The sequence below is a fragment of the Alexandromys fortis genome, unplaced genomic scaffold (assembly GCF_014885135.2).
Source record: "Alexandromys fortis isolate MF-2015 unplaced genomic scaffold, M_Fortis_MF-2015_v1.1 scaffold_26, whole genome shotgun sequence".
In the NCBI taxonomy this organism is placed as follows: domain Eukaryota; kingdom Metazoa; phylum Chordata; class Mammalia; order Rodentia; family Cricetidae; genus Alexandromys; species Alexandromys fortis.
Window position 1 is genome coordinate 11,267,007 of NW_026067894.1, and position 70,176 is coordinate 11,337,182.

The window sequence follows — 70,176 nt, forward strand, 5'->3', positions numbered from 1 at the left end:
TATTTGCTGAGCCATCTTACTAGCCCCTTGAATATGCATTTTATTATAAAAAGATCTTTCGACTGAGCGGTGGTGGCACACGCCTTTAATCCCAGCACTCGGGAGGCAGAGGCAGGAGGATCTCTGTGAGTTTGAGACCAGCCTGGTCTACAGAGCTAGTTCCAGGACAGGCTCCAAAGCCACAGAGAAACTCTGTCTCGAAAAACCAAAAAGAGAGAGAGAGAGAGAGAGAGAGAGAGAGAGAAACCCTGTCTCGAAATAACAATAACAACAAATCTTTCAAGCATCCAGAAAGTTTAAAATAATTCTTCAGTCTGTCTGGGCATAGTGGTACATATTTAACGTTTGGGAGGCGGAGGCAGGAAGACCAAGAGATCAAGGCAGTAGCTTGGGCTCCATAGCAAGTTCCAGGCTGTGAGAGGCTACACAGTGAGACTCTGTCTCAAAAAACCATCAGCTACAACAAACAAACAACAAAAAGAAAAGAGAAAAGTATCTACACGCTCATGACCTGGAGCCCACGATGAGTACCATAGAGTATTTTTGCTGTATCATATATCTGTCCTTCCATCCATCTCTCTATCCATGCACCTACCCATCCGCCACCAACCCACGCCTTCCTCCATCCATCTCCATGCAATGAATGTGGAGGCTGAGCCTAGTAATATCTACCTTCTTTCTTTCACCCCCACACTAATGCATCCTGATCCACACATGCACATACCAACACCTACACACCCACATGTGAAACCCACATGTATACATACTGCATATGATTTATTAACACCCCAAATTCACACGTGCACTCTCCATGCATATAACCACATACGTCCTCATAGCAAGCATCGCCCGGCCCTGTGCAACACACCTTTGCTCACCTGCATTCAGGGAAGACTCCCGCTGTCTTTGAGGGAAATGTCTGCAGACCCTGGCTGGCTATCTTCACCTCTGATAGAACCCCTGTTTGCCTATCTTTCCACCTTCACCAGTCTTTTCTTTCTCATCCCAGACACTTTCCACTTGGGAAGCTGGAGCCCTCTAGAGCGGGGAACACAGCCCACTAGGCACTCTCTCTACCAACAATGACTATTAGCATAGTTGCTGCTTCATCCTCAGCATCCAGGCCACACTCCGCCCTCTGTGACTGATGGTTGAGAAAAGGTCCTAAAGTGGTCCAGAGGTGTGTATGCCGAACATCTGCACTTGTATCTGCATGAATGACACCATATGTGTATTCCCACACATGTGTTGAACATGGACTGTGAATACACACCTGGCTGTCTCTACACTTCCACATTGTCATTTCCAGGTTAGAGTCTGTCTTTTCTTTCCTTCCTTCCTTCCTTCCTTCCTTCCTTCCTTCCTTCCTTCCTTCCTTCCTTTCTTCTTTCCTTCCTTCCTTCTTCCCTCCCTCTTTCCCTCCCTCCCTTCCTTCTTCCTTCCTCCCTCTCCTTTCCTTTTGTCTTCTCTCCCTCCCTCTCGCCTCTTTTCCTTGTCTCTCATCCTATTCTTTCTTTTTTCTTTCTTTTCTCCTCCTTCCCACCCTCCCTTTCTCTTTTCATTTCTTTTTCTTGCTTTTTGACTTTTTTTTTTTAAAGTATGGAACGCTTCACGAATTTGCATGTCATCCTTGCGCAGGGGCCATGCTAATCTTCTCTGTATCGTTCCAGTTTTAGGATATGTGCTGTCGAAGCGAGCATGCTTTTTGATTTTTTTTTTTTTTTGAGACATGATCCCATTCTGTAGTCCAGGCTAGCCTCAAAATCATGGCAATCCTCCTGCCAAGTACTGGGATTAAAAGCATGAGACATCCTGTTCATGAATCTTCTTCAAAGACATGAGATGTCCAGATGTGGCTCTAAAGACCATGTGCAGTGTTCTCAAGCCGAACACACCTGGCAGCAGGGTTTAAACACACCAGCTCATGATGCTCTGGAAGGACCTGGGTTCCATACTGGCTCTGCTCACAGCCACTGGGTACGTCTTACCCAAGGTTCTCTTTGCCAAGTGACAGCAGCCATAGGCACCTGTGAGCAGTTAGTGCCCCTGTTGAGTTCACTGCTTCGGCTCCCATGCACCTTTGAGGGGAAGGACAGTCCTGGTTGGGAGTTAGTATGGCGAGACCAAGGTAAATAGTGATTATGCCTCTTCCCAGGTGCTCCCCCAATCCCAAGCCCTCATTACCCTACATGCATATTCATAAGGGATGGCCTCATCCCTACTCTGTAAATGGGTCATAAGCAGGAAGTAGAGGCCAGTGCAGAGATCTGAGGCCCAGGGGACAGGAGGCTCAAGGCAGGAGCGCGTCTGAGTCCTCATGGACGGGAGGCTGGTGAGAGGACTGGGTACCACTGGACTGTGGGAAGTTAGGTGCCATTAAGGGCTTGGGAGGGCTTAGGTCTTTGTTAAGATTTGTTCAGTAATGACAGTATGTCAGAGACCCCTGGGGCAGATGGCTTGTGGAAACCAGGGCTTTCTTCCTATGGGGATTAGGGAGTTGAGTGGGTGACAGGCACAGGGGGATGGACCAATTTTTCCTCAATGAATTCAGTTTCCATGTCATTAAGTGGAGAAGCTAAATCTGCACCCTCGCACTCCCGTGAGGCTCGGTGAGGCTGGATGACTTGTCACGGCCACGCCACACAGTTGTGATCTTGTCTTTGGAAGTGTGAGAGACGGTTATTCTAGTCCCAAACGGGAGGCTGAAGACTGAGAGAAAAGCTGAAGGGCTGAGGTTGCCAAGCAACCAAACCTTGCAATCCCCTTCTTCATAGCATGTCCTCACCAGCCCCTGAGATAACCCGTGCAAAATGATTGTTTCCGTTTTACAGATGAGAAGCGTGAGGCTAAAGGAGGAGGAGGTGGCCGGACAGGACTACACAGTGAGTAGTCGGCACAGGGTTGGTCCTTCCTCCCAGGGTGATGCTGAGGACTACACAGTGAGTAGTTGGCACAGGGTTGGTCCTTCCTCCCAGGGTGATGCTGAGGATCCTGGAGCCTAGCTGGCCGTGGTCTCAGGTGTGGGTAAGGCCAGCACCGTGACAGCACAGTATTCTGTCGTGCAAATTTCCAGCCTAAAATTTAGGCTCTCTGCACTGCAGCCATATTAATGTCCTCTCTTCTCAGAAAGCAGCTGCTCAGCCGGGTGGTTGTGGTGGCGCAAGCCTTTAATCTCAGCACTCAGGAGGCAGATGCAGGCGGATCTCTGTGCTTTTGAGGCCAGCCTGGTCTACAAAGCAAGTTCTAGACTAGCCAAGGCTAGACAGTGAGATCCTGCCTCAACTACCTCACCACTCAAAAAACCAACTACTTTTAGACTGTGCTCTTGGATGCTCCTACCTTACTTCAGGGAAGGGTACCGAAGCAGAGGAGGTGAAGTGTCCCCAGGATGGCATAGGCTCTGGGAGGCTGGGGCAGCATAGGAACCCCAGGTGTCATCCCTCTGTGTCTTGGGCATCCTACCAATGCCCTGGGTCATAGAAAGGGGGTGCTGTTGGTAGAGTTGATGGGGACAGGGGTGTCTGAGGGAGCAGATCCTGGGATGGACACAATTGGAGGGTGGGTGGCATTTCAGGTTTAGAGAGCAGGCGTGTGGAAGGTGACTGTGTGGGGTTGTGGAGTCAGGATGTTGTCACGGTAGAATGAGGAAGCAGTTTGTGCTGAGAGCTCACTTAGCCATGCAGCAAGCATCCTGCCTCGCCGTGTCTCCTCCTTGTGCAGCGCTCACAGAAAGAGAGAGTACAGCCAGAGATGAATCGGGGCAGGGTGATGCTTTCAATCACTTCCAGTCTCCAAGAGAGGTGCAGCTGGCCAAGGACAGCCCTTGAGGATCTGAGGCCAAGGCCACACTTGGTGGCTTCTTAGCACTATCCCTTCCGAGTTGTGCGGACCTCAGTAGCAAGAGCAGCAGTTTCTGTGACCACTGTGTCTGGCCAGGGCTAAGTTTACCTTGAGCCTCAGTTTCCTCATCTGTGAATCAGGGCAGGGAACAAATCTACTTCTCAGGACAGACACGGACTCAGATGGCGCCACGAAAGAGCGTGGCTCTTGCTTGAGCTCTGGCAAGGTGAATGACGTGTGAGGGTCTATTGTGCTAGGAGTGCCAGGGAAGTGGGCAGAGCTTCATTTATTCCCCGTCGGGCTAGGCCGTAGGCTGGTGGACATGGTTCTCTGCATCCCGAAGATGTGGGGTGTGAGGAAAGCTTTGAAGACACCACTGGTGGGCTAAAGAGAAGGACTTTCAGGAGGAAGGCACCGCACGGGCTGATGTGTGGAGGAGGGAAAGTGCAGGGTATTTGCGGAACAGCCCTGGCACAATTACCTGCTCAGCCAGGTGCTGTGAGAATCACCCGGGGAAGCAGTTGGGCAAGATCTTTGGCCCCTGGGGCCAGCCAAAGCCTATACACTTCCTTCCCTAACATTATCTGGTCTAGAGTCGATGGGGAGAAGGTTTGGGGTGAGCTACCATAATTACCCACCTCTGCTGCACCTGACCTGATCGTGGGGATGACCTGCCAGGATGCCCTCCCCCCAGTGACCTCCTTAGCTGGGAGGTCTGGCTGCCCATGCACAGGGAGCGAGCAGTGCCGAGCAGTCTGCCTGCATCTGTGTGTCTGTGTGGCCGGAGGCAGGGCCAGTGGTTTGAAGAAGAGGTGGATGGAGAGGAGGTGGTCTGGACAGATACGAGGTTGGGGGCCTTGGCGGGGACTGGATGATGAGGGGCTTCTATTCCTTGAGCACTCGCTGCGTGTTGTGACAGTGCCCCGGGGCAAGCACCGTTACTTCAGTAGGGGAAACTGAGGCTCAGAGAAGTAAAGTAGCCTCCCCCAACCACCATCTCTCTGTCTCTCTCTCCTTCCCTTCCCCCCTCCACTCCTTCTTTCCTTCCACAGAATCTCACGTAGCCCAGGCTGACCTAGAAACTGGCTATGCAGCCAAGGATGATCTTGAATTTCTGATTCCTGACTCCACAGACTCCCGAGTGCTCGAATTACGGGCATGAGCCACCATGTCGTTTTATGTGGCTCAAACCCAGGACTTCATGCATGTAGCCAACTCAGCTATGATACCACCCCTCCTTGTCATCCAGTAATTTATTATTCAGCACCCATAGATAGAGCAAAGGTTTTGCGCCAAGGTCTAAAGGAGTCACGGAGGACCACCTCTTAGATCCTTCCTGGGGTCAGTCACACAATGGCCCTGGTAAAGTTCAAATCCAGGTGTATTTCCATATTCTCGCACGGTTCAGGATTACAAGCCTAGGTCAGAGTTGGGTGGGGCTGCGCCCGCCCGCGTAATTACAGGAGTTTTCCCCACCTCAACCTCTTTCGGTAAAGTCTAGCCCCAAGCACCTGTCCCAGGTGAGTCTTAGGAGGCCGCCGAGCGTCGCCGGAAAGTGTCGAGCGACTTCGGCAGGTGGGGGCGGGGCCTGGGCGGGGCTGGGCTCGGGGTGGGGCCAGCCAAGCGCCTGGAGTTTCACCGGATCCGGGATCCGAGGCCAGCGCCCCGCGCCCCGGGCCACGCTCAGCCATGGGGGCCTGTCTAGGGGCCTGTTCCCTGCTCAGCTGCGTGAGTGTCTACCCCGTCCCTGCTGCGCCACCGCTCACTTTTTCTCTACCTTCTCCAAGTACTTTCTTCTTTTTTGTTTTCTCCAAACTTGTCTTTCTGGGACCCCACAGGCGCCCTTCTAAACCTCTTTCCACAGTCACTCGGTTTCGGTAGCCGGGCTCTGGACAGCTGGTGTCGCCGCTCGGGTAACCGCGGGGAGGGGTGGGGCGCGGCTGGGTGCCCTAGGCGCCACCGCTCCGGGAACCGGGACATTGAGGCCCTCAGCGAGTGCAGGGAGCCCCGCCGCCACCGTGCGTGCCCCATCAAAGAGCGGCCCCCGGGAGCGTGGCGCGTCTCTCTCCGGGGCGCGGGACTCTTTGTGTGACTAGCAGGGTCCCGGCTCCCCTCTGCCTGTGCTTCTCTCTGGCAGAGCTGTCATTCTGTCTGTCCCTGTCGCCTGGCTCAGTCTGTTCTTTTGTGTTTGTCCTGTCTCTAGGGTTCGGGCTCAGTCCGTCTGTCTGAGCGTCAGAACCGTCTACATCCTCTCTCTGTGCGCAGTCTGGCCGGCTCACTCTTGGGCACTCCCCCCACCCCCAAAGCTCCGGACCCCTCCCCTCCAGCCCGAGCCGGGAAGGGGATGGGGGTTGGGGGTTGGGTATGAAGCCCTCCACTTGAACGAGGTTGGTGTCGATTGTCACCGACCACCCGGGTCAAACTTTGGATTCGGGAAGACCCAGAAATAGAAGGAGGTTGTATGTGCCCACCTGGTCGCCTGTGTTGGGGACCAGACGGGTGGCCAGCTCTGTTTTGGGGCAACAACGAACAGAGGGGAGGGGATGCAGCCATACCCGGCTGGGAGGCCCATACTTTCCCTTTCCCAGCCCCCTTCCCTTCCTCCCTTCACATTAAATCTGAGGTTCATTCAGACTGCTCCCTCCCCTTCTGGCCCCACACAAAGAGGGGCGGAGAGGGGCTCCAGCGGCTGGCTGCAAAATGAACGCTCAGGACTTGCTTCCTTTGTCCCTGATTTGTGTGCGTGTTAGGAGCGGGTGCCCAGGCCAGAGCTGGGCATCTAGAGGTTTTCTTTGTAGCCGTTTTCTGAGAGTGCGCTCAGCCTGGGGAGGAAATTGAGTGGGTCCCTGGACACAGCTCTTGTCCTCTGTTGGGCCTGTTTCCATTGAAAGGGGTGTGTGTGTGTGTGTGTGTGTGTGTGTGTGTGTGTGTGTGTGTTCTCTTGCTCCCTAGTCTGATCAAGAGTAAGGATATTGCTTGCTGATGCCTCTGCCCTTTTCCAGGCACTGCTTCCTGGTTAGGGAGGGAGACCGAGCCACTCACAGCCCACAAGATTCCTATCTGGTCTTGCCTGGTTACCCATGCCCGGCTGGGGGAGGGTTCTGAGGGCAGACCTGCCAGTTCCCTATGCCTTGCTCTCCCCATCTGTGAGCTGAAGGCCCCTGCAGTGCTTTCCTTGGTACACTATTGGGAATATAACAGATGAGAGGTGGAAACTGCCACCCAGCTCCTGTGTATAGTGAGCAGGCATCGTGGGAGCTGCTGTTATCCTGGAGGAAATGTAGGTGGAGAATTCCATCTGGAGAACAGAGCCAAGAACTTCTCTGAGTCACCCAGTCTGCAGGACAGAGATGAGGCCAGCCAGGCTTTGCTCAGATCCTCATTCCAGGGGTTAGCTCTCTTGTCTCAGGTTGCCCAGTGGAAATAGGAGGGAATTACAATCAGGTTTCAAACCCGAAGCCAGAGAGCTGGAGAGCGGGCTTAGCGTTTAAGAGCATTCATTGGCTGTTGGTCTGGAGGACCAGAGTTGGATTCCCAGTGCCTACAGGGCAGCTCACAATGATCTGTAACTCCAGTTCCTAGGTAGCTAGCATCCTCTTCTGTTTCCCTCAGGCACTGCACACACAGTGCACAGACATGCATGCAGGTAAAAACACTCATACACATAAGATAAAAATAAAAAAATGAATCTAAAATGAATTTTAAAAGTCTGAAGCCAGACACAGTAATGCAGTATTCAGAATGCAGAGGCAGAAGAATCAGAAGTTCAGGTCAGCTTCTACTACATAGTGAGTGTCAAACAAGCCTGGGATACAATTTTTTTTTTAAATCTGATTTTGGTCCAGGCTTCATCTCTTACATCCCCCTCCCCCCAAGTGCTTTCTGGTTGCCTAGAGACAGACCTGGTCTAGGGGAGAACTGGAAGATAGCTACTATCCAGGATCTGTAAGGGACCTGCCCCTGCCTTTGGTGCCCTCTGATGTTTAGTATGCCAGGTCATGTCCTGTACCAAAGCTCTTGGCCATGCTGTCTCACTGATTCTCCCAGAATACCTATGGCACTGTTACTCCATTTTACAGGTGACCATGCCCACAGTGGCCACCATTCACTCTGTCCTTACTGTAGGTCAGCACCCAGGAATGGAGCTATCTTATGGCATGGGCCCAGCACTGCAAGAAAAATATTTATGTATTTATGAGCATTTACTTTCCTCGCTGCAACAAAATACCCAGCAAAAGCAGCTTTAGCTCTCAGTCCGTTACTGCAGGGCAGGCTTGGTGGCAGGAACTTGTGACCACTGGTCACATTGCCCCGACAGTCAGGAAGTGGAAAGATGTGGATGTTTGTGCTCAACTTTCTTCCTCATTCAGTCAGGGACCCAAGCCCACAGGATGTTGTTATCTGCATTTACACGGGTCTCCCCTCCTCAGTGAACTAATCTAGATGCCCCTTTATACACAGGCCTACGTGTTTGGCTCTGAGACAACTCTAGATCTTGTCAAGCTGACAATCGACAGGAACTGTCATCCTGTATATGTGCCCTTGTGTTTAATCTTCGCAAAGACCCCAGCGGTGTGCTTGGTATTATTCTCATCCCAGGCTGGGGCTGTAGCTTGGTTGTTCTTGCCTAGAATGATGAAGCCCTGGGTTCCATCCTCAGTAAGGCATAAACCGAGCTTGATGACCTCAGCACTTGGGAGGTGGAGGCAGAAGGATCCGGTCAGGCAATGGTGGCACACTCTTTTAATCCCAGCACTTGGGAGGCAGAGGCAGGAGGATTCCCGAGGTCAAAGCCAGCCTGGTCACAGAGTAAGTTTCAGGGCAACCAGGACTGTTAAACAGGGAAACCGTGTCTCAAAAAAACAAAACCAACCAACCAAGCACTCCAAACCCACTAAATTAAAAAATGGTAAGAAGAAGGACCTGAAGTTCAAAGGTTCTCCTTAGCTTGAGTCCTAGGCTTCAGAATTGTCTCAGAAAATTGATTTCCATTTTTCTGATGAAGAAGCTGGAGCAGAGGGATTCAATGATTTCCTCACAGCAGAGCAGTAATAGGTGGTAGAGAGGGGCACTCCTCGATGCCCAGTACCCTGCTTCCGGGAAACGTTGCCCCATGGGAGTGAAGCTTTTTGGTTTTTGTTGTTGTTGTTTGTTCTTTGCTTGTTTTTCCAGACAGGCTACCTCTTGTAATAGCACTGGCTGTCCTGGAATTTGCTCTTATAGACCAGGCTGGCCTGGAACTCACTGAGATCCACCTGCCTCTGTCTCCCAAGTGCTAGGATTAAAGGCGTGCGCCACCTCCACCCAGCAGGAGTGAAGTTTTTAAGGATTTACTTATCCTTACGTGTGAGTGTATGTGCAGGTCCATGGGCACGTGCACATATGTGCTCCTGCAGAAGCCAGAAGAGAGTGTCAGATGTTCTCTGTCATTCCTTTGGGGTGGGGTCTTTCCCTGAACCCGGAACTCATGCTTTCTTGGCTAGATTGGAAGCCAGCAAGCCCCAGCTATCCTCCTGCCTCCACTCTGCCCAGGAGCTTGGGTTCCAGGTGTTCATGGGACCCATGATTTATTACATGGGTTCTGAGATCCGAACTCTGGTCTTCGTGATTGCGCAGCAAGCTCTCTTCACCATGGAGCCGTTTCTCCAGTCCACAGGAGTTCTTTTTTGTTGTTGTTGTTTTTTTATTTATTTTATTTATTTATTTATTTATTTATTTATTTATTTATTTATTTATTTATTTTTTGAGACAGGGTTTCTCTGTATAACAGCTCTGGCTCTCCTGGAACTTGCTTTGTAGACCAGGCAGGCCTCACACAGAAGTCTTGATGGGAAGGCCCCAAGTGTTTCTGGGTGCCTGGGTTGGTGGGAGACTTCTGTGTTCTCCTAGCTGTGACTCAGTTGTCCACTTCTGCTTGGCATTTGCACTGGACCAGTGAGTCCTGCCTTAGGTGGAAGATAGGCTGGGTTCACAGGGTGGGGAGTAACTAGACAAACCACACAGTCTGGGTGGCCAGCAGATTTTTAGGGAGGGTTGTGCGTTTGAGGAACTGTCCAAGACATGGGTTCAAACCCTGACTTGGCATCTTCTCATCTGCCCACGGTGGGCAGCACATACCCTCTCCGTGTCCATAGAGTTGGAGGAAGAGCAGGACCCACCCCTCACCTGTGTAGGTATTAAACAGTCCCGAGAGGGGTGCATGGATACATTTTGCATTGAGTTGGCGTGCAGCAGCCAAGCCACAAACAACACAGCGGTGAATTACTGAGGACTGCCAATGAGGAAGTGGGGACACCCCACTCTCGGGAAACACCACAAAACTCAGGGCTGTCTATATGGAGAGCCTGAACTTGGCCAAGTTAGTGTCCTGCCCAAGAGCCCATTTCATAGATAAGGATACTGAGAGTCCAGGGAGGGGAAACGTTGAAAGAGTTGGCTCCAGGAGCCTGCAGGGAGAAGTGTGGGAGCCTTCAGCTGTCTCTCCCTCTGTGCTTACATGACTGCGTGGTTTGTGGAGGCTTCAGGGTGCATCCCTGTGCCAAGTTTTGACTTTTAAATAGTTATGAGATCCTATCCTACCGTATTATATAGTATAATGCCTACCGTCTGGATGTTTGATCTTTGTTTTAGTCATTTATCTTTCCAGGCAGTCCTAGTTAAATGACCCAGCCGAGGCAAGTGGCGTTGTCAGAATGAATATCGTCAGTCCAGGCTCTCAGTGATAACTGCCGCCTTGTGTCTCCTGATGTCAGTTCTCTCTTCTGGGTGACTCAGAGCAGCCAGTGACTCTCTCCCCACGCCCCTGCTCAGCCATCTGCCTCCTCATTTTGGGACCATAGTTCTGTCACTAAGTGTAAATCTGCTGTCACTCTTCTTTGGGCCCCGTTGCCTTTGGGGGCAGGAAATCCAGAGACTCTCTGGCATAAACTTGAAGGACAGTGACTATCTCCCAGTACCGCTCTGGCCACTCTGGAAGTCAAGAAAATACAGTGGCATTTTGGCCGCTGCTTCTACTGTCTTGTCCTCCCCTTCCCCCTCCTCCTCCTTGGTACTGTGTTTTGATTTTTTAAAATATTTATTTATTATGTATACAATATTCTGTCTGTGTGTATGCCTTCAGGCCAGAAGAGGGAACCAGACCCCATTACAGATGGTTATGAGCCACCATGTGGTTGCTGGGAATTGAATTCAGGACCTTTGGAAGAGCAGGCAATGCTCTTAACCTCTGAGCCATCTCTCCAGCTCTTGTGTTTTGACTTTTGAGACAGATCTCGCATAGCTCAGGTTGGTCTTGAACTCATTACAAAGCCGAGGATGACCTTGAACTTGTGACCCTCCTGCTTCCGTTTCCCAAGTGCTAGGAGTACTCAAGTGGGCTACCACCTCCAGCTTTGTCTGTCTGTGTTGCTGGGTATTGAACTCAAGGCCTTTGTGCACTGGGCCAGTGCTGTGGCCTCTGAGCTACAATCTTACTTCCCCGCTTGGGCACGGGGTTCAGGGAGGTGAAATGGTTTGCCCCCCCTTTCCTTTCCTTTGTTTTTATTTCCACTTCTCTTTTCTCCTCTCCCATCCTCCCTTTCTCCCCCCACTCACTTTTCATCTCTTCTTCTCACCCCTTCAGGGTCTCATGTATCCTAGGTTAACCTCAGACTAACACCTGACCCTCCTGCCTCTGCCTCCTGAGTGCAGACACCTGCACCCCCTCTCCCAGGACCAACACCAAAGCCTTGTGCACACCAGGCACCAGCTGAGCTACATCACAGTTGCCCCTCAGCCCCACCTCCTGTACTGTGCTGAAATAAACACATGTTCTCACACATGATCTGCCTCTGCAGTCATTGTTTCTTTAGAGTGAGGACTCAGTATGTGACCCTGACCGACCTCGGGCACAAGAGTGCTACGGATTCTCCCCCATCAGCCGCCCTTGGCCTCAGTTTAGATTTCGGTACAGTTCAAGGTCATCAGCTTCACACTGATTTGCTGGCATCGCCAGCACCGCCTGCAGCACCTTTTCCATCTCCCCAGACAGAAACCCTTGGTCACCACGCCAGCTCACCGAAACTTCCTCTCAATGAATTCAGCTAATCTGGGTTCCTTATACCGTTCGTGTCCTTTGTGCTTGGATTATGTCATCCCGAATCCTGTCGTGCAGGTTGTGGCATTTGTTGGAATGGAATCTGTTTATTCATTATTTTGTGGCACATCTCCCTGTGTGGCCCAGACTGGCCTTGCACTGTCTCTGCCTTCCGATTGCTGGGGTTACAGGTTTGCTCCGTCACACCCAGCGTTTCCTTTGTAAGAGTTACATTAACACTCCGGTGTGCATCTAGACCAAACTTTATCTCTTCAGGGGTTGTTCAGTTTTTTTGTTTGTTTGTTTGTTTTTGTTTTTGTTTTTTTTTGATACACATCTAGGAGTGAAAGCCATTTTATTTTAAACACATCTCAAAATTGTGGCCCCTGAACTCCCTCTTATGCCTACCCAGCGCCCTACAAATGTTTCTAGGAACAACCAGGAGGGCAGATGAATGTCTTAGGGATACCTCTATCCACCTAGCTCCAAAGCTGTGTGACTAGCTGGGGAAGGGAGTAAGCTCTCCACTGTTGTCAGCATGCTTTCTGGGGTTCACTGCAGAGACTCCCCCAGGGTTGGTCAGATACTAAGAAACCTTGTAGCCTGGTGGCGCACGCCTTTATCTCAGCCCTCAGGAGGCAGAGGCACGCAGACCTCTGTGAATAGAATCCAGCCTGGTCTATAAATCAAGATTCAAGTCAGCTAGGGCTACATAGTGAGATTCTATCTTAAAAAAAAAAAAAAAGAGTTGGGTGGTGGTGTGTACACCCTTTAATTCCAGCACTTAAGAGGCAGAGGCAGGTGAGCTCTGAGTTCTGGGCCAGCATGGTCTACAGAGAAAGTTCCAAGTTTCAGGATAACTAGAGCTACAGAGAAACCCTGTCTTGAAAAACAAAACAAAAACAAAGAAAGGAAGGAAGGAAGGAAGGAAGGAAGGAAGGAAGGAAGGAAGGAAGAAAGGAAGAAGAGAAAAGGATGGGTTTTGGTGGAGGCCGGAAAATAGAAGATCAAGAGTTCAAAGCCATCCTCAGCTATGTAGCAAGTTTGAGACCAGCCTGGTCAAGCAGACAGTCTCAACAAGAACAACTAAGTTGCCTTTGCAATGCTGGAGAGTAAGCTCAGATCTTGTGCCAAGCCAGTACTCTACTGCTGAGCTACCTCTTCAGACATTTAAATTTTTTTTTACTTTGAAATGGGGTCTCACTGAGTCCTCCAGGCTAGCCTTGACCTCACTCTGCAGCCCAGGCTGGTTCTGAACTCACAACCTTTCTGCCTTAGCTTCTTGAACAGCTGAGATGACAAGAGTGCACCCCATGTGTGAAATCAGCAGATGGTGATCTAATGTGCTGCAGTGCACACGCCCGCGTGTGTGCACGTGCACACACACACACACACACACACACACACACACACACACACACACACCATAGAGCAGTCCTGTTGTGGAGGACCGTGATATACATGACAGGCACCTGGTTGTCAGCCTCCTCAGGTTATTTCCTGCCTTGTACAGCACACACGCACTTCGGTGTTCCTGCGAGCTCATGGCTGCTCTCCCTCCTGCCCAGAGGCCAGGGTGTCTGTACGAAGCAGCTCTGGTGGGACCTGGTCCAGGCCAGCCCAGGGTGGCAGGTTGATCAAGTGGTGTGTGGACTTGCACACTGGGGAGCAGGGTGTCGGGCCTGTATCTCTCTTAACCTGGGCCCTCTGGCTCCACATCAGGACCTGAGACACCCTGACGTTTGAGGTCTCAGGAGCTCCTGGAAAAGCTTCTGTGTTTTGACCTCTTGGTGACGAAATGAACTGAGACAGCTTCTCGCTGGAAGCTGGAACCTGGTCGCGCGTCTGACTTTTCCTAGTGGCACAAACTGAAAGTGCCAGGACCCGGAGGCGGGGCCTAATGGAAGAGGCACCTGACGTGGGAGGGAAGTCCCGGTTTGCACTACCCTTGCGGGGATTGTTTACATGGCTGGGGCATTTAGAAATTAAAGGACACTCCCATCCACAAGACTGTGGGCTGGGAAGTGGTGTGTCTGTGGGCAAAGCCTGGCGCTGGCCGCAGAGACCTGGGTTTCAATCCCTGCTCCTAGGCTGATGTATAGATCTTGGTCATATGAAACTTTTTTGAGGTGGTGACAGGGATGGACAGGCCGGCTTCAAATGCATTGTTTAGCTCAGGTTGGTCTTAAGGTCATGATCCTCTTCCCTCAGCCCTCCGCCTCTGGAGTGCTGGGATTCTAGGTGTGTGTGGCCATGCTCTGGCTCCTGTCACCTTTTTGGGTCTCGCTTTCTTCATATTTTAGATGGGAAGCATCCCGTGGGTGGGTGGCATGCTTTCCACACCCCCCCCCCCCGAGTTAGTTCTTTCTGTCACTTCCGTCTCCCGGCCTCAGTGCCGTGTGACCATGTTGCCCTGTAACCTCTGCTAAGCCTGTAATGTTTAACCTCATCATCTGCATGTGTAAACTGAGACATCTCTCTGGCTTCCCCAAAGCCCAGGAGGCCGGGCTTCAGGAACAACCGGAATATGGGACCAGAAGTTGCTGGTTTAGCATCCTTGTTGCTCTTGACTTTGTGGGTGACAGTATTTCCGGGGATCTTTCATTTTGGAAGAAGAGGCAAATAGGAAGGCAGCCACGTGGAGAGAGTTATGTCCCCCACGGGTTCAGAAAGTTCTCAGAGAAGCCAGAGCCTCTGAAGCTTCGGTCAGCCAAGCTGACCCAGTGGGCTGAGGTCGTTTCTGCAGTCGGGGCTGTGTACCCACAGAGGGTGTCCACTGTCCTATGGATGGAAGCCGTGGTCCGGATGGTCCCTATCTGCTCCCATCTGTCCATCAGACATCACACTGCCAGCTCACCATGCCTTCTTCACCTTCCTTCCTCAAATGCAACAGTCTCTGCTGCTGCAGGCAGGAACGTTTTTCCCTCTGGGTCTGGTATTGCTTCCTGATCCTTCAGCCCCCAGTTCACTTCCTCAAGGAGGGCCTTCTAGGACTTGCCATAACCCAGTCAAAACCAGTCTGGTTTGCTCTGTCACCGACGTGGAATCTCTCAGTATTTGAATAGCTTAAAATGTCAGTAACTTTTGGCTTAAGGTCTTTTTGGTCCACCGAAGACTGTTCCTCTTGGGTTCTTAAATACCTGGGTGAGAACTCAGGTTGTTTCCTCAAGACTTGTGCTTGGGATTGGTTTCCCAGAGGACTGAGTCTTTTCTCTACTGACTCAGCTGTGTGTCGCCTCCCTAGTCCCTCAGTGGTTTCAACCTAGGAAGGCTGCAGCCTACGTAGTGGATGGTGAGAGGCACTAGGCCACCATCAGCTGTCCAGCATGGGTTCTGCCCCAGACAAAACACAGCCTCCGGGGAGTCTCAATTTCAGATGTTTTGAGCATCCTGGTGTCTCAGGGCTTAACATGTATCTGGTTCTACGCGAAACACTTTATGTTCATTGAACACACAGTTCATAAGCCCCTATTAGGTTAGACCCAGAAACAGACAAAAATCCTTTTTTTTTTTTTTTTTTTTTTTTTTTGGTTTTTCGAGACAGGGTTTCTCTGTGGCTTTAGAGCCTGTCCTGGCACTAGCTCTGTAGACCAGGCTGGTCTCGAACTCACAGAGATCCGCCTGCCTCAAAAATCCATTCTTGTTACACGGAAGATGCAGACAGACAAGTAAGATACAAAGAGTAGTAGAGAACCATGGAGAAATCATGAGCTGGAGAAGAGATAGGGAGTCCCAAGGAGCTTGCATTCTGTCTGTCTGTCTGCGACAAGGTCTCATGTAGCCTAGGCAGGTCTCAAACTCACTAGGAAGCTGAGGTTGGCCTTGAATTCTTGATCCTTCTGTCCCAGGGATTACAGGCATATGTTACCACACCTGACTGGGGCTTACAATTTAAACACCCAGGACTGGAGAGGGCTCAATGGTTAAGAGCACTGTCTGCCCTTCCAGAGGTTCAGAGTTCAATTCTCAGCACCCACATGTCTCAGCACCCACATGGTAGCCCACAACCATCAATGGGAGCCAATGCCTTCTGGTCTGCAGGCTGCAAACATCAGTATACATAGACTAAATAAATCTAAAAAACAAAGTAATTTGAACACTCTACTTTATTCTCACAACTGCCCTATGAAGAGTGGCTACCTTCATGATCCCTATTTTATAGATGGGGAAACGGGCTCAGAGGTTGAGTGACAGGTCACACAGGTCATTCATCAGTGGCAGATGGCCTTCTGGTTTTCTTTCTAATCACCCCCTCTGGCTAAGCAATACTGTGACACTAGCCCTCACTTCTGCAGCTACAGGCTTTGTGGTCCTATATGGATTCAGTTGCAGTACTGAATTAGAAAGTTAAATGGGGGTTCTCTCCCCAGCTCAGCACAGACTTGAAGACCGAGGTGGGGCCGGTGGAGGGTGTTGAGTGCCCATGTATGAAATGGAACTGACGGGGCTGCCCTTCCCTGCCTCCCCTAGGCATCCTGCCTCTGCGGCTCTGCACCCTGTATACTATGCGGCTGTTGCCCCTCAACCCGGAACTCCACGGTGAGCCGCCTCCTCTTCACCAGCTTTCTCTTCTTGGGGGTGCTGGTGTCCATCATCATGCTGAGCCCCGGAGTGGAGAGTCAGCTTTACAAGGTAAGTGTCTGCGAGGGTGTTGGGAGGCACCGGATCGCCCCGCCCCGCCCCGCCCCGCCCCGCCCCACCCTTCACAGTCAAGGGAAAATGATTGAAGTTCCAAACGCTGGTACGCAGGGGTGGGAGGACACCTGAGCTTCCTACAGGGTGGATCCTACAGGAGCGGGTTCCCCTTGGAAAAGCCCATTTATCACTGCTGCCCTCTAGAGGCAGGTTCTGGGAGTGCGTCTCCCTTTGGATGTTGAAGCCCGGGTTGGGTATCCTGACTTGACCTTAGCGCACCCCCACAGGGGGTTTTGAGGCCCAAGACTTTAACATCTTGACCAGTGCAGAGGTGCGGATCCCTGCAGAGTCCGTAGAGAGGCCAACTCTCTCGGGGGTCCCGCAAACCTCTTAGTGGTTCTGCTAAAGGCAGGAGGTGGAGACCGCCTGAGATGGGGGTGTGGGATGTGGGCGATGGTTGTGAGGGGTTGTTATGGGATAGGGGTCTGGGCAGCCTCTCTTAGGGAAACAGGCCTGAGTGGAGGCTGCAGGGTTCTGGTGGATGGGGCTTTCAAGCTGCCCTGTTGTCTCCACAGCTACCCTGGGTGTGTGAGGACAGGACCCAGCAACCCTTGGTCCTGCAGGGCCCCGTGGACTGTGGCTCCCTGCTGGGTTTTCGCGCCGTCTACCGCATGTGCTTTGCCACAGCGGCCTTTTTCTTCTTCTTCATGCTGTTGATGATCTGCGTCCGCAGCAGCCGGGACCCACGAGCGGCCATCCAGAATGGGTAAGGGGCAACCACAGGCACCCGCACACTCCCCTGGAAGGCTCTTCTCCCCTCTGCCTATCCCCAGGGACTCTAGACCCTGCCCTCAGACTGGTAGAAGCCAGAGGTCAGCCTCAGCTGTTCCCGGGAACCATCCCCACCTTTTCTTTTTTTGTGAAACAGGAAACAGGGTCTCTCACCTGGGGCTGATTACACTAGCCTGGCTGGCCAGGTCCCCAGCGACAAGCATGTCTGGGTTTTTATGGGAGGGCTGAAGATCACCGGTTGGTCTTCATGCTTGTGTGACAAGTCACCTGTTGATCTACCCCTACTCAAATACGTTTTGAATGGAGGATAAAGTTCAGAGATGGTAGTGGTTGCTACACACACAACAGTTCAGTTCTAGTCTCGCCGCTTGGTTCTTCCCCCTGCCCTGAGTTCCAGTTTTTTTCTAGGAGTGGGGAAGCCCTTGTCTGTCAGGTCACCAGTATGCCCCTTCCTCTCTCCTAGGACCTGTCCCTTGGGTGGAGGTTCTGGGCTGCCTCCGCTCTGGTTCTGTCAAGGCCCCCACTCAGCTTCCCCCTTCATCTCTCTTGTAGGTTTTGGTTTTTTAAGTTCCTGATCCTCGTGGGTATCACCGTGGGTGCCTTCTACATCCCTGATGGCTCCTTTCCCAAGAGTAGGTGGCTCTGAGGGCACGGGAGGGGCAGCAAGGAGGGTGGGGGTGGCTCTGCCTTGGCATCACACTGACTCCAGGTGGCTGGCAGCCCTCTGCGTTTTCTTCACTAGATAGCATCCTAGTGCTGGGCTTTGAAGCCTTGGGGTAACTCGGGGTGGGGGACTACCTAGCCTGGACCCTACTCAGCCACGCCAAGAGAGGAGAACTCTGATTCTGTTAATGTCCCCACACAGAGTAGGACACGAGTGACTAATGCATGAGTCTGTGTGTTTGAGAGAGGACAGCTGAGTGAAGGCATGCTAGGAACCCTGGGGACCTGCTGTCCCCGTAGCCGCTCCTACGGCCCAACCACCCACCCCATTGCTCCCTCCCCACAGTCTGGTTCTACTTTGGCGTCGTGGGCTCCTTCCTCTTCATCCTCATCCAGCTGATCCTCTTCATCGACTTCGCACACTCCTGGAACCAGCGGTGGCTGTGCAAGGCCGAGGAGTGTGACTCCCCAGCCTGGTATGCAGGTCAGTGCCAGGCTGGCCTCCACACTGAGGGGCTGCGTGCCTGATGGATGGGGTCTGGAGTTGAAGTTTGGAGGAGGGAACGGGCCCTGGGAAGCTGCCTGAGGGGCCCTGAGGGGTTGAGATCCATAGCTTCCGACAGACAGACTACACAGAGCAGGGAATGTGCCAGGCCCTTTTGGTGGCGGCTCAACCATACTTTAAGTGATGTCTGGTTATTGGAATCCCTGCTGAATCCCCTCCACTTCTCCTAAGTCTGTAAGAAAGTCCGGGCCAGCATTCATTGCCCTTCTGACCTTTCTGAGCCTGCTGGTCTCTGTCTAATCATCAGATCTCATGAGTTATTGACAAGACCCTTGTTTTTGTGAGCAACTGATGAGAATCTTGCCACGTACTAATGACAATTTGCTAGTATAACCTTTTCTTTCTTTTTTCAAGACAAGGTTTCTCTATATAACAGCCCCAGCTATCCTGGAAATTGCTTTGTAGACCAGGCTGGCCTTGAACTCACACAGATCTGCCTCTGCCTCCCAAGTGCCGGGATTAAAGATGTGTGCCACCACCGCCCAGCAACCTCTTCTAAAAATATTACTGGGGATTAAACCCAGGATCTTGCGCATGCTAGTCAAGCAAGCACTGTACCGCTGAGCTACACCCCCAGCCCACTTCTTTCTTGTTATTTTGAGGCATAGTCTCACTAGGTTGCCCAGGCTAGCCCATGAGGCCATGGTTGACTGTGACTGGAGATTGGCACCCCTTTCCTCATTGAATAACCCATGGCTTGTGGGATCACTATTATACGCTCACGCGGGGCACTCTGTTCAAACTTTTTAAAAACAATTTCTTTTAATATTCACTAATGCATGTCAGTGCCTGACCACAGTAAGGGTCCCGGTGTGGTGGTGCACACTTTAATCCCAGTGCTCAGGAGGCAGAGACAGGCAGATCCCTGTGAGTTAGAGGCCAGCCTGCTCTACAGAGCAAGTTCCAGGACAGTCAGGGCTACACAGAGAAACCCTGTCTTAGAACAAGAAGAAGAGGAGAATTAATGAGACTATTTTAGAAAATGGGATGTTTTGAGTTCAGATTGGAGCCTGGGTTTATTGCGGGATCGTTCATCAGTCATTTTTCTAGATTTCAAAATTTAATCATATTCAAGACCCAAGGCTGCTGAAGTTGGCTAACCAAAACTAGAACTTTAGGCGGGGGTGAAACATATAATGGAGCATAAAAGTTGAATTTCTCATATCTTATATCGTCTTGTGGGCTTTACCAGCACATTATTTTGGCTTTATTTATTTTATGTGTATGGGTTTTTGTCTGCATGTGTGTGTGTGTCAGTGTGTGACATATCACCTGGGACTGGAGTCATGGATGGTTGTGAGTCACCATGTGGGTGCTGGGTGCTGACCCCAGTCCTTTGTGAGAGCAGCAAGTGCTCCTAGCTGCTGAGCTGTCTCCAGCCCTACCCGCAAATTCTTTCAGATGATAGCGGTACAGTGACATCCGGTACAACCCTGTTTTGATTTACTGTCCTTAGAGTGACAGGCACCTCCTTACAGCCGTATGAGTCATTATGGATTGAGTTGGGCAGGAACTCACAAAGGTGCTGTGGGGAGCCACGCCTCACATCAAGAAACTGAGGCCTATGGCAGGAGGGCAGCTGCAGCCCTCTGGGGTAGCTGGCGCTCCTGTCTCTGCCTCACGAATCTGAGCTGTTGCTCTTCTCCACGGTGCCCAGGCCTTTTCTTCTTTACCTTCCTCTTCTACCTGCTGTCCATTGCTGCTGTGGCGCTGATGTTCGTCTACTACACCGAGTCTGGCGCCTGCCACGAGGGCAAGGTCTTCATCAGCCTCAATCTCACCTTCTGCGTCTGCGTCTCCATCGTTGCCGTCCTGCCCAAGGTCCAGGTGAGCCTGCCCGTTGGTCCAGTCTCTTTGCAGGTGGGACTTCATGGATGAAGCTGGGTCCCAGGACAGGCACTGACAGGTCGAAGAGACCTGGCCTGTGTTGATAGCATCTAAGCTCCTGGTCTCCTGATTTGGCTGTCATATCTACAAGCTAGGCATCTTTGGGAAAGTGCTTTTTAAAAATTTTATTTATGCTTTATGAGTGCTCTGAATGTACACCTGCAGGCCAGAAGAGGGCATCAGATCCTATTATGGTTGTGAGCCACCATGTGGTACTGGGAATTGAACTTGGGACCTCTGGAAGAGCAGACAGTGTTCTTAACCTCCAAGTCAGCTCTATAGTCCCTTGTACGGGTTTTTAAAAGACAAAACTGTTTGGCCACTGTATTTCCCATTTGACCGTTATTTTCCAAGAACTACAACTCCCAGAATTCCAGGAAGTCACCTGGTTCTTGGGCAGGTGGGGCTTGCAGGTTGGCTTTGGTTCTTACAGTGCCCATGTCAAAAGGTCAGGTGTGCTTATTATCCAAGAGCTAGGGAGGTGGGGACAGCTAGCCTAGCCAAACTGGCAAGCACCAGGTCCCACTGAGAATCTTGTCTCTCAAAAACAAAAGGATGGTTCCTGAGGGGTGACAGGTGAAGTGTCTTTGGCCTCCATGGTCATGTGCATACACACATACATGTAACACACACGTACACACAACATACACACATACATACACATGCATGCACACACATGCACGCGCGTGCGCGCGCACACACACACACACACACACACTTCTACAAAATGCAGATTCTTAGCCAAGGCTAGTAAACAGCAGAGTGGGGATTTGAACCAAGAGCTCGTGCAGGCAGTGAGGAGAGGGGCAATCCAGCAAGGAGTCAAGGCTGAACGAAGCCAGTTTCTTTGTGAGCTTTGTGGAGCAAAGGCAGGGATCTGGTGAGGCAGGAGCTTCCATGGGGGCGGTGCTCAGGGCCTTATTTCCCCTCTCCAGTCCCCCCTCCTGCCCCAACCAGAGGGGCCAGGTGAGGTGGGAGAGGAGGGGGCTGCAGAGTCTGGAGTGTGACAGTGGGGTGTAGGGCGCAAGTGAAGCTGAGCAAACTAGAGAGGGGCTGACCCGAGCATTTGCAAAAGAAAGGGTTTTGGTAATCTGGGGTGTCAAGAGAAAGAATTGGGGCTCCAGTTTTGGGTAGGGAAGAGTGGCGGGTGCTCTAGCGGGGTGAGCGGGCTGAGCTCTTACCTATGAACTGTCATTGCCAGGATGCCCAGCCTAACTCAGGCCTGCTGCAGGCCTCCGTCATCACGTTGTATACCATGTTTGTCACCTGGTCGGCCCTATCCAACGTTCCTGGTGAGTGTGAGGCAGGCACTGGTCCAGCAGTGGCCTGCTGAAGTATTAGGGACATCACAGGGGTGTGGAACACCTAGAGGCTCAGTACTGGGGGTGGACAAGAGGGCCCCATCTGCTCCTGGAGTTGTTTATCTGTCTTTACTGTGTCTGCCACCCCTGTGAGTGTGTCTGTCTGTCTGTCCTCTTGGGTCAGCTCTCTGCCTCTCCTCAGAGTTCCCTGGCTCCTAGATCCAGTCAGCTAAGGTTAAAGGTATCTGTGTTCCATACCCAGACCAAAAATGCAACCCTCACCTGCCCATCAGAAATGGAACAGGCCAGATGAACTTGGAGGACTACAGCACCGTGTGGTGGGATGCTCCGAGCATCGTGGGCCTCGTCATCTTCATCCTGTGCACCTTCTTCATTAGGTACCAGGGACTTGGGCTCCGGGACGGGTGCTGAGTGGGGGAGAGAGAGAGGACTGGGGAACTTCCTATTGCTGTGATAAGCACTGTAACTAAAACCAGCACGGCGAGGAAAAGGCTTATTTGGATTACAGTTGTGTGTCTCAGCCATGTCTGTCACGGAGGGAACACTGCCTATTGGTTTGCTTTCGGTGGCTTGTTGAGTTCTCTTTCTTCAACACTCCAGGCTCATCTGCCCAACAATGGTGTCACCCACAATAGGGTAGGCTTTCTTCTCCCCCCCCCTCTCCCCCTCTCCCTTATAATGATAGATTAAGCAATCGTTAATCAAGAAAATGCCCCTTTTAGTTGGTTCTCTCCTTCGGGATTGAACTTATGCCATTAGGCTTGGCAGCAGGTGACTTGACCTTCTGAGCCATGTCCCTGGTCCTGTTTATTATTGTCGCGAAAACTTTCTCATGGAATTTATTAGAACAATGCTATGGGCCAATAGAAACAGCAAAGAATCAAAGTATTAAGGTGCAAGCTATAAAAAAAAAAAAAAACCTTCCCAAGTAAAATTCCAAAATGTTGAATGTACTGAGGTATTCATTAGCCAACCAAGAGCTCAAGAAAGGCCAGCACCCAGATAATAAAACACAGACGTTTAAAAATTACTCCTGCATATATGAGCTGTTGTGTATGTATGAGTATGTACCATATATGTGCATGTTGTGTATGTACCATGGCACATATGTAGAGGTCAGGGGATAAGGCTATGAAGTCAGCTTTCTGCCTCCACCTTTACATGGGTTGTGAGGGTGAAACTCGGGGTCACCAGGTTTGAGCAGCAAGGACATTTACCTCATTGAGTCACCTTGGGGGACCCATGGCATTTTTTGGTCTTTCTTTTCAGTGCTGGGATCCGGCCAGGGCCTTGCACGTGCTAGACCAGTGCTCTGCACTGACCTCCCCTCTGCTTGCTTTTCCTAAACACGAAGGCAGTGGCTAACACCAGATACCCAGGACTAACAAAGCTCAGAGTTTCCAGACATGGCTCATGCCTTTAATTCCCACCCCTGGGAAGCAGAAGCAGGAGGATTGCTGTGAGTTTCAGAACGACATAGTGACATAGTCCGGGCCAGCCTGGGCTTGTGAGACTGTCACACAAAACAACCAGAGTGCTGCGCTGATGAGTCAGGGCGAAAGTATAGGCTGTGCAGATATGAGGACCTGAGCTTACATCCCCAGCTTATACTACAGGACACTGCTGTACCCCAGCATATACCACAGGACACTGCTGTACCCCAGCATATACTACAGCACACTGCTGTACCCCAGCATATACTACAGGACACTGCTGTACCCCAGCTTATACTACAGGACACTGCTGTACCCCAGCATATACTACAGGACACTGCTGTACCCTAGCATATACTACAGGACATTGATGTACCCCAGCATATACTACAGGACACTGCTGTACCCCAGCACTGCAGGGTTGAGACAGGAGGGGCTCGGGAGCTTGCTGGCCAGCCGGTGTGTCTGAAATGTCAAGTTCCAGGTTTAGTGAGAGACCCTGTTTCAAAAAAGAAAGTGGATGAGCAGTTGAGAGAGGAATCTAACATTATCTTTTGCCTACACATTTACACACATACACATACATACACATATGCATCATGTCCCTTACAGGCAAGCACACTACACATGCACACATATACATACACCTTCCACCCAATAAAAACAGCCTGTATTAATCTTCTTTCTGTCACTGTGATAAACACCATGGATCAAAAGCAACTTGGGAGACAAGGATTTATTTCGGCTTATGCTTCCAGACAGGAAACAGTTCATCATGAAAACGTGTCTGAGCAAGAACTCAAGGTAGAAACCTGGAATTAGGAACTGAGGCAGAAGCCATGGAAAACCACTGCTTCCTGGCTTACTGCATGGCTTGCTCAGTTGGCTTTCTTATGCCTGTCCAGGGTGGCACTGCCCACATTGAGCTGGGTCCTCCTATATCAATAATTAACCAAGATAATGTCCCAAAGACTTGTCTACAAGCTGATCTGGTGGAAAGAATTCCTTGGTTGAGGTTCCCTAGTTCGTGACCAAAACTGAGCCAGCAGAACCTTGATGAATGAAGCTCCTGGTTTGGTGCTTTCAGTACTTGGTACTCAGTACTCAGTATTCGGTACTCAGTATTCAGTACTCAGTATTCAGTGCCTGTTCTGGAAGTGGTGAAGTGATTATTTAGTTTATACCCTGGACCGGACATTTGGGAGGTACTTGAGGGAATCAAGGGCTCACAGAGCTGTATTTTACTCAGGTTTGTAAGGATCGGAGTAGAGCTGAGAGATGGAACTGTGTTGGCTCCTGGGCGTCCAAGGAGCCTGGGCCACCCGAGTCTAGTGTTGTGACCCTGGCTCACAAGTCACGCCCTGCTGTGTCTGCCCATCTCCGTCAGTGGCCCTAATAGCCTGCCTTCCTCTCCCACAGTCTGCGATCTTCTGACCACCGGCAGGTGAACAGCCTAATGCAGACGGAGGAGTGTCCCGTGGAGACGATGCAGCAGCAGCAGGTGACCATCAGTGAGGGCCGCGCCTACGACAACGAGCAGGATGGTGTCACCTACAGCTATTCCTTCTTCCACTTCTGCCTGGTCTTGGCCTCCCTGCATGTCATGATGACACTTACCAACTGGTACAGGTGCGCTGAGGCAGCCTGGTGGGCGGGAGGACCCAGCCAGCCCCGGGTGGACTCCCTGAGTGTTTTCTCCAGCCCCTCCTGGGTCTTCCGGTCTCTGCTCAGGCTTGGGAACCTAGGTGGCAGAACCTGTCTTAGGCCCCCACAAAACAGACCCTTCTGCCTTAGTTTCCCTGCTGTGCCTTCATCAGCCCAGCTTCTCACACTTTAGCTAAGAGACCAGAATGGACAAACAGGAGGTGGGGCTGGGCTTCAGCAGGGTGACCATGTTTGCAAATCAGAGCTGGGTTGTGGGGGAGCCCAGTGTGGGGTGCAGGGAGAGGCAGGATTAGGGTACGGCAATCAGAATGGAAGCCACGGAATTAAGCGTTGGAATCAAGAGGTCTAGAGTTGGGGTTGGGACAATGGAGAGCTGCATCTTGTCAGGACTATTGGGGAGCAGTCGTGTATCAGTGTGCATTGGGGCTAGCTCATTTGGTTAAAATTGGGGTTCAGAGGCAATCAAACCAGTTAGAGGGGCAAGGAGCTGAAATCAGGGGCCAAGGCTGAGTCATCAGATTAAGGACCAAAGTCAAGGCCAGGAAGGCTTAAGGACAGAGTTCATCAGTCCTCAGGGGTGAGGGGTGAGGCCAGAGAACTGGGTGACAAAATACTGAAGATGGGGTTTCTCTGTGGTTGTCCAGGTGTGCTTGAACTTGAGATCCTCCTGCCTCACTTTCCTGAGAGGCTGGGATTACAGGCCTGGGCCGCTGGCCCTTGGACTTTTTTGTTTTGCTTTTGATACAAGGTCTCATGTAGCCCAGGCTGGTCTCTCAGATTTATTATGTAGCCAAGGATGGTCCTTAACTCCTGTTCTTCTTGCCTCGCCTTCCAAGTGCTTGGATTATTAGCATCACTATGCTTGGCTCAGGATGACAGAATGAGGGACGAAGAGGCAGGTCAAGTCAAAACCTAGACGTCTGGTCAAGATGGGAATTGAGGTCAAGGTTGGCTCTGTGGTCCAGGGTCCCAAGGCCAGGGTGTCTCCAGTGTGAGACACAGGAAGTGGAGGTGCAGGGTAAGGAGCTAGGGTTGGGTTTAGTTATGTCAAATCAGGGAACAGGACTGAGGTCACAGGATTGGGGGCCGAGCTCATGAGCCGGATGGTGTGTTCCAGCCCTGGCGAGACCCGGAAGATGATCAGCACGTGGACCTCTGTGTGGGTGAAGATCTGCGCCAGCTGGGCAGGGCTGTTCCTCTACCTGTGGACCCTGGTGGCCCCCCTGCTCCTGCCCAACAGAGACTTCAGCTGAGAAGGCCCTGCAGCCCGCTCACCTGGTGCCTTGGGGCTCAACAAGGGCCGGCCCACCCTCGGTCGCACCCACCCACCCTCTTCCAGGACCTGCCCGAGTCAGGGACCCTCCATTCTCAGTGCCTCTGGGGTCTGTGGAATATTAGGCTCTGATCAAGCCCCACTTTCTGCTGCCCGTGGCCATGCACACTCACCCTTGGGGCAGAAGTAACTCCTGTTCTCAGGGTCCCCAGAAGAGGGCATGGAAGGAGAGTGGCCCAGAGCTGCTCAGCTGGCAGGGGGTACCCACCCCACTGGGGTGCCCACACCAAGGCCTGTGATCCAGGCCTCCAGAGCCAACACTCTTTCCTAGACCACGTGCCTTACTGAGTCTCTGAGACTCCACCCAATAAACACACCCGTCCACGTGTGTGACTTCCATGTCCTGTGCTCCTCACCGTGGGGGAGTAGAATGCCATGCCTGGGAATAAGGGTCTTGGAGAGTATGGTGGGCAGGCTGGAGAGCAGGGGTTCTGTCAGGGAGCCAAAAGGGCTGGGCTCAGGGCCCTGATTTCTAGCGTCTGTTCTCTGCTCTGCTCCCCTCTGACCCCTGTTCATAGTCTGGGCCTCATTGCTATGCTCGCTTCTCTTCTCACCGCAATGGTCCTTGGGCTTGATGCCGTGGGATTCCAGAGGAGACCCAGAGCGTTCCCAGGCCTTGGAACACCTAAGGAAGGGCTCATGCTCTGAAGCCACCAAGCCTGGTTCTGCTACTCTGAGGAGGCTGGGTCGCTCTCCCCAGTGATTCGAGGAGAGCAGTGCTGCCTGGTTGGTCAGTGGCTTCTGCGATGGCCCAAGGAGTGGCCGGTGCAGCAGACTCAGCCAGAGGTGCTGGTGTGAGGGTCAGAGACAGGCTCCTGTTACTCCAGTGCAGGCCATTCATCCCTCGTGGTGGTGTGGTGGTGCTCGTGGGTGTGGACTGTAGGTAGTTTTTTGATAGTCTGGCTAGGTACCCTTTACAGTCTTGCCTGGAGGGGGCTGGAGAATGGCTCAGAGGTTAAGAGCACTGGCTGCTCTTCCAGAGTCCTGAGTTCAGTTCCAGAAACCACATGGTGGCTCACAGCCATCTGTAATTTATCTCTTCTGGACTGCAGACAGAACACTGTATACATAATAAATACAAAGTTTCACAGGCTTGCCTGAGACCCGACCACCTCCCAGGTAGCCCAGGGTTTTAGGGAGTGCGGGAATGGAGCAGGCATCCTGGGAATGGATGAGTCTAATAGACACCCTGGAAACTCACTTGGGCCTAGCGCTCAAAGCACAGGGAATAACTGCTGGAGGCTTGCTGGGGCTCAAGAGTGAATACAAACTTACTGGGGTGCAGAGGGCATTGTGGGGTCAGAGGAGCGTGAGAAGATGGGTGGCCTGGCACAGACTCTCAGGGGTTGTGGGGAGACTAGGTACCCTAAAGGCAGAGGGGAGCTGCTGGAGTGCTGAGCCAGGGGCATCCCTAGAGGGGTGAGTTGATACTGGGATCTCCCAGATGATGTTTTAGACAGATTTTCCTGGGTGAGGTAGGGTGGGTGGAAAGCCCAACTAGGTGAAGCTAAGGAAGGCTCTCTCACTAGAGTGGGTCTGGAGGATTTCTTGGTCTACTGTGCATACAGTAGGTACACAGTAGACATCCTCAGCCCCTTCTGCTTGTCCTAGCGCACAGTAGGCACACAGCATATATCATCAGCTGTTCCTTCCTGTCCTAGCACACAGTAGGTACACAGTGGATATCTATAGCTCCTTCTTCCTGTCCTAGCACACAGTAGGCACACAACGTATATCATCGGCCACTCCATCCTGTCCTAGCACACAGTAGGCACACAACGTATATCATCAGCCACTCCATCCTGTCCTAGCACACAGTAGGTACACAGTAGAATCCATAGTCCCTTCTCCCTTTCCTCCCTGGTCATGCTGTAGCTGCTCTGAGCTCATCAGATATAAGAGGAAATGCTGAACCGTTTGCCTTCCTGTTACAAGGTATTGCTGTGTCTGTCTTTTAACTCAAAGCAATGCCTGGAGCTACAACAACCTTCTTGGGACAATGAGACGACAAACCTGCTGTGCCTGGCTCCAACTTCACTTACGTGAGGAAAACCAACCTCTGTATGTCTAAATCCTGTTAGGTATCAGCTCCATGCGACTGGATGCGTTGCTGTCTGAATTACTGTTCTCAGCTGTGAAGAGACAACAAGACCAAGATGACTCTAATTAACTGAGGGTTTGTTTACAGGATTAGAGGCTTAGTTCAGGATCATCCTGGCAGGAAGCAGGCAGGCAATTGTACTAGAGCAATAGCTGAGAGCTTTACATCCTGACCCCCAGGCAGCAGTGAGGGAGAGAAACCTCATAGCCCACTCCCAGCGTCACATCTACTCCTGTAAGGCCACACCTCCTAATCCTTCCCAAGCAGTTCACTAGCTGAGAACCAAGAAACCAAGCCTATGAACCTTGTGAGGGCCACTCTCATTCAAAACCCACACTGATAGAATTTACTGGTCTTTAATTTTAGGGATAACAAGAATAGCAAACAGGACCCTGACCCCGAGTTCTCCTAGAACTCTGCTTATTTCTTGTATAATCCTTGGAGCCCCTTGTGTGACTCACTGTATGGCCCAACTCTTCCCCAAGGCCAGGACAAATGAGGACCTATGCTCCCTGGTTGTTTGTGGCTCCCCTGGGACCTAGACCAGAACCCTGATGATAAGAAGCACTCAGAACAAGTCAGGTTAGATGAATGAGCACCGTTTGATTCTGGAACAGCCACGGGAAGGCTGTGGTGGAAGGAGAGGGCATGGAGGGCTCCATTGGGCCAGGAAGCCCAAATTCTGTTATTGAGAGGCCAGCGGACTTTCCTAAGAAATGACTTTGAAGCTGAGGCTGGCAGAGTATGTGGAAGTTCACTGTAACAATGAACGTGGAGAAGCCTGCTACAGGTCGTGCACGCCTGCTGGTGTAAGCTTTACACTTGAGGCTAGGGTGGAAAGAATGGCTAGTTTAGAATATACTGCAAATCTTGCCTCAGAGTGTACCAACAAGGCATGGGATTGTTCCGTGGTTAAAAGTGTGTGCTGGCCAGGTGATGGTGGTGCACGCCTTTAATCCCAGCAGGCAGAGGCAGGAGGATCTCTGTGAGTTCAAGGCCAGCCTGGTCTAAAGAGCGAGTTCCAGGACAGGCTCCAAAGCTACACAGAGAAACCCTGTCTCGAAAAACAGAGCAAAACAAACAAAAGTGTGTGCTGCTCTTGCAGAGGACCAGAGTATAGTGATATTTTATTTATGTTTTAATAAATAAAGTTTGCCTGAAGATCAGAGGGTAAAACTAAGCCACTAAAGGCCGGGCAGTGGTGTGACACACCTTTAATCCCAGGGTTTGGGCGACAGGCTGATGAATCTCTGTGAGTTCAAGGCCACTCTGGGCTCCACAAGATCAATGCAGAAACAGATCCAGGTGGTGGCGGCTCACACTTTTAATCTCAGTACTAGGGAATCACATGCCTTTACTCCCAGCATAAAGGGAATATAAAACAGGAGGAGACAGAGCCTTGGTAGAGGTAAGACTTCTCTAGTGACTTGGCTGTTTGGCTTTTCTGATCTTCAGCTTGAACCAATATCTGTCTCTGTTTTTTTTTTTTTTTTATCATTTGTGCTACACCAGAGTTTGTATTTGATTCCTAGCACCCCATGTTGGGTGCCATAACCCCAGCTCCAGGGGACCAGCAACCTTTTTTGGCCTCAGGCATCCACATGTACCCGTGTGTGAACCCACGAGTGAGTGTGAGCACACGCACAAGCGTGTGTGCAGACACACACAGAAAATAACTTTTTAAAAGTAGAAGTGGGTGGATAACCATGTAGATAAAACTGTTTCACATGCAACTGTGAGGTTCTGAGTTCAGGTCCTTAGGAGTTGAGCTGGGCATGGTTTTGAGCATGGGAAGTGGAGGCAGACGATCCCTGAAAGTTCTGTGGCAGGCAGCCTGGACTAGACGTCGGTGAATGAATGACAGGGATCGTGTCTAAAGCAGGGTGGAAGGTGAAGACTGGCATCTGGCATACAGAGGTGTCCTCTGACCTCCACATGCGCTCTGCACACAGACAGACATATCAATGTTTCTCGGTGTAGCCCCGGATACCCTGGAACTCTGTAGACTAGGCTGGCATCAGACTCACAAAGATCCACCTGTTCTCTGCCTTCAAATTCATGGGGTTAAATGTGTGTGCCACCACTGCCTGGCTGCTTTTTTTTTTTAACTGATTTATTTTTGTTCTGTGCTCAATGTTTTGCCTGTGTGTGTGTGTGAGTGTGCGTGTGTGTGCGCACCACATGCATGCAGTATCCACAAAGGCCAGAAGAGGGCACATGGTTTTCCTGCAACTGGAGGATGCTGGGAACTGGATCTGGGTCCTCTGCAAGAGCAGTCAGTGCTCTGAACCACAGAACCATCTCTCCTGCCTCCACACAAAGATATTTTTAAAAGTAGAAACAGCTTCGAGTGGATGATGAATGGATAAATAAAGGTCTCTTGCTGTCTGGTTCCATTGCTCTGAGGCGCCTGGAATGACAGGTCCTGAGGGAGGGGAAGCCAGTTAGTGGTCGCCAGGGCCTGGGAAGAGGGTGTGGAGTGATTGCTTAGCCGGCAGGAAGTTTCCATTTGGGTGATGAAAATTATGTGGAGCCAGATGGAGGTGATAATGGGATAAAACTGCAAAAATATACACTACGGAGCTGTACATTTTTAAATAGTTTATTTGGGGTCACAAGATGGCTCAGTGAGTAAAGGTGCCTGCTGCTGAGCCTGAGGTCTGAGTTCAATCCCTGGAACCCACTTGGTAAAAGGGGGTCAGGTTCATGTAGTTGCCCTTTGACCTTCATGAGCATACCAAGGCATATGTGTCCCCTTTTCCCAAATAAATAATACACAAACGTAATAAAAATAAAATGGTTGATTTTATGTTATATGAATTTTACCTCAATTTAAAGCAAAATGTTTTAACTATCTAGAATCTATGATCATGGAATTGTCATAACTACTCAAGGATTTAACACATTTAGAAACGTATTTGCTATTAATTTATTTTTCTTAGATACTTGATCTTAAATTCATTTGAGAAAGAGCAACTGAAGAAAAACAGTAGTCTCTCTCTCTCTTTCTCTCTCTCTCTGTGTGTGTGTGTGTGTGTGTGTGTGTGTGTGTGTGTGTGTGAGATATCGTAATTCACTTTTCTGTTGCAATAAAAAAACAGGCTAGTCAGATCTGGGAAATCCCTAGTTGGGAACCCCTCTCCAGGTCACTCTTGACTGTGTTGATGGTAAAAACTAGCCAGGACAAAGGGCATAGTTAAAAGCCAACAAGCCCAGATGAAGGCTGGCTTTTCCTGGGTCTGGAACTCCTGCTCTTTCTGCAATTGCACCTGACTCTCTGCTCTACTAGAAGAGTTTCAGGCTGGAGGGAATCCAGTGTGTGCAGAGGGAACAGAGCCCAGCCAGGAAACACCATTAGTTTTTGCAGCCATCACACAGCTAAACAAAAGAACCAGGATGTTGTCGTGAAGGGCAAGCAAACCCAGAATGTTGCCAATGCCCAGCGGTGACCCACGTTGCAGTCCCAGAGCAGGTGACTTGGGAAGGAATGGACTTTTTTTTTTTTTTTTTTTTTTGATTTTTGAGACAGGATTTCTCCGTAGCTTTTTGGTTCCTGTACTGGAACTAGCTCTTGTAGACCAGGCTGGCCTCGAACTCACAGAGATCCGCCTGCCTCTGCCTCTCGAGTGCTGGGATTAAAGGCGTGCGCCACCACCGTCGGGCAGGAATGGACTCTTGATACCTCTTATTCTCCTGGAGGCCCAGACTCCATCAGACCTCAGTGTTTGGCTGGGGGCTTCACCCCAGCTCCTAACATAAGCCCCCTCCCTGGGAGTTGCCTCAGTCCAAACTCCACCTCTGAGAAAGCCCACCAACCGGTGACCCCTTCCCAGGAAGGTCAAAACCACTCCCACAGGCTATTTAAACTGCCCCCAGAGAATGAACGTGTGGTCTCCTGGTTTTCCGTGGTCATTTCGGTTCTCCTTTCCCCCTCTCCGTGTTTCCGGGGGGGGGGGGTGCACCGGGGAGCGCTGCCATTCATTAAATCTGAGCATCTTTTAATTCGGTCTGATCTGGTTTGATTCGGATTACTGCGTTGGCAGAAAGGTCTGTCGGTCGAAAAATACTTAACACTCAGCACTGGGCACAGAAAGATGCCTATGTTTTTTTTACAGATGCCCAGCCAAGCCTCAGGGTGATTTCTTGTCGTTCCCATGCCTGAGGCCACAAAGCAAATGAAGTGCAGACCCATAAAACCCCTTCAGCTCTCCAGCCTCTCGAGACACCCAGAGATGGTGTGGTGTTGTGTGGACTGCTTTGTGTTTAAATCTTAAAGACGGGGCCTGTGAGCTAGATGGGTGGTTAACAGCAATTGCTGCTCTTGCAGAGGATCTGAGTTTGGTTTCCAGCACCCACAACTGCCTGCAACTCCAGTTCTGGGGAATACAATGTCCTCTTCTGGCCTCTGCGGGCACTGCATGTATGTGGTGCACAGGCACGCATGCCGGCAAAATAACTGTACACATAAAAATAAAAAACAAATCTTTAAAAATAGAATATTAAGCTGGGCAGCGGTAGCATATGCCTTTAATACCAGTACCTGAGAGGCAGAGGCAGGGGGATCTCTGAGTTTGAAGTCAGCTTGGTCTACAGAGCAAGTTCCAGGAAAGCCAGGGCTGCATAGAGAAACCCTGCTTCAGAAAATTTTTTTTTTCTGAGACAGGATTTTTATTAGTTCTGGCTGTCCTGGAACTCACTATGTAGACCAGACTGACCTCAGACTTACAAAGATCTTCCTGCCTCTACCTCTCAAGTGCTGGGATTAAAGGCATGTACCATCACATCCAGCTAAAATTAAAAAAAAAAAGTTTTAAGAAATCATGATTAGGGGCTGGAGAGATGGCTCAGAGGTTAAGAGCATTGCCTGCTCTTCCAAAGGTCTTGAGTTCAATTCCCAGCAACCACATGGTGGCTCACAACCATCTGTAATGGGGTCTGGTATCCTCTTCTGGCCTGCAGTCATACACACAGATAGAATATTGTATACATAATAAATAAATATATATTAAAAAAGAAATCATGATTAGTGTTAGTAGCAAGTTTTGTTGGGGCCACCCCTTCTGATATTCATTCCCCTTTAAATCAGCCAAGACACTGGCAATGGGCAACTAGATTTCCTAATTAGCGTCTATTGAACTCGCCTGTTGTCCCAGCCGTCTTGAGCAAACAGCCAGCCTGGCTGCCCTTATGCCAGCACCAGCCTTCTGGAACTCTCCACAGATGCCTCGAACAACTGTACAAAAGACGGCAGCTGATTGCCTTGGCTCCTGAGGGCACAGTCCTGGCCAGGGCTGCTCGCACAATTCCTACCAGACTTTTGGCTCTAACAAGGCTTGATATATGAGTCTAGATTAAGACTTCCTATGGTTTCCACTCACCACCCTTTTTATCCAAGAAAGTTTACTTGACTCCACTTATATAGTTATCATATATATATATGTATATATACATACACACATATTTACAGTCAAACATTTATATAACAATTATTTCCAAACAGTTCTTTGCACATATATACTTTTTCCAATTATTAAAACGAAAACATATTCAGGTGTTTATTTTTATACAAAGAATTAAATCTTGGCTAAATTTTTGAGACTATAGGACACAGAGCACTTTCAACATTTTTCAGGGTCATTTCACACTTTGCTTTTAAAATTGTCAATGTTGAGAACACATCTTCACATAAATACACAGTATAAAATGGTGTAACCATAAGAAGGTCTAAGTATAGGAAGGATGGGCTCGGCTGTTTCTCTATGAGCAGGAGATTTTGTTAGTTAGTTGTTTGTTTTTCTATGTAGGGTTTCTTGGCTGTCCTGGCTGTTCTCAGACTCATAAAGATCCTCCTGCCTCTGTCTCCAGAGTGCTGCTGGGATTAAAGGTGTGCACCACCGCCTCCCAGCAAACAGATTTTTGTGTGTGCAATGAAAGTGCTGCAGCTCATAACATACAACAGTTTGGGATCTGAGCTGAGGTTGTCAGGCAGCGTTGGAGCTGTGGGGCCTAATGGCACGCCCTGGGCAGGATACCGCAGGGGCTCACAATGCAACACAGGCGAGCTACGCGCATACAGCAGAAACACCTCAAATTCATTATACATCAGATTTTGAATTAAGTTTTGGTTGGTTTCCCGTCAGAAACCTTTTACAGTTGCCAAATATTCTGTGGTCTCCCTACTCAGTTATGCGATTCCATACGAGGTCACTATCCACAGTTCAGGAAACTTTGCTTTGGGGCTGGAGAGATGGCTCAGTGGTTAAGAGAACTTGTTCTTTTTGTTTTGTTTTGTTTGCTTTTGTTTTTCAAGACAGGGGTTTCTCAGTGTAGCTTTTGGTGCCTGTCCTGGAACTAGCTCTTGTAGACCAGGCTGGCCTCGAACTCACAGAGATCCATCTGCTTCTGCCTCCCAAGTGCTGGGATTGAAGGTGTGCGCCACCACCACCAGGCTCAAGAGCACTTGTTCTTGCAGAGGACCCAGTTCAATTCCCAGCACCCGCAGGGCAGCTCACAACCATCTGTGACTCCAGTCTCAGGGGATCCAACACCCTCTGATGATTTCTGAGGGCACCAGACTCATATGTGGTGCACAGACATACATGTGGACTAACATCATACATGTAAAATAAAAATGTAAAAAAAAAATTAAATGCACACACAAGAAGCTGTACTTTAGGGCTGGGGGTGTGACTCAGTTGGCAGAGCACTTGGCTAGCGAGCATGGAGCCCTGGGTTTCATCCCCAGCACTGAATAAAATTGGGCATAGTGGCACATATCTTTAATCCCAGCACTTGGCAGGTAGACACAGGAGGATGGGAAACACACGGTCACCCTTAGCTGATTAACAAACTTCAGTCCAATTCTGCATCAAGTAGGAGGACCAGGAGCGACGGGGAGGAGAAGGCAATGGGGAAGTGGTATTCTAGATGGTCCTGCAATCGTTTCCTTGGCCAGAGGAAAAGCCCTTCTGGTGGAGGAACTGTGTCAGACACAAGTTCACCAAACACCAAAACACAAGCTTTAAGACTGATTGGAGCCACAGAGGCACAGCTGTGATTAGCCCAAACACGTGCTGTGATTGACCTAGAATGAACGGCTCGCTGACTTATCTTTCCTGAGGTTGCAACGCTGAGGCTGTAGCAGCATCTCTGGAGCTGCCTGCTCTCAGTACCGCAGGTCCCGCTTGTAACACGTGAAGGTGGCGGCAGCAGTGGAGGCAGCTGACACCTTCGTTACAGCAGCGGCGTCCCAGCGGCTTGATAGCTGAAGCTGTGGCTGTTTGACAATTTGGAGAGCCAGGGCAGCTGCTTGACACACTCAGCGGTCCTGGTGGCCTTGGAAGTAGTCCTGGCACCTCTTCCCTAGATTCCAATCTTTGTGGTTGGGCTTCCAAAGAACCCTTCTTGGGACTGGCACCTGGTTGCTGAGCCCAAGGCCCTGGCTTCTCGGCACAGTGTCCGTAATTGCTGTACAACTGCCAAAGTAGCGGAAGGACAGCTGAAGAAGCAGCTGTGAAGGACTCAGAATCACCCACCAGCTGCACCCCCAGATCTGAATCTGCCCCCGCTGTGCTGGTAGAGGCTGCGGGTCACCACCCACACTGATCCAACGACCCAGGCCTGATTCCGAAGCCTGCACAGCAAGTGGAACACTAGAGGGCGCTCCTTACCGCTGCTCATGCCTGTCTGCCGCTATGGCTCTCTGTAGCCAAACCCAAAAGAGATGGGAAGCCTCCCTGGAGCGGCATCTGTAGACTTTGTATCTATCCACAATTTCTATCCAGATGAAGCAAAAGAAACCTCCGCCAATATATGGTGATAGGGAGAGCCTTGGGCTTAGACAGGATGAGCAGAAGAAGAACCTATGCCCATTGCTGGTGGCACTTGGTCCTTACAATTATGAAGGTGATTTCTTTTTCCAGTATGGTCAAGGCAATTTTTTTTTTCAATATCAGAGAATGAAGCTAGAGACTTTGGCAGGCCAAGCAAGTGATCTACTATATACATATGATGTATATCATGTATATATAGCTATCCATTTTGCTCTTATTTTTTATTTTGAGACAGGATCTTACCAAGTTGCACAGACTGGCCTTGAACTTATTGTATACTGCCATAGCAATCTTACCACACTGAGTAAATGAAAGTCGCCCTGTACTTTCATAATTAATTAATTTGTAATATTTATAATAGAACAAAGCAAAAATATGGAAGGGTGGATGTACAAAGCACAAGTGTGGAAGGATACAGGTGCTACACACAAGCACGGCAGGATGCAGGCACACACAAGCATGGCAGGATGCAGGTACACACAGAAGCATGGCAGGATACAGGTATACACACACTTTTTGCAGATTATTTGATCATGCAGTGAAAACCCAGATTGTGTTAATAAAATTAGCCTTGGATCAGGGGGTGGAGCCAGTGACTAATTGACTAGAATTAGCCATAGAGAGTATGGAGGACCCAGCCATATGAATAGAGAGACACAGGAAGGAGCTTGGAGGGATTTAGCGATTTCTTGGTCACTTTGGTTTAGGACGGTGTGGAGAGATTCTGTCTCTTGCTGGGTCTCCAGCCAAAAAGAAAGGTCAGTTGCTTGCTTTGGGGCTTCTCTGATCTAGTAGGTTTTCATTCCAACATCTGACTCCCAATCGTTATTGGAAAACAAAACAACTTAGATAAAAACAACTTTTAGGGCTGCATGGCTCCAGCCACAGCTAAACTGGTGCTGGCAGGACTGGAAGGCACAGATGGTAGTTAAAATGTCAGTAAACAACACACACAAGCGTGGCAGGATGGAAATATCAAAGAGGCCGTCGGTCAGCATTGTTCATCACAAAACTGGAAACAAATTGAAAGCCTCTCCAGGGAGAAATGGGTACAGTTAAATAAACGTTTCTTCTCCTTAGTGGAGGATGAATTACAATGCATCAGCTCCTCGTGGCTTTCTCAGCCTGCTTTCTTATGGCACCCAGGACCACAAGCCCAATCTTACGGAAGCATTTTCTCCATTGAAGTTTCCTTCTCTTAGATGATGCTAGCTTGGGTCAAGTTGACATAAAACCAGCCAACAAAGGTCCTTTTTAAAGGTTTTTTTGTTTGTTCGTTTTTCAAGGATTTATTTTCTTTTTTATGTGTCTGTAGGTGCCATTGTAGGCCAGGGGGAGGTGCCGGGATTTCCTGGAGCTGGAGTTATGTGCTCTTGACGGCTGAGGCACCTCTTCAGTCCCAAAGCTCTTCCATTTAACCCCATTCACACGGCTGAAGGGCCAGGGGACCGGCCCAGTGTTCAGCACTGAATTCTAGGCCAAACCCATTTCTTATGACTCCTGCCTCTGACCAGGGTAAGTTAGACAAACTCAACTTTAAATTCTGGCTCTCTGGTCTGTTCTGACCTTGTCTATGTAAGGCAGTGGACTACCTGTGGGCTGCTACCCTGCTGGGGTCACATGAAAAATATTCCCATTACAGTTTATAACAGCAGCAAAGTTACAGTTATGAAGCAGTAACGAAAATAATTTTATGATTGAGGGTCACCACAGCATGAGGAACTGTATTAAAGGGAAGGTTGAGGGCCACCGGTAAGGAAGCCACGCCACCTGCCGTCTGCCCCAATTCAGACTCTGGACCTGGGGATCTCCAGTTAACAGTTTCCATCGATCGGGGCCACTTAAGTATGTGTTTAAAAGAACAACCGCAGGGTAAACAAGCTGCAAACCTTGGCAGCATCTCAGAGGAAGGAGATGGAGACCAAGAAGGGAGAAAACCATGAAGTTTGAGTTAAGCGTGTGTGTTCCAGCAATGGAGGTCAGCCCCACAGCGAGAAAACAGCCCCATGGCAAGCGGCAGAGCTCCAGAGAAAGAAGGAAGCCTGCTAGAGAGGGCACAGCCAGGCTCAGGACAGAAAAGATGGAAAAAAGAAGAAAAAGGAAGTTTCTCCTTTCTGAGTGAGCGAGGGCTCAGAGCGGTGGGCGGACCTATCAGAGCCTGAGAATAGCTCGGGTGGGGTTTCTGGAAAGGAAAGCACATTAACTGATTATGGGGTTAATTATTTATCCTGTATGGCTTTGGGAAAATCTGCCTTCTCAAGGGGTAATCCCTGGCCCACCTGCAATACATCTCACTGACCAGGAGGAAATGACTTTCTAGTAACGGGCCTCCAATGATACTGTAACATTGTTTTCAGCAGCAGCTTGCCAGTATCTGTGAACGTTCACACGGTCTGTGGCCATAGTTACCCCTGGAGGGAGTTACAGGGACTCGGCAGAGAGCCTGGCTTTGTCTTTTGTACTCTGTGTGGATGTGTGCGCCCACTGGCTTTGTCTTTTGTACTCTGTGTGGGTGTGTGCGCCCACGCCAGGATAGGGAATGCTATTGAGACAGGGTCTCATGTTGCCCAGGTTGGACTCAAACTCACTATGTAGTGGGCAATGGTCTTCTGATCCCCTGCCTTCACTACCCTGGTCTACTCTGGTCGGACCAGTCTGGTCTGGTTGAGACTTGTCTGGTCCGGTCCTGTCTGGTCTTGTCTGGACCAGTCAAAACAAGTCTGGTCCTGTCTGTTCCAGTTGATACTGGCCTGGTCCGGTCAAGACTGGTCTGGTAGAATCCGGTCAAGAGCAATCTGCTCCGGTCTAGACCTGTTCAGTCTGGTCTTGTCCAGTCTGGTTCGGTCCAGTCTGGACCAGTATATTCTTGTCTGGTCCAGTCTTGTCCGGTCTGTTCCATTTGAGACCGGTCCTCACTGGACCACACCGGTCCAGATCAGTCCAGACTGGTCCCAACCATACCAGACTGGTCCAGATCAGACCAGATGTGTCCCAATCAGTCCAGATCGGACCAGACCAGTCACAACCAGACCGGTCCAGACCAGTCCAGACCAGACCAGTCTGTTCCGGTTGAGAATGGTCTGGTCCGGTTTGGACCACTCTAAATGGGTCTGGTCCGGTCTGAACCGGCTGACACCAGTCTGGTCTGGTCTGAACTGGTCAAGATCAGTCTGGTCCAGTCTCAGGTTGGTATCTTCAAAAAGGCCAACCAGATAGGCCTCACTTGCCTCCTGCAAAGCACCAATAGCTGCACTCTAGAAGCGCAGATCTGTTTTGAAGTCCTGAGCAATTTCTTGCACCAGACGCTGGAAGGGGAGTTTGCAGATCAGAAGTTCAGTGGATTTCTAATATCGTCTGATTTCACGGAGTGCCACAGTACCAGGCCTGTAACGATGAGGTTTCTTCACCCCTCCAGTAGAGGGCGCACTCTTGCGAGCGGCTTTTGTAGCCAGTTGTTTCCTGGGTGCTTTACCACCAATGGATTTACGGGCAGTCTGCTTTGTATGAGCCATGGTATGGACACCTCCTTACTTACCCCCCTTCTCCTTTGGCTGGAGCTCGGCAAGCGAGAGTCGGCGCTGGCGTTAGAGAGTTGCGGTGGCGCAGCGACGGCTGCTAACACAATTCCTCATTCTTTATTTGATGGGGTTTCATGTGTAAAGCTATGTAATCCAGAATGACCTTGAACTCCTGACCCTTCTTTCTCCAGCATTGAGCTACTAGGGCCAGTCTATGTGGTGCTGGGGATTGAACCCAAGGTTTTGCTAATTCAGCTCCAGCTTCATGTTTTGCATTTCTGTGTTTGTGTCCACACCTGTGACGTCACTTCACGACTCTGCTTTAAACACTGCCATCTGGGCTTTAATTCTCTGCTCCACGTGTTTGGTCATAGTTTCACTTAAAGTAACAATTAGTTTCAAAAAAGATTTAAAAAGAATGAGGGAAGTAACCAGAATACATGTTTCTCAGAAGAAAACAAACAGGTCATCAAGTACATGCAAAACTATTCATGGAGAGAAGGCTCAGCGCTCTCTCACAGGACTGGGGTTCAGTTCCCATCACCCATCTGTAACTCCGGTCCTAGGGGATTTGACACCCTCTTCTGGCTTCCAAAGCCACTGCACAAATGTAGTGTAAAGGCATACGTGTATGCAAAACACTCTCACACATAAAAGAAGATCAAGAAAATCTCAAAGAAATATTTTACTTAAAAACATCTTCATGGCTACAGATCACCAGGAATGTGAGTTAAAGCCATAGTGAGAGCTCGCTTCACACCTGTTAGCGTGGTTAAAGCCATACTGAGAGCTCACTTCACACCTGTTAGCGTGGTTAAAGCCCACAGTGAGATGTCACCTCACACTCGTTAGCGTGGTTAAAGCCCACAGTGAGAGCTCACCTCACACCTGTTAGCATGGTTAAAACCATAGTGAGAGCTCGCCTCACACCTGTTAGCGTGGTTAAAGCCCACAGTGAGATGTCACCTCACACCTGTTAGCGTGGTTAAAGCCCACAGTGAGATGTCACCTCACACCCCTTAGCATGGCCATTATCAAAAGTCAAAAGAGAGCAAGTACAGCTGAGGGTGTGAGGGACGGGGCCTCTTGCACGAGGGGTCCCCATGGATGTAAATAATGCGGTCAGTATGACAAGCAACGTGGAAGCTCTCCAAACATTAACAACAGAACCGCAGTGTGACCCCACAACCCCATGTCTGCGTGTGTGTTCAAAGGGAATGGCGCGCTGAGGTGCGTCTACTCTCTGTGCTCATCACAATGGTCTTCACAACAGCCAAGACATGGGCATGAGCCTGGGTGTCTACAAATGAATGAGCGGAGCGGTGTGTGCATGCATTGGAATGTCACTCGTCCCCAGAAAAGAGGGCAGCCCCCTCACGTGCTGCATGGATGAACCTGGAGGATGTCATGCCAAGTGAAGTATGACATCAAAACACTTCAGGGCGGGCTGGAGAGATGGCTCAGTGGTTAAGAGCATTGCCTGCTCTTCCAAAGGTCCTGAGTTCAATTCCCAGCAACCACATGGTGGCTCACAACCATCTGTAATAAGGTCTGGTGCCCTCTTCTGGCCTGCAGGCATACACACAGATAGGCTATTGTATACATAACAAATAAATAAATAAATAAATATTTTAAAAAAAACACTTCAGGGCATCATTTATATGTAGAATTCAGAAACTCAAGTCAGAGACACAAGGTCACATGACTGGGCTGGGAGGCAGGAACCGGGTTGGGGGGGGATTGCAGGGGTGGGGAGTGGGCACAGACTTCCAGTTCTGTAGGGTGAGCAGGCCCTGGAGACCTGGCATACTGCAGGGGATGATGGCACAGTGCTGATTGTGTGTTTGAAGTTTGCTGAGAATAATCTTAAATATTCCCATCTGCCCCTGTTTTCTCCAGGGAATGTTTTTCAACATTCCTCTGTGGGACGAGCTGGGAAATTCACAAACCTCACAAGAAACTTAACAAGGCTCAAGGCCTCTTCCTGGGTTTGTATAATCAGTAAATAACTGTTGGAGACAGTAGGGTCCTTTGCAGAGTTGCCTGCAAGTTGGGCAGAGTGCTCTAGGGATGCGCTCTGGTGACTGCACCCTTGTGGGTTTCTCAGCGATGCAGCTGTCCCGGTCACTGTTGCTCCCGTAAGTAACCCTCCCCCACGTGCCTGTGGAGGATGCCAATAGACTCATTGATTCATGAGGCTGGACCAGGGAAGACCAATTTTGATGGAGGAAGGTCATTGGCTAATAAAGAAACTGCCTCGGCCCATTTGATAGGCCAGCCTTTAGGTGGGTGGAGTAAACAAAACAGAATGCTGGGAGGAAGAGGAAGTGAGCTCATACGCCTTAGCTCTGCTCTCTGGGGCAGACGTGACGAAGCTCCGACCCAGGATGGACATAGGCTAGAATCTTCCCGGTAAGCGCACCTCGGTGCTACACACATTAATAGAAATGGGCCAGGCAGTGTTTAAATGAATACAGTTTGTGTGTTGTTATTTCAGGGCATAAGCTAGCCAGGCGGCTGGGAGCAGGGTGGCAGGAATGCAACCCGCAGCTCCCTTCAACACAATTTGGCCTGTCATCAGTTGCCTGTCTGGAATGAATAGACAATGTTCACATCCAAGAAAAGTCATGGCACACACACACACACACACACACACACACACACACGGTAAGTATGGGAGGTGATGACCTACTGTAGGAAATGAGTAGCTTGAGAGAGAAAAATCATTTTTCATTGTATATGTATACCAGAACATCACACACAACTTAAATAGGTAGAACTTTATTATTCCCAGGCATGCTGGTACACAATGTGGTATTGATCAAAGCAAAAGAAGTCGAAGCAGGACCCCGAGAGTAGAGAGGTGTACCTGGCTCTCATCAGTGTGGGAAAACCTCACATCTTTGACAACCTTTGTGTAGGAGGCAGAGGGGAAAGAGTCTGTACCCGAAACAGATAGACGTTTAACATTAAAGGAAAGTCGGGGTCTCGTTGAACAGAAGAAGCACATGGCCCCAGAGGCAAGGTGGCTGCTGCCATGCTGGCCAGCCAGATGCAGCTGAAGTCAGAATGGTCAGGTCTTTAAGGGACCCATGGTGTGTTCCCCATGGGGTGATCAGCCTCCTTTCTTATGCCTCTCAGGACCACCTCCCCAAGGGTGGCACCAGCCACAGTAGGCCGGGCCCTTCCATAGCAACCATTAACCAAGAAAATGTCCCAGAGATGGGCTCACAGGCCAATCAATTTCATCTTCACAGACGTCTAGGTTTGTGTCAAGTTCACACCCAGAGAAGCTTCACCTCAGAGTCTGTGTAGCGACACAGTGACGGCCGGGCTCTCGGAATCATTTCCCTGTATTTCTGCATTCCTTCGTGCTGGACAACTGAAGCCATTCATCTTCATTTACTACAGGTCACTGCTCAGTAAAGGTGTAGCTGGTCAGCTGAGCAAGTGGTTCAAGCAGGCACGCCCAACCCCTTTGACATTGCCACAGGTTGCTGTCACCCACAGACGTCGGTTCTAGAGAAACATGAAGTTGAGTACACACACACACACACACCAAAACGAACCCATAATGTCTCCTTGAATTTATAGTTTTGTGTTGACCTACAATCAAGGTCTCCTCATCCTCATGTGACCCCCAGACCCTTGCTTGGACACCCCAGACAGATCCTGTCTCAGCTGAGTCAGCATTTAAAAGACAGAATTGTGGGTGATGGAGCTCTTGTGAAGGAAGGGGTCTGATCTAACTGTGCCCCTGGGTCTGGCTCTCTTTAGTGTTTACCGTCTCAGATCCTGCAGGGACTTACTAATGTAAATTACACGAAACTTGCAATTATAGGGTTTATAGCTTTCCCTGCTGGCATTGATGTGGCCATTGCCCCTGGGGGACAGCCTTCATAGATTCCCAGAAGAGGAGGGGTGGTGGGGTGGAGCAGGGAGGGAACGGCTGTCACTTACAGCCCTTTACAAGGTCACAGCAGGGCTCTAGAGAATCAGAAGCAGCTCATCCACCCAGGAAGAAGATTAATTGTGCTGACAAGGGAGGCGTGTTGAGATCTGAGGTTCTAGAGGTTCATGAGGCCTGTAAATCTTCCCGAACGGCCACATTATACATCTTGGGATGCCGCCAAACAGGTCAATTCTAATTTCATATAAGAGTCCAAGAGTCTAATATGATAATCTGTGTGTGTGGGGGGGGAGTTTTACTCACTTTTTGCATGTCTATGTGTGGTTGCAGGCACATGTGTGTGCTTACGTGTGGGTGCACGTACCCGTGTCCCACATCAGATGCCCTCCCCTACAGCTCTCCACTGTCCTTGGTGAGCCAGGGTCTCTCACTGAGCCTGGAACTCAGCAACTCAGCAAAGCTAGCTTGCCATGAGTCTCAGGGACCTCCTGTCCCTGCCTTCCGTGAGCTGGAATGAGACGCATGTGCTGGGGTGCCCTGCTCTTTATGTGGATATTGAAGATCAAAGCCTGGCTCGCCATACTCGTGGGGCAGCACTTCGTTGACAGCTGTCTTCCTAGTCTCCAAACAGTTGTTTTTTGTTGTTGTTTTCTTTTTTAATTTTGATCATTTGACTCAAAGAAGATATAACCTGTATATCACCACCCAGAACAAAATATAAGCCATAGAATATTGTAGCATCCCAAAAGGGTCCCTGGTGTCCCCTCTTTGTCAATAAGATCTTGTCCAACAGTAATGACTCCTCTTACTGTTACAGAGTAGAGATGGCTTGGTTTTGAACTTCATATTAAAAAATACCACACATTCTGGCCACGGTGGAACGAGAAACTGTAACTCTTCTAGAAGCTAAGGCATGAGGATTGAGCATTCAAGGACAACTGGCCAATGTAGTAAGACCTTGTCTCTATGTAGACCTGGAATTCCTGGTGTAGACCAGGCTGGCCTCACTTTATAGAGATCCACCTTCCTCTGCCTCCTGAGTGCTGGGATTAAAGGTGTGTGACTCAAAATAAAACTTTTTCAATGAAGGACTGGTAATGCCAGCCAATGGTAGCATGCTTACATAGCATGTCAAAAGGAGAAAGAATCATAAAGTATTATAGCAAGTGTATATGTATAGTAGATATTATTATTACTATTAGTAGTGCATTGAGCCTGGCTTCTTTGGCTCAAAATTATTCTCAAGATTCATTCATGATTTTACATTTAGCACTAGCCTGTTCTTTCATTCCTGTGTATTCGTCTATAGAGAACACTATAATTTGCTTTTAAATTCTGCTACTCATGCATTTTTGGCTGGCATTTCTGTGAGGATATTATAAATGTCCCTCCTATGAATGAACATTTGGTGCATGTTTTTGATAGACACACACACACACTTATTTCTAATAGACATCTGCTCCAAAGTAAGAGTTCTTTTTTTTTTTTAAATTTTTTTTTTTCTGTGTAGCCTTGGCTGTCCTGTTCTATAGACCAGGCTGGCCTTGAACTCACAGAGATCCGCCTGCCTCTGCCCACAAGGGCTGGGATTAAAGGCAGAAGTGGAGGTCTTAAACAGGGAACGTGTGCATTTAGCTTGCAGGTATCATCAGCATGTTTCTCAAAGTGCTCCTACGATTTACAGTCTTACTCTAAAGAATGACAGTTCCATGGGGGCTGGGGAGAGTGGTCTGTGTTTGTAATCTCAGTTCTGGGAATATGGAGAAAGGAGTCCCATGGCGCTCAGTGGTCAGTCAGCCTAGTTTAATCGACAAATTCCAGGCCAAAGAGAGACAACCCAAAGATCTGGATTAGCTCAGCTCCATCCATTTCTGTCTCTCAGAGGACAAGATGCTGGGACTCCACAGATTCTCCAGGCAGAGCCAGGCAATGGCTGTCCTTTTGCTGGCAGTATCATGGAGTGTTGTGCAGGGGACCCACGAGGAGCCTCTTGCTTACTCTCCGTCCTGGCACTGAGCCAGTGTGGGGCTAAGGATCTTAGCCATGGCTCTTTACTGATGCGCTGAGTCCTGTCTGCTATGTAGTTGGCCCCAGGTAAGCCCCGACTCGCTGTGTTCCTATGAAGACTCCTTGAATCGCCCAGACAGAGCAGTTGGTAAACTGTGCCTTTAGCTTTCATTTCTCTCATCCGTTGATTATCACTGTGACCATTTCTTCTGTCTTCTTAGATTGGTGAGCTGCCTTAAATGCGTTTTAGGCGGCTGGGGAGACAGCTCGTTAGGTAAAGCACTCACCGCACATGCGTGGGGATAAGAGTTCAGATCTTCGGAACCCATCTAAAGTTAGGCAGGTCAGGTGCTGGTGGCACAAGCCTTTAATCCCAGCACTTGGGAGGCAGAGGCAGGAGGATCTCTGTGAGTTCATGGCCAGCCTGGTCTACAGAGTGAGTTCCAGGACAGGCTCCAAAGCTACAGAGAAACCGGGTCTCGAAAAAGCAAAAGCAAACAAACAAAACAAAAACAAACAAACAAACAAACAAAACCAAAATGACAATGTACTCCATAAATAATTGTTTATATGATAATCGAAAATCAAAGTTTGGGGCTGAAAGTGTAGCTCAAGTGTTTGCCTAGGAGGTGGGAGACCCTGGGATTCCAGGGGCCACTCCAACAAAGTAAAATAAAACCTAAAAAATTAAAATCTCCAACAAAGAAAGTGTGCGCTGGTCATTCTTAGAAGCCATTGTCACTGTTGCCGTCAACGTCGTTGTCCTGGTCGATAGTAGGACCAGGTCTCGCGCTCACAGGGGAGACCACCTGCCACCCGTCACGCCGTGACAGCTCATGTCATTCGATGTCATCCTGTCCCATCCCGTCTGTATTAGCTACTTTCCTATCGCTATGACAGAATACCCGGCAAAGACAGCGTAAGGAAAGGAGGTCTGCTTTGGCACACAGTCTGGGGGTGCAGTCCATCTTGGCTGCAGGAGTGTGAGGCAGCTGGTCACATCACACCCACCATCAGGAAGCAGGGAGAGGGGGCCCCTGGTGCTCAGCTCACTTTCTCCTATTTTTTAAAAAAATATTTATTTATTATGTGTACAGCATTCCTTCCATATGTGCCCGCAAGCTAGAAGGGGGTGTCAGGTCTCCTTATAGATGGCTGTGAGCCACCATATGGTTGCTGGGAATTGAACTCAGGACCTCTGGAAGAGCAGTCAGTGCTCTTAACCACTGAGCCATCTCTCTCCAGCCCCCACTTTCTCCTTTTTATTCAGTCTAGGGTGCCAGCCCATGGGATGGTGCCACCCACATTCAGGTGGCATCTGCGCACCTCGAGTAACCTAATCTAGAAAGTAACTCATGAATGTGCCCCAATACTTGTCTCTTCAGTGATTCTAGACCTGAGAATTTAACATTAGCTGTCACACCACCCCATCCTATCCCACCTCATCCCACTTCATCCCACCCCATCCCACCTAATTCCACCCCATCCCATTCCATCCCATCCCACCCCATCCCACCCACCCCATCCCACCTCATCCCACCCCACTCATCCCACCTAATCCTACCTCTTCCCATCCCACCTTATCCCCCCATCCCATCCCACCCCATCCCACCCCATCCTGCAAACAGCTGTAACTCCAGCTCCAAAGGACCCAACATCATCTGGCTTCTTCACTTGCACAGAACCTCACACCTGTGCAGGCGTGTGCAACCATGCACACACACATGTGCTTATACTAATACAGACATACACACATTTAAATAAATAAAACACATCTTTTACAGAAAGATTCAATTCTACACTTACTCTCAGCCCCCAAACCAAGAAGTATCTGATATTTGAGGCATCAAAATAATACATCCCTAAAATCAAAGACACACCTACTTAATCCATTCCACCATTAAGTCCAAGCTAGGCAAGAACCAACTCCCACATCCCGTAATGCCAAGAAGCACTGGGCTTTATGGTTGTGAAATTGTATTATTCATAAATGGCTATAATCAGACCTTTACAGTGTTCTCTATTTGGTTATATATGAACTCAAAAGGTCATGCTCTGTAGACATGTTACTTCCTTATGCTTCCTTAAATATGCTTTATGACTTGTCTAAAAACACATATTTAGAGGTTGGAGAGATGGCTCAGCGGTTAAGAGCCACAGGGACACCCTGACCCTGTCCAGTGGCCAAGGGATCCTGCTGGCCAGCTGCTACTAGGAACCTGTCACATCCGTCTTTCAGAGGACTCCGATTTGATTCCCGCCACCTCCATGGTGGCTCACACCTTCTGTAACTCTGGTTTCAGGGGACCCAGGGCCCTCTTCTGACCTCTGTGGGCACCAAGCATGCACTTGATGTAAAAAAATACACAAAGGCAAAACACCAAACACATACAATAAAATAACACACGTTTGGCTCTCTGAACAATTTCACATTGATTTTATTGGCACAAGCTCTTCTTCTTTTTCTTTCTTTCTTTTTTTTTTATTTTTACCATCCACAGTTTGTTCTGTCTCTGAACTATCCATTCTTTCCCATAATCCTAACAGGATGTGTTTTGGGAGAAACATGCTATTTCTACTCTGCTCCCATTTTAATCAACACAGGAGACTCTATGATCTCAAAAGGCGCATGTGTATGTGTGTTGTGTGTGTGTGTGTGTGTGTGTGTGTGTGTGTGTATGCGTGTTCCTCTCAAGCAAGGCATCCTACAGCAGTGGCATCTGGATAGTAGCAGTGACAGCAAGGCCTTGAATACTTCTTATTTCACCAATCCCTTCCCTTGTCCCCTGAGGTCCCATTTTCTAGAGGAAGCAACTGAAGCTCAGAACAATTAACTGATGTACCCATGGCCACATTTTTAGAGTGAGAAGGCAGCTTTGCCATCTGCTTCCTTGGGGAGGGAGGACCACAAAGGGGCTGCAGGCAAGAAGTGAACTGTAGGAAGGAACTACTGAGGAGGTTTATTTCCGGGTTAAGACCGATCACGTCTCTAGCGTAACTAGCCCCTGGTGTATCCACTCTACCCAGAAAGGGAGGGTAGAATAAACAGGAACCTAGTCATTGTTTACTGAAACAATATTTGACTTACTTGGGTTGTACTTGAAGGTGGGGGTGAAAGCCTTCAGAAAGTGACAGCTGACACCCTAGAGTTGGTCCTACCCCAAGATGGTAGTTCCATCTTGGGAGGGTCATCAGGTCACAGGGAGGCCTTAGAGGCTCCCTCAGAAAGGGAGGGTAAGGTGGGGTGGGGCAAGATGGAGTAACCCAGACAGGCTCAACGTCCCAGTTAAATTGGCCGTGTAGAGAAGACGTGCCTTGAGAGCCAAGCGCAGCTCCACGGTCCCCTGATAAGTTTTGGAGACTTGATTCTACTTCCAGACGCACCCCCTCTTTGGAGTGATCTGGATACTTTTGGGGAAGAGGGAGGGTCTCCCGCTTCTTCTTTTTGTTTTGTTATCCGAGACAGGGTTTCTCTGTAACTTTGGAGCCTGTCCTGGAACTAGCTCTTCTAGGCCAGGCTGGTCTCAATCCACTTGCCTCTGCCTCCCGAGTGCTGGGATTAAAGGTGTGTGCCACCACTGCCTGGCTGGCTCTCCAGCTTCTAGAGGTGGCCAGTGCTTGCTTTCGACAGGTGTCCCCATCCCTGAACACCTTGGAAGGTGTGATCTCTCTTTGGTCTGAAGGTAGGCTTCCTGCACCCTCGGATCTTGTTGGGACCAGATTTCCCCACAGGTACTTTGGAGTCAACCCAGGGCTCTGTGCTGTACTCAAGGAAGCAGGTCATAATGGCTGCAAGGTGAGTCCTGCAAGGAAGGGTCATGGACACAGTCCCTTTTATGGACTGAATACTTTCGGGATGCCGGTGACTCCACTTTAGTCTGAGGGCTCTCTGGTTGTTCCAGGGGACCCAGGGGACCACTCAACCTGAGGCGAGTTCCCTTCTCTCCCTGTGGGAGTGGACACGGGCCTCACTTCTGATGTTCTATGATACACAGTTGGACTGCTTGACTGAGTCTCAGTTTCTCATCTTGAATGGGGTGCATGTGGGAAGGAGCCTGGAGGAGGGTCCTATGTTTCCCTTCCGAGAGAATGGCCTTGCTTGTAACCTGCATCTGTGCCTCAGGTCACGTGCCATCAGTAAACCATCACAGGGTTTGGTGGAGTTCTTGGGCCGAATGGGACGCAGGTTTGCAGGTTTCAAGGATTTGGCCGTTGAGGCTGGGGAAAGGACAGCAGGAGCTGAGGAAGGAAAAAACTGGGCCCACAGAACTGTACTTTCTAGGATGCCAGAACTGTGCCCAGAGAACACCTCAGCTGTTGTCTCAGGAATGAGCACCCACCCTGGGGGCCCAAGGGAGCAGCTGGGAGCCACAGGAAGCCTGTGGCCATCAGAGCCCATTATTCTGGGGCCAGACGAATCTGCCCAGCAGCTGGTCCTGAGGAAGATCCAAGAACTCACCATTGCGGTAAGGAGGGAGGGTGAGTCTCACCCCTTCCTTGCTGGTACTCATGAATGTTTCCCAGGTTACAGCTTGGAGGCCATCAGACTAGGCTTTCCCAGGGCCTGTGCTGGGGTCCTGAGCAAGCTCTGCTCTTCTGTTCCCTCGGCACTGGGGTTTACCCTCAACCACACCATTGTCTGGGGCTGAAGCCATCCTATCTCTGGCTTTGGTCTACAGATAGCTGCCTCCCTGAACCTTTTTAAAGAGATATAAAGACCAGAGTTCAAATCCTTTCTTTACCAGACATGGTGGTGTACTTCTTAAATCCAAGAACTCAGAAGGTGGATCTCTAAGTTCCAGGCCAGCCTGGTCTACACAACAAGTTCCAGGACAGCCAGGGCTACATAGAGGGACCCTGTCTCAAAAAAAAAATTAAATTAAAAAAATAAAATTGTTCAGGGCCAGCCTAGTTTACAAGAGCTAGTTCCAAGACAGGTTCCAAAGCTACAGAGAAACTTGGTCTCGAAAAGCCAAAATCCCAAACCAAACCAAAACAAAACAAAACAAAAAAATCAAATTCTCTCTTTGTCATATTCTTGCTGTGTAACCTCAAGCCATCAATTTTCTAACTGAGCCTTTGTTTTCCCTGGCCCTTAAGAAGAAAGAAACAATGCCAGGCAATGGTGAGTTCAAAGCCAGCCTGGTCTACAGAGCAAGTTCCAGGAGACCCAAGGCTACACAGAGAAACCCTGTCTCAAAAAAGTAAACAAACAAAACCCCCACAAAGTGAAATGGAAGGAGAGGGAAAGAAAATTAGAGGATCAGTAATGATGGTTTTGTCATAGAGTGGAGAGGACCCCAGGACCTAACCTTCTCCCCTCCTCGCTCTCTTGTTCTTGCCCTAACAGGGCCGCCAAGACCCCTTCATGGTGGCTGACTTGGATGTGCTGGCCCGCCGCCACCAGACCTTCCTCCAGGCCCTGCCCCAAGTCCAGCCCTTCTATGCAGTGAAGTGTAACAGCAGCCCATGGGTGCTGCTCATCCTGGCTGCCCTGGGCACTGGCTTTGATTGTGCCAGTCAGGTGAGCCTGTGCCAGCTTGCCAGTCTTCCCCACGGGCCTGTCACTTTCTGGAGAAATACTGCCCGATGGTCAGGAGATCAGGAATGGGGACTCTGGCCCACAAGTTGGTGACTGGCATGTGGAGGGCTCAAGACTTTTTGTGGTTGCATTGGTGGTTTTATTTGCTCTGAGTCTAATGGAGCCCAGGCTAGTTCAGAATTCACTACCAGGTCCGAGGATTGTTGTAATAGGAGCGGCGGGGCTGCGTCCCAGCCACCCGGCCGCCCACACGGCTAGATTTACCCAAAATAATTACACAGAAACTGTATTCTTTTAAACACTGCCTGGCCCATTAGTTTTAGCCTCTTAACCCATTTCTAATAATCTATGTAGCACTACGAGGTGGCTTACCAGGAAAGATCTTAACCTGCATCTGTCTGGAGTGGGAGAACCATGGAGACTCCCTGACTCAGCTTCTTTCTCCTAGCATTCTGTTCTGTCTACTCCACCCACCTAAGGGTTGGCCTATCAAGGGGCCTAGGCAGTTTCTTTATTAATAAGAAATCACTCCCACATCAGAGGATGACCTTGAACCTCTGGCCTTCTACCTCTACCTTCCCAATGCTGAGATCACAGGCACAGACCACCCGGTTTACCCCGTGCTGGTTGGATGGAGGGCTTTGTGCCTGGTAGGCAAGCTCTCTACCAACCAAGCAGTAGCCCAGGTCCCTCGAATGCTGTGGTCAGCCTTGCACGGGGCTATGTGACAAGACCAAGTAACCTGAGCTAAGAAACCAGGTCCCTTCCTAGCATAGCCAGTCATCCTTCTGAGCCTCAGTTTCTCCCCCCTTTCAAATGGGGCCAACACTGAGTGCTAATGAGGACATGACAGCTCCTAGGTATGGTTGAAGAGAAGGTTTTATTGTAGCTATGAGGAAGAGAACAGTCAGCGGCGTCTGGAGGAGTTAAGGCTGAACATGACCAGCAGAATAAACTTGTCCATGAGGGGAAGGGGAGTGAGAGAGGAAGAGAAAGGAAAATGAGAGGAGAGGAGAGGAGAGGAGAGGAGAGGAGAGGAGAGGAGAGGAGAGGAGAGGAGAGGAGAGGAGAGGAGAGGAGAGGAGAGGACCAAGAGACACATGGGAACCAAGAGAGCAAATAGACAAAATGCCTGAGACACATAGGAATCAGAAGTTGGGGGAAGGGAAGCAAAGCTCAGACCTAGGGTGGGAGAGGTTCAGGGTAGGGGCCAGGGTGAGCCACAGGTAGGAGTGAAACTTGTCCCAGGTTTCTTTGGGACCTGACACTCTCCCAGTGAAGGATCTGGTCCCAGAAGGGGTTCACTGGAAGCTATCCCCACTAGTTCAGGCTAAGACTCTGTCCCCAAAGAGTCAGGGAAGGCAGGGACTGAAGTGCTTCCCCAGCTCTGACCTTTACCCATGTCAGGGGGAGCTGGAGCAAGTGCTGGGCTTGGGCGTAGCCCCCTCGCGAATCATCTTCGCCAACCCCTGCAAGGCCATCTCCCACATCCAGTATGCAGCCCGCCGTGGGGTGCAGCTTCTGACCTTCGACAGTGAGGAGGAACTGGCTAAGGTGGCCCAGCACCACCCTGGGGCCAGGTAAGATGGCAGACATACAACTGGAAACAGTGGGCCAAGGGACTCTGACAGATGGATCTGGTCTTGAAACCTCTGAGACTACAGGTACAAGGGTTGAGCCAGGAGGCCCAATGCTTTCTTAGGATCACATTAGTATCAAATAGACCTTGACCCTACTCTGGCACTGCTCTTGACTGAGCTCGGCATGAGAAGGTCTGGCAACCATGACGTCATAGAAAAACTATACTAGGTCATGCCAAGGCTCACATTTCAGATTCATTACCCCTATGCTGTGTGATCTTAAGAAAGCATGTGACATCTCTGTTTAGTTTTTCAAGAGAGGGTTTCTCCGTGTAGCCCTGACTGTCCTGGAACTTATCTGTAGACCAGGCTGGTATCGAACTCAAAGACCTGCCTACCTCTTCTTCCCAAAAGCTAGGATTAAAGGCATGAACCACCACCACCCAACCTATACCTCAGATTCTTTAGAAAGCTTAACTGTGTGATTCTATCCCACTTGTTCTTGCCTGGAAAAATTCTGTAAAAAGTGTGTGTTCACTCCTTGGTCTCCATGCTGGGTCGTCGGGAGCAGCTAGGCAAGGGTGGGTGGGAAGATTGGAGTACCTCGGGGTTCCTGTGCACCCATGCCCCCCTCCCTCCTTCCTCTTCCAGGTTGGTCCTCCGGATACAGGCCCGGGACAGTCAAAGCACCTTCCCCCTGAATGCCAAGTTTGGAGCTCAACTGGAGGCATGCACACACTTGCTTCAGGCTGCCAGAGAGCTGGGGTTGGCCGTGGTGGGGGCCTCGTACGTGAGCACTGGCCTTTTCTGTCTTGATTTCTGTTGCTTTCCCTAGGCAGCCACGGACTCTCAGGGACACCTCTGCTTTGTGTGTTTTCTAGACCTAGGGGACAAATTGAAGTAAACATCAGAAACTTAGCGCTCCAGATATGTAACATTTCCAAACAGTATTTAAAACAATCAAAACAAATGCAAAAATCTCCATGATGAGAAAAATTGGAATTTTAAATGGAGTCAGGATCGCTGTCACTGATTCCCTTTCTTCCCTTGGGGACTAATCACTTTACAGATCGAGTCTCGGCTGGAAATTTTGTACATTTCATCCCTCCAGGAGACGTGCATTCATTTTCCTCTTTAAGGGATTCTGAGCCCTGGGTGTGGGGAACACAGCTGTAATCCCAGCACTCCCGGAGGCAGAAGCAGGACAGGGACAAGATCAAGAGCAGGCTGAGTAACAGGAAACCCAGACTCCAAAAAAGGGGGCGGGGGAGCAGGGTTAGGGACATAGTTCAAATGGTAGCGTTCTTGCCTAGTATGCACCGAATAAAACCAGGGTGGTAAGCACCCTGCAATCCCAGCCCTCTACAAATGGAGGCTGGAGGGTCAGAAGTTCAAGGTCATCCTTGGTTATCTAACGAGTTGGAGGCTAGCTTGTGCTATATAAGATACTATTTTTTCTTTTTTTGGGGGGCGGGGGGACTGGGTTTCTGATGTAGCTTTGGAGCCTGCCCTGGAACAATTATTTTTTATATTTATGTGGGTGTGTGCCCATGCCATGGTGCACATGTAGAGGTCAGAGGGCAGTTTTTAGGAGCCAGTTTTCTTCTCTCATTGTGTGGGGATCAGGAATTGAACTCAGTGGGTTTGGGCAGCAAGTGCCTTTACTCTCTGGGCCATCTGACCAGCCGGGATTTGTATCTGGTGAGAAAATTCTCACTCACCTCATCCCCTCTAACCTGAACTGGTTTCTCTGTTTACCTGCAGGGGGCAGTGGGTTGTGGGGTTCTAGGTAAGAGAAGGAGAGCCCCTTCAACAAAGGCATGGGGAGTGGGCGGCTGGGGAAGAAAACGTTACTTTGTCGCTCTCCCTGACTGGGTGAGTATGGGATATGTGTGTCCAGGAGGACACCGGGTATGACCAAGGCCACATACATCTACGGGTGCCAAGTGGGCCAGCGTCATCTTGGCACAGGCTGGCACTGGTCTTGCAGCCCCTGGGTGATTGTTCTTCAGTGTATCTGTCCTCACACTGACATGAATCTGTGTCTTCCACACCATCGGTCACGTTCAGCTTCCACGTGGGTTCCGACTGCCAGACACCCCAGAGCTACAGGCAGGCCATCGCTGACTGCCATTGTGTATTTGATATGGGCCGCAGGGTGGGTCACTGCATGAGCCTCCTGGATCTCGGAGGAGGCTTCCCTGGAACTGAGGGCTCTGAAGCTAAATTTGAGGAGGTGAGCTGGATGGCCCCAGAGTAAGAGTGGCAGTCTGAGTATAGCAGCTTGGGGTGGGGGTGGGGGGACAAGTGTGTGCACATGCCTGTGTGTTTGTACACAGAACCTCGCATAACTGGGAGTCTGTTTGCGGACGCTGTGGTTTGAGTCTGACAGACATCTTCACCTGATTACGTGCGTGACTGTGTTTGAGTGTGAGCACCTGAGTGTGTCTGAGAGTGTGTCTGAGTGTGTGCACCTGAGTGTGTCTGAGTGTGTGCACCTGCTTGCTGTGCTTTTTTGTTGCCCCACAGCTCTGGTCCAAGATCAGGAGTCACATCCAACAATGCTCTTTTCTGCCGCTTCCTTCTTCCTCCTCCTTTTCCTCCTCCTCCCCTCCCTTTTCCTTCTCTTCCTCCTCCTCCCCTCCTGTCCCCCTCCCACCTCCATCCCTCTTCTTCCTGCTCCTTCTTCCCCCTCTTCCTGTCCTTTTCTTTTTTATCCCCAGCCTCTCATGAGGTAGGCGTTATATCCCCCCCCCCCTGAGCTATCTCTACAGCCCCTCCGTGTCCTTTAGCCGCAGACCCTGACCCTGGTAGACACTCATGGTCCCTTAGCTTCAGGGGACCATGAAGACATTCTGTCTCTGCTGACCATGTGTCAATTATTTGCAAGGTTATATCCTCAGGGTGCCGGGGCCACACACTGGCTGTGTGCTCTGGCCTCTCTCAGCTTCCTTTCTACCTGTTTCTTCTTAAGTAAGAGGAGGTGAACTTGCTATCTGAAAGGCTATTGTAGGGTCAAAGGAAAGGGGGTCATGACAGTTGCATAGGCTTGGGATACAGCAGAGGCTGGATCTGTCTCCACAGATAGCTACAGTGATCAATGCTGCCCGGGCCCAGTACTTCCCGGAGGGGACTGGTGTCCAGGTCATCGCAGAGCCTGGCCGCTTTTATGCGGAGTCTGTATGCACAGCTGCCGTGAACATCATAGCCAAGAAGGCCTCCCTGGAGCCAGGTGGGTGCCAGGTGTAGCCACTGTCCAGATGTCCCGGGACTCGGGGAGAGGTTGGACCATGATTCTGGGGTATACCCTGGGTGCCTAATTATAGCAGTTGAGATCAGAGTTGCGTACTGGATTGGCCCTGCCTGGGCACTGTTTACTGTGCCCCAGAAGAGGGGAAGGTGAAGGACAGAAGCCAAGGTGCCCTTCTAGGTAGTGGGTAAGTCTGCTGCCCTGAGGGAGCAATTGCAAGGTTCGGCCTCCAGGGCCCTACACACCCATTACTAAGCCTAGTCAAGACCCTTGGGTGCAGGAGGTGACAGGTTCTATCAGTGACGGAGAACTCCAGCACAAGCTCGCTCAGCAGATAAAGCAGGGCTGACTGCTGTGATGGGACACGTCTCTAAGGCTGACATCCTCCGGTGACAGGACCTTTTGACACGCGTCACCGTATCTCCCAGGGGAGTTCTTCAGCTTTTTTGCCTCTGAGTGTGGGAGGGACCTGGGGTGGCCATGTTCCCAGAAATGAACCAGAGATATTTTCATGGCAAAATTGAGAATATTCCCAGGTCGGCATCCACTGAACTAGCCCTCTTTGATCTTCGGGACTGAGTGACACCCACAGGTAAATATTTACCGTCACTCTGATGCCCTCCCTTATCAGCCTTTGATGAAGCGCCTCACGGGAGGATGCTGGGGTGGAGCACACCTGTCCTCACCCATTTCACCACAGCCAATTACAAGGATTTGGGAGCTTTGATATTCATTACATAAACAAAAGCAAAAGCTGCCAATCTGTGCAAGTCAGCGACAGCTGAAATACATATTTTACCTCAGGTCTGCTCACCGATCCCGTGAGGCAGCTTCGGGTCACCCCCAGTGAACATGTGTAGACATGGAGACTCAGAGAGGGGCAGTGACCTGTCCAAGGTAGCACAACTAGTCAGTAGATAAACCAGCCTATGCCTTCCTGACTCCAGGACTGGTACCCCTCATCCCTAGCATCACGAGGAACTCAATCCAGAACTGATCTGGGTATCACTGAAATTTGGGTTAAGGAGATAGGGAAGAGAAAGAAGGGAAACCAGAGGTGAGAAAATCTGTACTCAGAGTCAGCTTCCAAATGGCCGCCAATTGCCCAGAGGTTGACAGAGTCTGACTGGAATTCTGCGTGCAAGTTCAGGAGCAAGGATGTGAAGACGGGCTAAGATGGCTGTGAAGGACAAGCTTGGTAGGCCCTCGTGTCTGTAGGATCTGGAGTCATAGAGAAGAGTGTGAAGGAGCTGGGGGAAAGCTGGCACTTGCTTATTTGAGTAATCAATACAGTATCAATAGGGGCGGCATGTTCTGAGGGAGGGAGCCATCTCAGACAGCCGTTGGTGCTGTCGGAGTTGGCCAAGGTTTTATAGCACACTCAGGATTTGTCTTAAGGATTTGTCCTAATTAGCTATGGCAAGGCTTGCTTACATGGAGACAGCTGTCTCAGATCAATTTTTACACACACTTTCCCAGAGACAAGAGTCCCTGCATGAATTATCCACACAGAGTGGATTAGGTGAGAAGGGAGAGTAGGCCAGCATCTTCACTGGGATGTTTGTGGACAGAGGGTCTTGTTAGTCTAGGCTGACCTGGGTCCTGCCACGTGAGGGGGTCTCTGCAGGTGTCAAGGCAGGCAGCGAAGCAATCTTGAAGAGGTGAGAATGAAAACGTGGTTCAGATTGATGTCGTCAGCCTGGATCAAACTTCAGGGAGGCTAATGGTGGGCGGTTTATTGTTGGCATATTTAAACACAAAAGAATTTATTTGGAAGAAAGGTTTCCAGGCAGCCATCATCATAATTCCAGGTGCACGATAAAGCTGAGGGTGTGACTTACATAGGAACTCTGTACAAAACACACGTGACCGTGGCGGGGGGGGGGGCGGTGTTCTATAGCCAAAAGGCCTAGAATCTAGTGTGGTCTCTGACCAATACCTTAGAGGTCAGCAGGCTACAAAGTACGTCCCATCTCTCCTCAGGATGGGTTCTATTGACTGAGAGCCAACAATCAAGGTAGTAGTTGTACATGAGGGAGGCCATTTTGGGGGATAATTACTGCCTCTAGGAATTAGCTAGCCAGGGAAGGTCAGACTCTTATGTGTCTGCAGAGCCCGATGCCAGAGTGTCAAGCTGGTACCCACCTATAATGCCGGCACTCAGGATGAGGAGGCAGATACGCTGGTACCCACCCGTAATGCCAGCACTTAGGTTGAGGAGGCAGATCATGAGTTCAAGAGAAGTCTGCACTACACAGGCCAGTGTGGGCTAGGAGAATTTATCTCAAACAAGCACAAGCCTAAGATAAAGCAGGGTGCAGTGGCGTATGCCTGCAATCCCAGCACTCGGGAAGCCGAGGCAAAAAGATCACAACTTCAGTGCCTTGTTGAGCAACGTGGTAAGATCCCATCTCAAAAGCCAAGATCTGCAGATATAGTTCAGTGGTAGAACACGTGCCTAGCAAAAGTAAGGCCCTGGGTTCAATCCACCAACACCCTGTAAATAAGAGAGGAAGAAGGGAAGGAAGGAAGGAAGGAAGGAAGGAAGGAAGGAAGGAAGGAAGGAAGGAATAAGGAAGGAAGGAGAGAGAGAGGGAGGGATGGAGGGAGGGAGGGAGGAGGGAGAGAAGGAGGGAAGGATAGAGGGAGGGATGGGAGGAAGGAAGGGCAGTGAACAAAGGCATCTCTGAAAGGAAGGCCATGCACCTACTGGCGCGCCCTGAAGCGGAACATCAAACAGTCACTGCTCCTGTCTTGCCTCACACAGTAGGCCCTCTGGGGACCTACTCCAAGCGCTTGAACCTGTGACTGGGGATGATCCGAGGGCATTGCCTACCCCTGTGGACTTCTGGCAAGACTCAGTTTCTCCAGCTGTAATGCAGGGGTTATGGTACCCAATAAGTATAGGCAAGAACATCCATGTATTCCACACATGAGGAGTTTAAAACAGATCATGCCACGCCGGTTACTGCTGTTCAGTGTTCCTATGCGGGGAGCGGAGGGCAGTGGGGCCTGGTGCCATGCCCCTAGCCATGACAGAAGGTGGATTGGGGAAGACCCTTAGGACAAGACAGGAATTCTGCCTCACTGGGCAGCCACTTCTCCCAAGGGAGCTGGGAGCTGGGACTCATCAGGGAGACCTAACCAAACACACTTCATCCTGTCCACTTTCAGTCCCCAGGAGGCCACAGGAAGATGGCATACTATCTCAATGAGGGCCATTATGGTTCCTTCCGAATCTCCCTCAGGGAACCTGTCCCCAGGATACCCATTGTGGTGAAGGTAAGGGGACCTTGTGTCCTGAGACCATCAACTTCAGTCACTGACCTGAGAGGCAGGGTCTCAGATCACCCACGCTCTGCAGGTTGTCATGTTGGGCATGGGTGTGAGGCATGGCACGTACACATGTGTTTCCTGGTGACTCATGACTGTGCATGTCTGTGGAGGCTGCGTGGGTCTGATCAGCTCTGGATGCTTCCGTGTGTGTGTGTGTGTGTGTGTGTGTGTGTGTGTGTGTGTGTGTGTGTGTTGGAGGAGCAGGAGACTTGGAGAGTACTGGTTCCCAAGCTCCCTTCACATTAGAGCCACCTGCCAAGCTGTCAAAGTCCCCACCGCCTGGCCATGCTCTCATATATAAAAATAGATTTAAAGCCCCAGGTGAGATCCAGCACCCATTCATCATTAAAACTCTCCAGAAGGCTCCAGTGTGCAGTGGACTCTGAGACCCCATCTTCGGGTCCCCAGCATGTACACGTGATGTGTTTGTGAGCTGGTGGACCGAGACATGGCCCCGATGCAATGCGAGCTCCAGGAAGGGCCTTTGGGTGTGTCCTCAAGGCTGGCACAGAGCAGCCACTCTGTCACTGTTCACTGTGGTCGAATGGTGTTGTCCTTACTGGATGACCATGTCTCCCGGAACCATGTCTAACACCCTAGTGAGACCCTTCCTTCTCTGACCCCCATCTCCTTCTCCCTGCAGGAGTTCCCCTCAGAGCCCCGCCTCTTCCCCTGCACACTCTATGGCCCCACATGTGATGCCTTTGACAGGCTCTCCTTGAAGGAGGTCCAGCTGCCAGAGTTGGATGTGGGCGACTGGCTGATTTTCCCTGACATGGGTGCATACAAGATCTCCATGAGTTCCACCTTCAATGGTTTCCCGATCATAACGGTCTACAATGCCGTGGGCCCCCAGCTCAGGTGACCAAGGGGAAAGGTATGGGGGGGACAGATGTGGGGTGCTTTCTCCAGACCCTTGGCCTGGCAATGTGAGCTGGTAGCTGAACTTAGGAGCCCTGGGCCTAGGAAACACTCTGTTCTTCACACGACCCTAGTAGTGGGTCTCACCTCACTTTGCCGTGAGCCTGCGGGGCTGACAGGGTCTCAGCCTCTCCTGAGGTTAAGTCACAGGTTGCCTGGGCAGCTGCACCTTATGGATGCCTCAGTGGGAGTAGAATCAAGCAGCCTATGGACCCAGCTAGTCCTTGGTGCCATGGCCCAAAACCCACTGGCGCTAGCAGTTTGTAATAGCTCCCCAATTGTCAAAGCCCCTGCCCCACGGACCCTGCTCTACCCAGCTCAGGACTCACCATCAGAGAGGGAGGGGGAGTCCTATGAACCTCTTGAACTGTAGCAACTTTTCTATAGGAGCCTACTGGAGACAGCACCTTAGGCCAGCACATGGCCAGAATGGAGACACACCTGGTATGCTATGCTCAATTAGGAAGACTTACGGTCAGAGGGTGGTGGAATAGGCCCTTGGGGGAAAGCAGAGGCATGGCCTCTTATGCATTAGTGAGACCCTATTACACATTGAAAGTTGTCCTTCTTGAGTAGGCTTGAAGTACCAGCTGGATGTCCTGGGTGGCTGACTTGGCATCCCTTCTGGCTCTCTCTCTCCCTAGACAACAATATCCCCATGGTGTGATTGGGAATGAGGGTAGACAGGAACGGTGGGACTTGTGTGGGCACAGGAGTATCCCCTTCAGGGCTGGGCACCTTAACCTCAAAAAAGACTGTGTCTCCTGAGGGAGGACACCAGCAAAAGGGCACCTAGGAGTGCTTTGGTGGGACCACCTTTTGTGGTGAGCATGCATGGGGGGAGGGGAATGCCCTCAGGGGCAAAGCCACCACTTCCTGTGTACTTTCCAAACTTCAGCCTGATGAGGATTTCTGGGACCCACAGTCTCGGCCAAGGCTTTCCCGACCTGCCAGAGTCATGTCACAACCTACCTCCATCATCTGAATGAATACTTCAGGATACTGTGCTACACATTGGACCTCTCTGGAGCTTGCAAATTGGGAGTGGAAACATTAATCTTTACCTATCAAAGGAGTTTTCAAAGTACAAATATGACCTGGCTTTGGTGAAAATATAAAACTGTGTTTAGATGAAAGACCTGGTGTGTTCTGCTTGTTTTGTGGGTCTAATTCTTTAGAATTATGAATATTCATATTTATTCATTCATCTACCATCCATCCATTTATCCATCCATCCCACCAGCCAGTCAGTCAGCCATCATCCACCCGTTATTTATCTATCATTTATCCCTCTCTCATTCATTCATCCATCTACCTACCATGCATCCATATCCACTGTTCAAATATTCATTATCAACCATCCATCCACTTATCATTCACCCATCTGTTTATCCATTCATCTATCCATCAACCTACTATCCTTCCATCCATCCATCCTTCATCCATCCATCCATCATCCATCCATCCATTTATCCATTATCTATCATCCATCTATCCACCCATCTACCAGCCATCAGTCATCCATTTATCCATTCATTATCAACCATCCACCCACCTGTTCATCCATTCATTCGTCCAGCAATCCACTATCCATCTATCCATCCATCTATCCTCTATTCATTATCCATCACTCCACCCACCCACCCACCCACCAGCCATCAGTCATCCATCTACCCACCTATCCATGTGTCCATCCACCATTCATCAATCTACCATCCGTCTGTCCATTATCCATGCATCCATCCTTCCATCCATCCATCTGTCCACCTGCCTGGTGCTGTTCTAGCCCCAAGGGACCCATGTTCAACACAAGAGGAAAAGCTTCGCCTTGCAGGTAAGAAACGGCATAAACAAACACATAGGTAGAATGACAAAGTGGCATGGGAGCACAGGGGAAATGAAAGGGGGAGGAGTGAGCGAGCAGCGGTGTCCAGCACAGGGGCTGGGTGAAGGAAGTGTGGTAGCGCATCTGTGGAAAACAGCAAGTCCAAAGGTCCGGATGACAAGCGTCAAGTAAAGGTTGGAAGACCCGTGTGAGGGAGCAGAGCGGGAAGGGGGTCCAGGCTGGCCCATCAAGCATCTTACTAAGTCAGGGTTTTTATGTTAATTCCAGCAGGTGAAGGCAGAGTGCAGGGGTGAATGCAGAGGCAGCAGGGAGGCTCCTGTCAGCCCTGGAAAAGAAGGGGTGGGGATGAGGGGAAGTAAAAGCAGACCTCAGGGTTTAGGACCAGGCCTGTCCTTTCATGAACAGGGTACTCGAGAGGGCTAGGAGGGTGGAAATCAAGACTCTGCTTCAAGTTTGATGAGACACACAGATCTCCAAGTGGATCCATCTCTGAGGAGAGGTCAAGGGGAGAAACCCACAGAGTGAGAGGGGTCAGTGTTGGGTGGCCTTCATAGTCTTGGGGCCAAGGAAGGAAAGGATGCTCAGCTGTGTCAAGGCTGCTGAGGGAAGAGGTGAGGTGAGACCTCAGAAGAGGAAGAGGTCAGGTGAAGAACTCTGATGCCATTGAGGGCTGCAGGGTCCAAGGAGTTTGGGGGAGCAGCTGCCAGCTCAAGCCATCTCTCCAGCAGGTGTGCTACAGAGGCGACATAAAAGAGGAAGCGAGGGCTGCAGGTAGGCGGGGACCAAGGGGAGACTGAGGGTTCATTTTCGGTCGGGAAACCACGGTTTGAATTTCAAGAGCAAAACCCATTATGGGTGAGAACTCTTAGAAGTCCTGCAGGGAGTGGTGGGCCCTCAAGCCAGGCAGGACAGGCTGGAGGGCGCGCGATGCATCTGCGCCTGTGCAGAACTCTAGCGAGCAGGCTGAGGAAATCTGGGGTCGAGGGAAACTGGCATTTTCTTCAGTTTCACTTCCCAGGGATTCGAGTACCAAGGTCACGGAGAAGGGAAGGGGACAGGAGGAGTTTTGTGTTCCCACAAGGGAACAGGTGCGACAGCCAGAACGAGGCTGGGAGAGGATGCGCCAGCGAAGCGCTGCGGGTTGTGCAGGGGCAGCTGGAGACCTACGGGAGTCAGCGAGCTGTCGTCTCGCCCTCACCCGTGGCCTGCCGTGGGCACAGGTGCAGAGTGGGTGGAGGCTGCGGGAGGTGCAAGGACAGGGAGATGGTTGGAGCCTGAGGTGGCCGCAGGATCTCTGCAGAGCCAGGCTCTACCCACGTGGGTCACCTAGCCTGTGCCAAAGCCAGGCACTGAAGTCTACTGTTCTCGGTGCCCTCCATCCCGCAGCAAGGCCTGCGCACAGGAAGCGTGACTCGGGTAAACGCGGGTACTCGGCGCACGGTTTTAGTCTAGGTTTCAGCCACGATGCCTCTCTGCCACCTACTGACCGTGATCGGAGTAGAGCCTGCGTTGAGCGCCACTAGGGATTCCAGGCTCCAGCTAACAATGGCCGACTGAGAAAAGCTGGACGGATGCTCTTTTGTCTTTTTCTTCTTCCCTTTTTATTATTTTGTATGTGCGTGAGTGTGTTTTTAGGGGACACGCGCATGCCACGGCGATCATGTGACGATGAGAGAGTAACTTGAAGGAGTTGGTCCCCTCCCCTTCCATCATGTGGGTTCTGGGGACTGAGCTCCTGCCATCAGGATTCGTGGCAAGACACCCTGATCCATTTTGTAGGCCCCCCACCCCACCCCGCGGCTCTTTTTTTTTTTTTTCTTTTTCTTTCTCAACCCCTGCCTTCCCCGCCCCCAGGTTCTGGGGTTCTAACTAGGGTTTTGTGTATGCTCGGCAAGAGCTCTACTTAGGAGCCTGGAGAGATGTCTTAGTTGTCTGTCTTCCCCAGTAATCCAACTCATTCATGACGCTTACTGAACACTCAGCTCGGGCCACATTGCTGTGAGCACCAGGATTCGTCAGAAAACTCTTTAGCAAGAGTTAGGTTTCTTGGGTAAAATGCCTGAGGTGACTATTTAACTTATCAAAGTGGACCTGGTCACCCGGTTCCCCCTGAATCCCTCAGTCCCTACCAGTAACAGGGTCCTCCTGGCTGGCACACCCACCCCCTACTCTGTACTCTCCAGCCCAGGGTCTGACCTGCTCTTCCCTATATAAGCTAACCATTTTGGTTACTCACTCTCTTTGTACCTTTGGGCTACTGCACCTGGTTCCCCTATCTCCCCATCACCTCCCCCTCTCTCCACATAACCAAGCTCAGTCTGGTCACATCCACTCTGGACTCTCCCAGATGTCCCTGACTCTGGAGAGCCTCTCCCATATAGCTACAATAAACCTTCTCCTCCTCCGCTGTACCTAGGAGCAGCCCTGTTTCCTTTCCTTTTCTATTGGTTTGTTTGTTATTTTTTTGTTTCACTTGGTGCCGAAACCAAGGACCAGTTATGTTCCTTTCCCTTTTATTTCCTTTTCCCATTCAGCAAGAACACTCCATGTGGGGGTGGAGGAAGACAGGAAGCGGAAAAGGAAACACGATAGAGAATGATAGGGTGTGAATTCGGAGAATGACTGGAAAAGGCAAGGCGACAAGGAGATGACACCAAGGGAGACACCAGACAGGTGGCGGACTGGGAGAAGGCTGGTGCAGAAGGGAGCAGTAACAATGACTAGAGAGTCTGACAGGTCTGGGTTGATCCTGGATCAGAGAGAAGGCTTCATGAACTGCCTGCCTCAGCCTCCTGCATGCTGGGATTACAGGCATGTGCTACCACACCGAGCCCACAATATGAACTTTGAAAAAAAAAAAACTAAAAGAAAAGGAAATGTCTGAAATGTATGTATAACCCTTTAGTTTGCTGTTTATTATTGTTCCAGCCAATTGTTTCCCCAGTATTACATACAGCCTGTCTTAAGAATTCCCGGAACTTACCTACAGTTCTGATTTCTTGTTCCTGAATCCCTCAATTAATATCTGCTCAGAATTTAAAGACTGTGTGTGTGTGTGCTTACGTGTGTGTTCTGAGTGTATTCCTGTGTGTGCATGTGTGTGTGCTCCTGTGCTCATGTGTGAGTGTGTGTGCATACATGTGAAGACCAGAGGTGACACAGGTTGTCTTCCTCAGAGTGACTCTCCGCTATGGTTTTTGAGACAGTGTCTCTCCCTGAACCTGGGACTCATTCACTGCACTGGGCTAGACTGGCAGCCAGTGAGCTCCACGGACCCACCAGTCTCTGCCCCGCCCAGTGATGGGGTTGCAAGTACAAGCCACCACCCTGGCTCTTCTAACCCAGGTACTGGGATCCAAATTCAGGTCTTTACCCACTGAGCCGTCTCTCCAGTCCCTTGGGGTCTTTTTGAACAGACCTCTGTTAATATCTGTTGAATCTGTGTTCCTCTCCTATCCCTAAGGCCACCTCTCTACTTAGCAGAAGTTTGACCTCTTTTCTGACCCTGTAGATCCGTCTCCAGTACCTACGATCTACCAAACATCTTAGTCTCTTAAAGTTGACACTTGGGACCAGGCGGTGGTGGTGCACGCCTTTTAATCCCAGCTCTCGGGAGGCAGAGAGGCAGGTGGATCAATTTGAGTTCGAGACCAGCCTGGTCTACAAGAGCTAGTTCCAGGACAGGCTCCAAAACCACAGAGAAACCCTGTCTCAAAAAACAAACAAACAAACAAAAAAAAAAACAAAAAAAAAGTTGACACTTGGGATCTTCATTCAGACTCACTGTATCAGAGTGAGACAGGAGACTGCATGCTTAACAAGTAGTCTGGAAGACTCTTTTTAAAACAAAAATCCAAGGACTGGAGATATGGCTCAGCAGCAGTCAAGACTATACACTGCTCTTGCAAAGGACCTGAACTCGGTTCCCTGAACCCATACCAGGTGACTTACAACTCCCTATAACTCCTGCTCTAGGGACATCCTATTCTCATCTCTGCAGGCACGCACGCACACACACTCATACACATAATAAAATACACATACACATATGTATACTCATACACATAAATAAAAACAAATCTTTAAAAAGTAAAAAGAAAAAACTCTACAAATGGAATTTTTATTTTTAAACATTAAATTCTATTTCTTTGTTTATTTTGTCAGGAATGGGCATATACCATGACATGTATGTGGGAGGTCAAAGGACAACTTGTGGGGGTTGGTTCTCTCCTACCATCACGTGGGCGGCACATATGCACCTTAAAAAACAAAATCTTAAAAAAAAAAATCACTGTAAAAGAAAAGTCTCCTACAGCTGCTTAGGTCTGAAGGTAAATCCTGGCCACTGCCGTTTGCCCCAGATGCTCACTCTGTGTTCCTCCCAGACTCTCTCCCCTGTACCCAAAGAGAAACCATCCCTCCAAACTCTCTTTTTCCTCTGTTTTATATGTATGGTTTTGGTTTTGTTTTGTACAATTTCGGTGTTAGTCACTTTCCCTACTGGGACAAAACAAAAGCAGTTTGGGGAAGGAAGGATGTACAGTTTGAGGCCACCACCCATCACTCGGGAAAGGCATAGTGGCAGGAGCTGGAGGCAGCTGCTCACTGCACCTGAAGTCAGGAGGCAGGGAGAGACAGACTGCGGCTGTGCAGCTGGCTTTCTCATTTTCATTCAGTCTAGAACCCCAGCTACGGCAATGGTGCTCCTCATATTTAGGGTGAGTCTCCCCACCTCAACCCAATCTGGAAACTCCTTTGTGGACATCCCCAGAGCTCATCTCCTAGGAGACCCTAGATACTTCTATACTGAAACTCTCCATGAATCCTCACGATTCCACTTTGCCTGTTTCTTGTGGGTTCTTTTTTACATAAATTTATATTTTAATTTTTATGATGGGAAAGAACCAACCTTCCAACCTACAGTCATCCAGCCAGCCACCACAAAGAAACCACTTTTAGCCTATCCCAGCTGTCTTGGCTAGTCCCTGCTGTCAGCTTGATACAACCAAGAGTGACCCGTGACCCGTCTAAATCGAGGGATTGCCTAGATTAGGTTAGTCTGTGTCTGTAGGGAATAGTCTTGTTTTTTTTTTTTTTTTTTTTTTTTTGAATTTTCGAGACGGGATTTCTCTGTAGCTTTTTTGGTTCCTGTCCTGGAACTAGCTCTTGTAGACCAGGCTGGCCTTGAACTCACAGAGATCCGCCTGCCTCTGCCTCCCGAGTGCTGGGATTAAAGGTGTGCGCAATAGTCTTGATTGTTGTGGGAAGGTTCAGCCCACTGTGGGCGGTGCCGTCCCAGGCTTGAGTTCTTTAACAAAGCAGGTGGAGCAGAGCCTGAATCAGAGAGGGCAAAGCCAGCACGCAGTGTTTCCCTGTAGTATCTGCTCCCACCCCTGTCTCCACGTTCCCGCCTGACTCCCCTCAGGGGTTACCTGGAAGTGTAAGCTGAAACAAACCCTTCCCTCCCCAAGTTGCTTTTGCTCAGTGTTTGCTCACAGTAACTGAGAGCAAACTAGAGCGCATTTTAAACAGTCCCTGGAGAAGGCAGAGAACCAGATCCCCGGTGATCACCAACAGTCAGAGTTGTGTTTGCTTTGATGTATCTTCGCACCTTGTTTAGCCTTTGGTTCCCTTTCTAGCTCCCTTCCTCTTGTAAATCATTTGTTAGTGAGAGCAGGCCGTTAGTCAGGATTTCCCACCATAGCTGCCAAGTGCAACCTCACAGCAAAGGGCTTGTGTTCCCCAACGACTTCCCTGCTTACTGGTGCATAGTTACTACAGGCTTAATCCCATTTGTGGATTATATGTTTTTCCATTTTGACAAGCCTAAGCAACGAATGCGTGTTCAGCATCAGGAAACCCTTGGATTTGTTCTCTCTGGCTCTCCCTCGTTCCCCCCTCCCTCATCTCTCATTGTGAATTTCTTACTGCAGATCTGAAACTGGACCTTGCTAAGTGCCTGTAGATGACTATTGCTAGTTAGTACGGCAGATAAACGCCGAACTTCCTAAGACTCTGTTTACCAGCCCGCACTTACATTCCCGTCGGCGATCTGCAAAAGTTCTAATTGCTCCCAAGTTAAAATTGCTATTTTTCTTTTTAGCCATTTTAGTTCTATGAAATACTAAACCATCATACTTTTTAAAGTAATGCTTGTTGCATCATTTAGATAAACTTTTTTTTAGGGGGGGAACAAGGTCCTAGTATGTAGCCTAGGCTTCTTCAAATTTGCAATCCTCCAGCCTCAGACCCCTGAGTACTGGAATTCTGGGATTTGAAATATCCTAACAAAGCTGGGCAGTGGTGGCATACTCCTTAAATCCCAGCTCTAGGGAGGCAGAGGTAGGCGGATCTCTGTGAGTTCGAGGCCAGCCTGGTCTACAAGAGCTAGTTCCAGGACAACTAGGGCTGTTACAGGGAGAAACTCTGTCTCAAAAACCAAAAACAAACAAACAAAAAGGATAGGATTTCACTCCATAGCTCAGACTGGTCTGGAATTTATGGCAAGCCTCCTGCCTCAGCCCTCCAAGTGTTGAGTTTACAGGTGTGAGCCAACACGTCCAGCTTTTTCCTATTAAAGCGTATTTCCTCTTTCCACTTACTCCGTACTTTATTTCTCCTTTTGGAGCCTTTTTATTTAACCTTTGAGAGAGTCTCATATAGCCCAAGCTTGCCTTGACCTCCCTCCATTGCTGGGGCTGCCACTCCGTTTTCAATTTTCTCTTTCGTAATATCAGCAAAGCCTTCACTACCCTGTGAGCCTGCCTTAGTTACAGCCCCTCGTTTTCACATATTCTGTCTTAATTAGAAGTTCTCTCCTGACTTTGTCATGCATTATTTAACAGCTCATTGCTTAATTTACAAGTATTTAGTACTCCATTATTGTTTTCTAGTTGAGCTGAATTGTGCACATAAGCTCAGTGTGTGCAGACAGTTTCTAGCCCGAGTTTGCTGACCTTCTCCACAGCTACCGAGTGCAGACCCATGCTCATAAATCATCAGGTTGAGAATCTGCATCTGGACTCCGTCCACTGAGTCAAGGTGGCTAACCCCTCTGTTCAAAACCTCTGTCTCTGGAGATAATCTGTTTTTTTTGTTTCCCGGACACTTTTAAGATTTTTGTTTTGTGTTTAGTATTTCATGGTTTCGCCTTGATGTGTCTAGGTGCATTTTTCTTCATTAACAGACTCTGTGCAGCACTGTTTAAAGGGAGAGAGGGCAGAGTCTTCCCATGGCCCACTGCGAGCAGCCTTCCTCCCCATCAGCAATCCCGATGGGCGTCGCGCATCTATCACAACAACATAAAATACTGGTGGGATTAATCTGACTCTTTGAATCAGGAAATTAATGTCTGGTGGGCGTGGGGGGCGCTTTCTACCACTGACTTCTCCCCATTTCCCATACTTCTAGTTAAGCCAACAACACGTGTTTCTTGCGTATTCTCTCTCTCTTGTACCCTTTCTTTGTGTTATTTTAGAAGGTTCTTATTGCTGTGTGAGACAAAGGCTCACTGTGTAGCCCTGGCTGGACTAGAACCTGCTATGTAGACCAGGTTAGTCTCAAACTCACAGCAATCCTCCAAGGTGTGTGACACCATACGTGGCTGGAAGTTTTTACACGTGCGTGTGTGTGTGTGTTGGGGGTGCTCACATGTAGAGATTAAAATACAATTCCATGCTCATTCCAGACTTTCCTTTCTCTTTTCAGCTATGCTCCATCCACTTTAAAGATTTTTTTGACTTTTCATTATTATAATTATTTTATCATTTATTTCTAGAAGTTTGTTTTGGTCTCTTCAAACTAACAGTCAAAGACTGGCAATAGTGGTGCACACCTTTAATCTTAGCACTCACTGTGACATGTGTGGCTCACTGTGACATGCTGTGGTCACTGTGACATGGTGACTCATTGTGACATGGTGTGACTCACTGTGACATGGTGTGGTTCACTGTGCCATGCTGTGGTCACTGTGACATGCTGTGACTCACTGTGACATGTGTAACTCACTGTGACATGGTGGCTCTTCTGTGTGTGATGAGGTTGCCATTTTATCTTCCATTTTTTGCTCTTTCTCTCTCATTGGTTTCAGTTTTTATTAATTTATTTATTTGGCGTGTAAAGGGG

General features: G+C 49.9%; 2 protein-coding genes and 1 non-coding gene across 3 annotated transcripts; 2 read left to right on the top strand and 1 right to left on the bottom strand.

Annotated features, from left to right (window-relative positions):
* Positions 1 to 1,593: 1,593 nt before the first annotated feature.
* LOC126510355 (U6 spliceosomal RNA) lies at positions 1,594 to 1,700 on the bottom strand. Its single transcript, XR_007594352.1, has one exon. It is a non-coding gene; the product is annotated as a U6 spliceosomal RNA (small nuclear RNA).
* A 3,749-nt stretch (positions 1,701 to 5,449) lies between these two features.
* On the top strand, positions 5,450 to 26,537 carry Serinc2 (serine incorporator 2). The gene is made up of 10 exons (XM_050155747.1): positions 5,450 to 5,568; positions 16,385 to 16,546; positions 17,125 to 17,315; positions 17,894 to 17,973; positions 18,351 to 18,488; positions 20,227 to 20,396; positions 21,658 to 21,748; positions 22,020 to 22,155; positions 24,631 to 24,840; positions 25,994 to 26,537. The coding sequence occupies exons 1-10, from the start codon at positions 5,530 to 5,532 to the stop codon at positions 26,127 to 26,129; spliced, it is 1,353 nt and encodes a 450-aa protein (XP_050011704.1). The 5' UTR covers positions 5,450 to 5,529; the 3' UTR covers positions 26,130 to 26,537.
* Positions 26,538 to 41,730: 15,193 nt separating this feature from the next.
* LOC126507841 (antizyme inhibitor 2-like) lies at positions 41,731 to 60,618 on the top strand. Its single transcript, XM_050152654.1, has 11 exons — positions 41,731 to 41,798; positions 49,310 to 49,373; positions 49,480 to 50,043; positions 50,928 to 51,101; positions 52,527 to 52,699; positions 53,351 to 53,485; positions 54,770 to 54,935; positions 55,784 to 55,931; positions 59,131 to 59,231; positions 59,929 to 60,146; positions 60,594 to 60,618. Exons 1-11 carry the CDS (start codon positions 41,731 to 41,733, stop codon positions 60,616 to 60,618), a joined length of 1,836 nt encoding a protein of 611 aa, XP_050008611.1.
* Positions 60,619 to 70,176: the final 9,558 nt, after the last annotated feature.

What these genes read in the sequence shown, in the direction of transcription:
- Serinc2 (XM_050155747.1), top strand. Translation starts at nt 5,530, where the DNA reads ATGGGGGCCTGTCTAGGGGCCTGTTCCCTGCTCAGCTGC. An exon ending in CTCCCCAGCCTGGTATGCAG is followed by an intron (nt 18,489 to 20,226) that starts GTCAGTGCCAGG and finishes CACGGTGCCCAG; the next exon opens with GCCTTTTCTTCTTTACCTTC. An exon ending in ACACTTACCAACTGGTACAG is followed by an intron (nt 24,841 to 25,993) that starts GTGCGCTGAGGC and finishes GGTGTGTTCCAG; the next exon opens with CCCTGGCGAGACCCGGAAGA.
- LOC126507841 (XM_050152654.1), top strand. Translation starts at nt 41,731, where the DNA reads ATGCGCTCTGGTGACTGCACCCTTGTGGGTTTCTCAGCGATGCAGCTG. An exon ending in CTGAAGCTAAATTTGAGGAG is followed by an intron (nt 54,936 to 55,783) that starts GTGAGCTGGATG and finishes CTGTCTCCACAG; the next exon opens with ATAGCTACAGTGATCAATGC. An exon ending in GCCGTGGGCCCCCAGCTCAG is followed by an intron (nt 60,147 to 60,593) that starts GTGACCAAGGGG and finishes ACTTTTCTATAG; the next exon opens with GAGCCTACTGGAGACAGCAC.